This window comes from Pristiophorus japonicus, unplaced genomic scaffold (genome assembly GCF_044704955.1).
Source record: "Pristiophorus japonicus isolate sPriJap1 unplaced genomic scaffold, sPriJap1.hap1 HAP1_SCAFFOLD_968, whole genome shotgun sequence".
Taxonomy (NCBI): domain Eukaryota; kingdom Metazoa; phylum Chordata; class Chondrichthyes; family Pristiophoridae; genus Pristiophorus; species Pristiophorus japonicus.
The window spans coordinates 25,173-97,065 of record NW_027254897.1 but is presented as its reverse complement, the minus strand read 5'-3'; the positions used below and the strand labels follow the sequence as shown (position 1 = coordinate 97,065).

General features: G+C 56.3%; 2 protein-coding genes across 2 annotated transcripts; both read left to right on the top strand.

Annotated features, from left to right (window-relative positions):
• The first annotated feature begins 30,485 nt into the window (after positions 1-30,485).
• On the top strand, positions 30,486-70,871 carry LOC139258420 (ER membrane protein complex subunit 9-like). The gene is made up of 6 exons (XM_070874772.1): positions 30,486-30,593; positions 48,535-48,768; positions 55,388-55,464; positions 58,808-58,877; positions 68,681-68,775; positions 70,406-70,871. Exons 2-6 carry the CDS (start codon positions 48,562-48,564, stop codon positions 70,584-70,586), a joined length of 630 nt encoding a protein of 209 aa, XP_070730873.1. The 5' UTR covers positions 30,486-30,593; positions 48,535-48,561; the 3' UTR covers positions 70,587-70,871.
• On the top strand, positions 41,721-42,302 carry LOC139258421 (salivary glue protein Sgs-3-like). Its single transcript, XM_070874773.1, has one exon. The coding sequence runs from the start codon at positions 41,721-41,723 to the stop codon at positions 42,300-42,302; it is 582 nt and encodes a 193-aa protein (XP_070730874.1).
• Positions 70,872-71,893: the final 1,022 nt, after the last annotated feature.

The following is a 71,893-nucleotide window of genomic DNA, read 5'->3' as shown; positions in this document are numbered from 1 at the left end:
CGATGGGTCGATGGGCGATGGGTCGATGGTCGATGGTCGATGGTCGATGGGTCGATGGGTCGATGGTCGATGGTCGATGGGTCGATGGGTCGATGGTCGATGGTCGATGGTCGATGGGTCGATGGGTCGATGGGTCGATGGTCGATGGGTCGATGGTCGATGGGTCGATGGTCGATGGGTCGAGGGTCGATGGGTCGATGGGTCGATGGGTCGATGGTCGATGGGTCGATGGTCGATGGGTCGATGGGTCGATGGTCGATGGTCGATGGGTCGATGGTCGATGGGTCGCTGGGTCGATGGTCGATGGGTCGATGGGTCGATGGTCGATGGGTCGATGGGTCGATGGTCGATGGTCGATGGTCGATGGGTCGATGGTCGATGGGTCGATGGGTCGATGGTCGATGGGTCGATGGGGCGATGGTCGATGGGTCGATGGGGCGATGGTCGATGGTCGATGGGTCGATGGGTCGATGGTCCATGGGTCGAGGGTGGATGGTCGATGGGTCGATGGTCGATGGGTCGATGGTCGATGGTCGATGGGTCGCTGGGTCGATGGTCGATGGGTCGATGGGTCGATGGTCGATGGTCGATGGGTCGATGGTCGATGGGTCGATGGGTCGATGGTCGATGGGTCGATGGGGCGATGGTCGATGGGTCGATGGGGCGATGGTCGATGGTCGATGGGTCGATGGGTCGATGGTCCATGGGTCGAGGGTGGATGGTCGATGGGTCGATGGTCGATGGGTCGATGGTCGATGGGTCGATGGGTCGATGGTCGTTGGTCGATGGTCGATGGTCGATGGGTCGATGGTCGATGGGTCGATGGTCGATGGGTCGATGGTCGATGGGTCGATGGTCGATGGTCGATGGGTCGCTGGGTCGATGGTCGATGGTCGATGGGTCGATGGTCGATGGTCGATGGTCGATGGGTCGATGGGTCGATGGTCGATGGTCGATGGGTCGATGGTCGATGGGTCGATGGTCGATGGTCGATGGGTCGCTGGGTCGATGGTCGATGGTCGATGGGTCGATGGTCGATGGTCGATGGTCGATGGGTCGATGGGTCGATGGTCGATGGTCGATGGGTCGATGGTCGATGGGTCGATGGTCGATGGTCGATGGGTCGCTGGGTCGATGGTCGATGGTCGATGGTCGATGGTCGATGGGTCGATGGTCGATGGTCGATGGGTCGATGGGTCGATGGTCGATGGTCGATGGGTCGATGGTCGATGGGTCGCTGGGTCGATGGGTCGATGGTCGATGGGTCGATGGTCGATGGTCGATGGTCGATGGGTCGATGGGTCGATGGGTCGATGGTCGATGGGTCGATGGTCGATGGGTCGCTGGGTCGATGGTCGATGGGTCGATGGTCGATGGGTCGATGGGTCGATGGTCGATGGGTCGATGGTCGATGGGTCGATGGTCGATGGTCGATGGTCGATGGGTCGATGGTCGATGGGTCGATGGTCGATGGGTCGATGCTCGATGGTCGATGGGTCGATGGGTCGATGGGTCGATGGGTCGATGCTCGATGGTCGATGGGTCGATGGGTCGATGGGTCGATGCTCGATGGGTCGATGGGTCGATGGGTCGATGGTCGATGGGTCGATGGTCGATGGGTCGATGGTCGATGGGTCGATGGGTCGATGGTCGATGGGTCGATGGTCGATGGGTCGATGGTCGATGGGTCGATGGGTCGATGGGTCGATGGTCGATGGGTCGATGGTCGATGGGTCGATGGGTCGATGGGTCGATGGTCGATGGGTCGATGGTCGATGGTCGATGGTCGATGGGTCGATGGTCGATGGGTCGATGGTCGATGGGTCGATGGTCGATGGTCCGATGGGTCGATGGTCGATGGGTCGATGGGTCGATGGTCGATGGGTCGATGGGTCGATGGTCGATGGGTCGATGGTCGATGGGTCGATGGGTCGATGGGTCGAGGGTCGATGGGTCGATGGTCGATGGTCGATGGTCGATGGGTCGATGGTCGATGGGTCGATGGTCGATGGGTCGATGGGGTCGATGGTCGATGGGTCGATGGTCGATGGGTCGATGGGTCGATGGTCCGATGGTCGATGGTCGATGGGTCGATGGTCGATGGTCGATGGTCGATGGGTCGATGGTCGATGGGTCGATGGTCGATGGGTCGATGGTCGATGGGTCGATGGTCCGATGGTCGATGGTCGATGGGTCGATGGTCGATGGTCGATGGGTCGATGGTCGATGGGTCGATGGGTCGATGGTCGATGGTCGATGGGTCGATGGGTCGATGGTCGATGGTCGATGGGTCGAGGGTCGATGGTCGATGGTCGATGGGTCGATGGTCGATGGTCGATGGGTCGATGGTCGATGGGTCGATGGTCGATGGGTCGATGGGTCGATGGGTCGATGGTCGATGGGTCGATGGTCGATGGGTCGATGGTCGATGGTCGATGGGTCGACGGTCGATGGGTCGATGGGTCGATGGGTCGATGGTCGATGGGTCGATGGGTCGATGGTCGATGGGTCGATGGTCGATGGTCGATGGGTCGATGGTCGATGGGTCGATGGGTCGATGGGTCGATGGGTCGATGGTCGATGGGTCGATGGGTCGATGGGTCGATGGTCGATGGGTCGATGGTCGATGGTCGATGGTCGATGGGTCGATGGTCGATGGTCGATGGGTCGATGGTCGATGGTCGATGGGTCGATGGGTCGATGGTCGATGGGTCGATGGGTCGATGGTTGATGGGTCGATGGGTCGATGGTCGATGGGTCGATGGTCGATGGGTCGATGGTCGATGGGTCGATGGTCGATGGTCGATGGTCGAGGGTCGATGGGTCGATGGGTCGATGGGTCGATGGTCGATGGGTCGATGGGTCGATTGGTCGATGGTCGAAGGGTCGATGGGTCGATGGTCGCTGGGTCGATGGTCCGATGGTCGATGGTCGATGGTCGATGGGTCGATGGGTCGATGGGTCGATGGTCGATGGGTCGATGGGTCGATGGGTCGATGGTCGATGGGTCGATGGTCGATGGGTCGATGGTCGATGGTCGATGGTCGATGGGTCGATGGGTCGATGGTCGATGGGTCGATGGTCGATGGGTCGATGGTCGATGGGTCGATGGTCGATGGTCGATGGTCGATGGGTCGATGGTCGATGGGTCGATGGTTCGATGGTCGATGGGTCGATGGGGTCGATGGTCGATGGGTCGATGGGTCGATGGTCGATGGTCGATGGGTCGATGGTCGATGGTCGATGGTCGATGGGTCGATGGTCGATGGGTCGATGGTTCGATGGTCGATGGGTCGATGGGGTCGATGGTCGATGGGTCGATGGTCGATGGGTCGATGGTCGATGGTCGATGGTCGATGGGTCGATGGTCGATGGGTCGAGGGTCGAAGGTCGAAGGTCGATTGGTCGATTGGTCGATGGGTCGATGGTCCGATGGTCGATGGTCGATGGGTCGATGGTCGATGGTCGATGGGTCGATGGTCGATGGTCGATGGTCGATGGGTCGATGGTCGATGGGTCGATGGTCGATGGTCGATGGGTCGATGGGTCGATGGTCGATGGTCGATGGGTCGAGGGTCGATGGTCGATGGGTCGATGGTCGATGGTCGATGGGTCGATGGTCGATGGGTCGATGGTCGATGGGTCGATGGGTCGATGGTCGATGGGTCGATGGTCGATGGGTCGATGGTCGATGGGTCGATGGTCGATGGTCGATGGGTCGATGGGTCGATGGTCGATGGTCGAAGGGTCGATGGGTCGATGGTCGCTGGGTCGATGGTCGATGGGTCGATGGTCCGATGGTCGATGGTCGATGGGTCGATGGTCGATGGTCGATGGGTCGATGGTCGATGGTCGATGGGTCGATGGGTCGATGGTCGATGGGTCGATGGGTCGATGGTCGATGGGTCGATGGGTCGATGGTCGATGGGTCGATGGTCGATGGGTCGATGGTCGATGGGTCGATGGTCGATGGTCGATGGTCGAGGGTCGATGGGTCGATGGGTCGATGGGTCGATGGTCGATGGGTCGATGGGTCGATGGGTCGATGGTCGATGGTCGAAGGGTCGATGGGTCGATGGTCGCTGGGTCGATGGTCCGATGGTCGATGGTCGATGGTCGATGGGTCGATGGGTCGATGGGTCGATGGTCGATGGTCGATGGGTCGATGGGTCGATGGGTCGATGGTCGATGGGTCGATGGGTCGATGGTCGATGGTCGATGGTCGATGGTCGATGGGTCGATGGGTCGATGGTCGATGGGTCGATGGTCGATGGGTCGATGGTCGATGGGTCGATGGTCGATGGTCGATGGTCGATGGGTCGATGGTCGATGGGTCGATGGTTCGATGGTCGATGGGTCGATGGGGTCGATGGTCGATGGGTCGATGGGTCGATGGTCGATGGTCGATGGGTCGATGGTCGATGGTCGATGGTCGATGGGTCGATGGTCGATGGGTCGATGGTTCGATGGTCGATGGGTCGATGGGGTCGATGGTCGATGGGTCGATGGTCGATGGGTCGATGGTCGATGGGTCGATGGTCGATGGGTCGAGGGTCGAAGGTCGAAGGTCGATTGGTCGATTGGTCGATGGGTCGATGGTCCGATGGTCGATGGTCGATGGGTCGATGGTCGATGGTCGATGGGTCGATGGTCGATGGTCGATGGTCGATGGGTCGATGGTCGATGGGTCGATGGTCGATGGTCGATGGGTCGATGGGTCGATGGTCGATGGTCGATGGGTCGAGGGTCGATGGTCGATGGGTCGATGGTCGATGGTCGATGGGTCGATGGTCGATGGGTCGATGGTCGATGGGTCGATGGGTCGATGGTCGATGGGTCGATGGTCGATGGGTCGATGGTCGATGGGTCGATGGTCGATGGTCGATGGGTCGATGGGTCGATGGTCGATGGTCGAAGGGTCGATGGGTCGATGGTCGCTGGGTCGATGGTCGATGGGTCGATGGTCCGATGGTCGATGGTCGATGGGTCGATGGTCGATGGGTCGATGGGTCGATGGTCGATGGGTCGATGGTCGATGGTCGATGGGTCGATGGTCGTTGGGTCGATGGTCGATGGTCGATGGTCGATGGGTCGATGGGTCGATGGTCGATGGTCGATGGGTCGATGGTCGATGGGTCGATGGTCGATGGGTCGATGGTCGATGGGTCGATGGTCGATGGTCGATGGGTCGATGGGTCGATGGTCGATGGGTCGATGGTCGATGGTCGATGGGTCGATGGTCGATGGTCGATGGGTCGATGGTCGATGGGTCGATGGGTCGATGGTCGATGGTCGAAGGGTCGATGGGTCGATGGTCGCTGGGTCGATGGTCGATGGGTCGATGGTCGATGGGTCGATGGTCGATGGGTCGATGGGTCGATGGTCGATGGTCGATGGGTCGATGGGTCGATGGTCGATGGTCGATGGGTCGATGGTCGATGGGTCGATGGGTCGATGGTCGATGGGTCGATGGTCGATGGGTCGATGGTCGATGGTCGATGGGTCGATGGGTCGATGGTCGATGGGTCGATGGTCGATGGTCGATGGGTCGATGGTCGATGGGTCGAGGGTCGAGGGTCGAGGGTCGATGGTCGATGGGTCGATGGTCGATGGGTCGATGGTCGATGGTCGATGGGTCGATGGTCGATGGGTCGATGGTCGATGGTCGATGGGTCGATGGTCGATGGTCGATGGGTCGATGGTCGATGGGTCGATGGGTCGATGGTCGATGGGTCGATGGGTCGATGGGTCGATGGTCGATGGGTCGATGGTCGATGGGTCGATGGGTCGATGGTCGATGGGTCGATGGTCGATGGGTCGATGGGTCGATGGTCGATGGGTCGATGGTCGATGGTCGATGGTCGATGGGTCGATGGGTCGATGGTCGATGGGTCGATGGGTCGATGGTCGATGGGTCGATGGTCGATGGGTCGATGGTCGATGGTCGATGGATCGATGGTCGATGGTCGATGGGTCGATGGTCGATGGTCGATGGGTCGATGGTCGATGGGTCGATGGTCGATGGGTCGATGGGTCGATGGTCGATGGTCGATGGGTCGATGGTCGATGGGTCGATGGTCGATGGGTCGATGGTCGATGGGTCGATGGTCGATGGGTCGATGGGTCGATGGGCGATGGTCGATGGTCGATGGGTCGATGGTCGATGGGTCGATGGTCGATGGGTCGATGGGTCGATGGGTCGATGGGTCGATGGTCGATGGGTCGATGGTCGATGGTCGATGGGTCGATGGGTCGATGGTCGATGGGTCGATGGGTCGATGGGTCGATGGTCGATGGGTCGATGGTCGATGGGTCGATGGTCGATGGGTCGATGGGTCGATGGTCGATGGGTCGATGGGTCGATGGGTCGATGGTCGATGGATCGATGGTCGATGGGTCGATGGTCGATGGTCGATGGTCGATGGTCGATGGGTCGATGGGCGATGGGTCGATGGTCGATGGGTCGATGGTCGATGGTCGATGGGTCGATGGGTCGATGTTCGAAGGTCGATGGTCGATGGTCGATGGGTCGATGGGTCGATGGTCGATGGTCGATGGGTCGATGGTCGATGGGTCGATGGTCGATGGTCGATGGTCGATGGGTCGATGGTCGATGGTCGCTGGGTCGATGGTCGATGGGTCGATGGGTCGATGGTCGATGGGTCGATGGTCGATGGTCGATGGGTCGATGGGTCGATGGTCGATGGGTCGATGGTCGATGGGTCGATGGTCGATGGGTCGATGGGTCGATGGTCGATGGGTCGATGGTCGATGGTCGATGGGTCGATGGGTCGATGGTCGATGGGTCGATGGTCGATGGGTCGATGGTCGATGGGTCGATGGGTCGATGGGTCGATGGTCGATGGGTCGATGGTCGATGGGTCGATGGTCGAAGGTCGATGGGTCGATGGTCGATGGTCGATGGGTCGATGGTCGATGGGTCGATGGTCGATGGTCGATGGGTCGATGGGTCGATGGTCGATGGGTCGGTGGGTCGATGGTCGATGGTCGATGGGTGATGGTCGATGGGTCGATGGTCGATGGTCGAAGGTCGATGGGTCGATGGTCGATGGTCGATGGGTCGATGGTCGATGGTCGAAGGTCGATGGGTCGATGGTCGATGGGTCGATGGTCGATGGGTCGATGGGTCGATGGTCGATGGGTCGATGGTCGATGGTCGATGGGTGATGGTCGATGGTCGATGGGTGATGGTCGATGGTCGATGGTCGATGGGTCGATGGTCGATGGGTCGATGGTCGATGGTCGATGGGTCGATGGGTCGATGGTCGATGGTCGATGGGTCGATGGTCGATGGGTCGATGGTCGATGGGTCGATGGTCGATGGGTCGATGGGTCGATGGTCGATGGGTCGATGGTCTTTGGGTCGATGGTCGATGGGTCGATGGTCGATGGGTCGATGGGTCGATGGGTCGATGGTCGATGGTCGATGGGTCGATGGTCGATGGGTCGATGGTCGATGGTCGATGGGTCGATGGTCGATGGGTCGAGGGTCGATGGTCGATGGTCGATGGGTCGATGGTCGATGGTCGATGGGTCGATGGTCGATGGTCGATGGGTCGATGGTCGATGGGTCGATGGGTCGATGGTCGATGGGTCGATGGGTCGATGGTCGATGGGTCGATGGTCGATGGGTCGATGGTCGATGGTCGATGGGTCGATGGTCGATGGTCGAAGGGTCGATGGGTCGATGGTCGATGGTCGATGGGTCGATGGTCGATGGTCGATGGGTCGATGGTCGATGGTCGAAGGGTCGATGGGTCGATGGTCGATGGGTCGATGGGTCGATGGTCGATGGTCGATGGGTCGATGGTCGATGGTCGATGGGTCGATGGTCGATGGGTCGATGGTCGATGGGTCGATGGTCCGATGGTCGATGGTCGATGGGTCGATGGTCGATGGTCGATGGTCGATGGGTCGATGGTCGATGGGTCGATGGTCGATGGTCCGATGGGTCGATGGTCGATGGTCGATGGTCGATGGGTCGATGGTCGATGGGTCGATGGGTCGATGGTCGATGGTCGATGGGTCGATGGTCGATGGTCGATGGGTCGATGGGTCGATGGTCGATGGGTCGATGGTCGATGGGTCGATGGTCGATGGTCGATGGGTCGATGGTCGATGGGTCGAGGGTCGAGGGTCGAGGGTCGATGGTCGATGGTCGATGGGTCGATGGTCGATGGGTCGATGGGTCGATGGTCCGATGGTCGATGGTCGATGGGTCGATGGTCGATGGTCGATGGGTCGATGGTCGATGGTCGATGGGTCGATGGTCGATGGGTCGATGGTCGATGGTCGATGGGTCGATGGTCGATGGTCGATGGGTCGATGGTCGATGGGTCGATGGTCGATGGTCCGATGGGTCGATGGTCGATGGTCGATGGGTCGATGGTCGATGGTCGATGGGTCGATGGGTCGATGGTCGATGGGTCGATGGTCGATGGGTCGATGGGTCGATGGGTCGATGGTCGATGGGTCGATGGTCGATGGGTCGATGGGTCGATGGGTCGATGGTCGATGGGTCGATGGGTCGATGGTCGATGGGTCGATGGTCGATGGTCGATGGTCGATGGGTCGATGGTCGATGGTCGATGGGTCGATGGGTCGATGGTCGATGGTCGATGGTCGAAGGGTCGATGGGTCGATGGTCGCTGGGTCGATGGTCGATGGGTCGATGGGTCGATGGGTCGATGGGTCGATGGTCGATGGGTCGATGGTCGATGGGTCGATGGGTCGATGGTCGATGGGTCGATGGTCGATGGTCGATGGGTCGATGGTCCGATGGTCGATGGTCGATGGTCGATGGTCGATGGGTCGATGGTCGATGGTCGATGGGTCGATGGTCGATGGGTCGATGGTCGATGGTCGATGGGTCGATGGTCGATGGTCCGATGGGTCGATGGTCGATGGGTCGATGGGTCGATGGTCGATGGGTCGATGGGTCGATGGTCGATGGTCGATGGGTCGAGGGTCGAGGGTCGATGGTCGATGGTCGATGGGTCGATGGGTCGATGGTCGATGGGTCGATGGGTCGATGGTCGATGGTCGATGGGTCGATGGTCGATGGGTCGATGGGTCGATGGGTCGATGGGTCGATGGTCGATGGGTCGATGGGTCGATGGTCGATGGGTCGATGGTCGATGGTCGATGGGTCGATGGTCGATGGTCGATGGGTCGATGGTCGATGGTCGAAGGGTCGATGGGTCGATGGTCGCTGGGTCGATGGTCGATGGGTCGATGGTCCGATGGTCGATGGTCGATGGGTCGATGGTCGATGGTCGATGGGTCGATGGTCGATGGTCGATGGGTCGATGGGTCGATGGGTCGATGGTCGATGGGTCGATGGGTCGATGGTCGATGGGTCGATGGTCGATGGTCGATGGGTCGATGGTCGATGGGTCGATGGGTCGATGGTCGATGGTCGAAGGGTCGATGGGTCGATGGTCGCTGGGTCGATGGTCGATGGGTCGATGGTCCGATGGTCGATGGTCGATGGGTCGATGGTCGATGGTCGATGGGTCGATGGTCGATGGTCGATGGGTCGATGGTCGATGGGTCGATGGTCGATGGGTCGATGGTCGATGGTCGATGGTCGATGGGTCGATGGTCGATGGGTCGATGGTCGATGGGTCGATGGGTCGATGGTCGATGGGTCGATGGGTCGATGGTCGATGGGTCGATGGTCGATGGTCGATGGGTCGATGGTCGATGGTCGATGGGTCGATGGGTCGATGGTCGATGGTCGAAGGGTCGATGGGTCGATGGTCGCTGGGTCGATGGGTCGATGGTCCGATGGTCGATGGTCGATGGGTCGATGGTCGATGGTCGATGGGTCGATGGTCGATGGTCGATGGGTCGATGGTCGATGGGTCGATGGTCGATGGGTCGATGGTCGATGGTCCGATGGGTCGATGGTCGATGGTCGATGGGTCGATGGGTCGATGGGTCGATGGTCGATGGGTCGATGGTCGATGGGTCGATGGGTCGATGGGTCGATGGTCGATGGGTCGATGGGTCGATGGTCGATGGGTCGATGGGTCGATGGTCGATGGTCGATGGGTCGATGGGTCGATGGTCGATGGGTCGATGGTCGATGGTCGATGGGTCGATGGTCGATGGGTCGATGGGTCGATGGTCGATGGGTCGATGGGTCGATGGTCGATGGGTCGATGGTCGATGGTCGATGGGTCGATGGTCGATGGTCGATGGGTCGATGGGTCGATGGTCGATGGTCGAAGGGTCGATGGGTCGATGGTCGCTGGGTCGATGGTCGATGGGTCGATGGTCCGATGGTCGATGGTCGATGGTCGATGGGTCGATGGTCGATGGTCGATGGGTCGATGGTCGATGGGTCGATGGTCGATGGGTCGATGGTCGATGGTCCGATGGGTCGATGGGTCGATGGTCGATGGGTCGATGGTCGATGGTCCGATGGGTCGATGGTCGTGGGTCGATGGGTCGATGGTCGATGGGTCGATGGTCGATGGGTCGATGGTCGATGGGTCGATGGTCGATGGGTCGATGGGTCGATGGGTCGATGGTCGATGGGTCGATGGGTCGATGGTCGATGGGTCGATGGGTCGATGGTCGATGGTCGATGGGTCGATGGGTCGATGGTCGATGGTCGATGGTCGATGGGTCGATGGTCGATGGGTCGATGGGTCGATGGGTCGATGGTCGATGGTCGATGGGTCGATGGGTCGATGGGTCGATGGTCGATGGGTCGATGGGTCGATGGTCGATGGGTCGATGGTCGATGGGTCGATGGTCGATGGGTCGATGGTCGATGGTCGATGGGTCGATGGTCGATGGTCGATGGGTCGATGGTCGATGGTCGATGGTCGATGGGTCGAGGGTCGAGGGTCGATGGTCGATGGGTCGATGGTCGATGGTCGATGGGTCGATGGTCGATGGGTCGATGGGTCGATGGTCGATGGGTCGATGGTCGATGGTCGATGGGTCGATGGGTCGATGGTCGATGGGTCGATGGTCGATGGTCGATGGTCGATGGTCGATGGGTCGATGGGTCGATGGGTCGATGGTCGATGGTCGATGGGTCGATGGGTCGATGGGTCGATGGTCGATGGTCGATGGGTCGATGGGTCGATGGTCGATGGGTCGATGGTCGATGGGTCGATGGGTCGATGGGCGATGGGTCGATGGGTCGATGGTCGATGGGTCGATGGTCGATGGTCGATGGTCGATGGGTCGATGGGTCGATGGGTCGATGGTCGATGGTCGATGGGTCGATGGTCGATGGTCGATGGGTCGATGGGTCGATGGTCGATGGTCGATGGGTCGATGGGTCGATGGTCGATGGTCGATGGGTCGATGGTCGATGGGTCGATGGTCGATGGGTCGATGGTCGATGGGTCGATGGTCGATGGGTCGATGGGTCGATGGTCGATGGGTCGATGGTCGATGGGTCGATGGTCGATGGTCGATGGTCGATGGTCGATGGTCGAAGGTCGATGGGTCGATGGTCGATGGTCGATGGGTCGATGGTCGATGGTCGAAGGTCGATGGGTCGATGGTCGATGGGTCGATGGTCGATGGGTCGATGGTCGATGGTCGATGGGTCGATGGGTCGATGGTCGATGGTCGATGGGTGATGGTCGATGGTCGATGGGTGATGGTCGATGGTCGATGGTCGATGGGTCGATGGTCGATGGGTCGATGGGTCGATGGTCGATGGGTCGATGGTCGATGGGTCGATGGTCGATGGTCGATGGTCGATGGGTCGATGGTCGATGGTCGATGGGTCGATGGTCGATGGGTCGATGGTCGATGGTCGATGGGTCGATGGGTCGATGGTCGATGGGTCGATGGTCTTTGGGTCGATGGTCCGATGGTCCGATGGTCGATGGTCGATGGGTCGAGGGTCGAAGGTCGATGGGTCGATGGGTCGATGGGTCGATGGTCGATGGGTCGATGGTCGATGGGTCGATGGGTCGATGGGTCGATGCGTCGATGGTCGATGGGTCGATGGTCGATGGGTCGATGGTCGATGGGTCGATGGGTCGATGGTCGATGGTCGATGGGTCGGTGGGTCGATGGGTCGATGGTCGATGGTCGATGGGCGATGGTCGATGGGTCGATGGTCGGTGGTCGGTGGGTCGGTGGGTCGATGGGTCGATGGTCGATGGGTCGATGGTCGATGGTCGATGGTCGCTGGGTCGGTGGGTCGATGGTCGATGGGTCGATGGGTCGATGGTCGATGGTCGATGGTCGATGGGTCGATGGGTCGATGGGTCGATGGTCGATGGTCGATGGTCGATGGGTCGATGGTCGATGGGTCGATGGGTCGATGGTTGATGGGTCGATGGTCGATGGGTCGATGGTCGATGGGTCGAAGGTCGAAGGTCGATGGGTCGATGGTCGATGGGTCGATGGGTCGATGGTCGATGGGTCGATGGTCGATGGTCGATGGGTCGATGGTCGATGGGTCGATGGGTCGATGCTCAATGGGTCGATGGTCGATGGGTCGATGGTCGATGGGTCGATGGTCGATGGGTCGATGGGTCGATGGTCGATGGTCGATGGGTCGATGGTCGATGGGTCGATGGTCGATGGGTCGATGGTCGATGGGTCGATGGGTCGATGGTCGATGGTCGATGGGTCGATGGGTCGATGGGTCGAGGGTCGATGGTCGATGGGTCGATGGTCCGATGGTCGATGGGTCGATGGTCGATGGGTCGATGGGTCGAGGGTCGATGGTCGATGGTCGATGGGTCGATGGTCGATGGTCGATGGGTCGATGGTCGATGGGTCGAGATGGGTCGATGGGTCGATGGTCGATGGTCGATGGTCGATGGTCGATGGGTCGATGGTCGATGGTCGATGGGTCGATGGGCGATGGGTCGATGGGTCGAGGGTCGATGGTCGATGGTCGATGGGTCGATGGGTCGATGGGTCGATGGTCGATGGGTCGATGGTCGATGGGTCGATGGTCGATGGGTCGATGGTCGATGGTCGATGGGTCGATGGGGGTCGATGGTCGATGGTCGATGGGTCGATGGTCGATGGTCGATGGGTCGATGGTCGATGGGTCGATGGTCGATGGGTCGATGGTCGATGGTCGATGGGTCGATGGGGGTCGATGGTCGATGGTCGATGGGTCGATGGTCGATGGGTCGATGGGTCGATGGTCGATGGGTCGATGGTCGATGGTCGATGGTCGATGGTCGATGGGTCGATGGTCGATGGGTCGAGGGTCGATGGGTCGATGGGTCGATGGTCGATGGTCGATGGGTCGATGGTCGATGGGTCGATGGGTCGATGGTCGATGGTCGATGGGGGTCGATGGTCGATGGTCGATGGGTCGATGGGTCGATGGGTCGATGGTCGATGGTCGATGGTCGATGGGTCGATGGGTCGATGGTCGATGGTCGAGGGTCGATGGGTCGATGGTCGATGGGTCGATGGGTCGATGGTCGATGGGTCGATGGTCGATGGGTCGATGGGTCGATGGTCGATGGGTCGATGGTCGATGGTCGATGGGTCGATGGGGGTCGATGGTCGATGGTCGATGGGTCGATGGTCGATGGTCGATGGGTCGATGGTCGATGGTCGATGGTCGATGGTCGATGGGTCGATGGTCGATGGGTCGAGGGTCGATGGGTCGATGGGTCGATGGTCGATGGTCGATGGGTCGATGGTCGATGGGTCGATGGGTCGATGGTCGATGGTCGATGGTCGATGGTCGATGGTCGATGGGTCGATGGGTCGATGGGTCGATGGTCGATGGTCGATGGTCGATGGGTCGATGGGTCGATGGTCGATGGTCGAGGGTCGATGGGTCGATGGTCGATGGGTCGATGGGTCGATGGTCGATGGGTCGATGGTCGATGGGTCGATGGGTCGATGGTCGATGGGTCGATGGTCGATGGTCGATGGGTCGATGGGGGTCGATGGTCGATGGTCGATGGGTCGATGGTCGATGGTCGATGGGTCGATGGTCGATGGGTCGATGGTCGATGGTCGATGGTCGATGGGTCGATGGTCGATGGTCGATGGTCGAGGGTCGAGGGTCGATGGGTCGATGGTCGATGGTCGATGGTCGATGGGTCGATGGGTCGATGGTCGATGGGTGATGGTCGATGGGTCGATGGTCGATGGTCGATGGTCGATGGGTCGATGGTCGATGGTCGATGGGTCGATGGTCGATGGGTCGATGGTCGATGGTCGATGGTCGATGGGTCGATGGTCGATGGGTCGATGGTCGATGGTCGATGGTCGATGGGTCGATGGTCGATGGTCGATGGTCGAGGGTCGAGGGTCGATGGGTCGATGGTCGATGGTCGATGGTCGATGGGTCGATGGGTCGATGGTCGATGGGTCGATGGTCGATGGTCGATGGGTCGATGGTCGATGGTCGATGGTCGATGGGTCGATGGTCGATGGTCGATGGGTCGATGGTCGATGGGCGATGGTCGATGGGTCGATGGTCGATGGGTCGATGGTCGATGGGTCGATGGTCGATGGGTCGATGGTCGATGGGTCGAGGGTCGAGGGTCGATGGTCGATGGTCGATGGGTCGATGGGTCGATGGTCGATGGGTCGATGGTCGATGGTCGATGGTCGATGGGTCGATGGTCGATGGTCGATGGTCGAGGGTCGAGGGTCGATGGGTCGATGGTCGATGGTCGATGGTCGATGGTCGATGGGTCGATGGGTCGATGGTCGATGGGTCGATGGTCGATGGTCGATGGGTCGATGGTCGATGGTCGATGGGTCGATGGGTCGATGGTCGATGGGTCGAGGGTCGATGGGTCGATGGTCGATGGTCGATGGTCGATGGGTCGATGGTCGATGGTCGATGGGTCGATGGGTCGAGGGTCGATGGTCGATGGTCGATGGGTCGATGGGTCGATGGTCGATGGTCGATGGGTCGAGGGTCGAGGGTCGATGGTCGATGGTCGATGGGTCGATGGGTCGATGGTCGATGGGTCGATGGTCGATGGTCGATGGGTCGATGGGTCGATGGGTCGATGGTCGATGGGTCGAGGGTCGAGGGTCGATGGGTCGATGGGTCGATGGTCGATGGTCGATGGTCGATGGTCGATGGGTCGATGGGTCGATGGGTCGATGGTCGATGGGTCGATGGTCGATGGTCGATGGGTCGATGGTCGATGGTCGATGGGTCGATGGGTCGATGGGTCGATGGTCGATGGGTCGAGGGTCGATGGGTCGATGGTCGATGGTCGATGGGTCGATGGGTCGATGGGTCGATGGTCGATGGTCGATGGGTCGATGGGTCGAGGGTCGAGGGGGGTCGATGGTCGATGGTCGATGGGTCGATGGGTCGATGGTCGATGGGTCGATGGTCGATGGGTCGATGGTCGATGGTCGATGGGTCGATGGTCGATGGGTCGATGGTCGATGGGTCGATGGTCGATGGGTCGATGGGTCGATGGTCGATGGGTCGATGGGTCGATGGTCGATGGTCGATGGGTCGATGGTCGATGGGTCGATGGGTCGATGGGTCGATGGTCGATGGGTCGATGGTCGATGGTCGATGGTCGATGGGTCGATGGGTCGATGGTCGATGGGTCGATGGTCGATGGGTCGATGGTCGATGGGTCGATGGGTCGATGGTCGATGGGTCGATGGGTCGATGGTCGATGGGTCGATGGTCGATGGGTCGATGGTCGATGGTCGATGGGTCGATGGTCGATGGGTCGATGGGTCGATGGTCGATGGGTCGATGGGTCGATGGGTCGAGGGTCGATGGTCGATGGGTCGATGGTCGATGGGTCGATGGTCGATGGGTCGATGGTCGATGGGTCGATGGGTCGATGGTCGATGGTCGATGGGTCGATGGTCGATGGGTCGATGGTCGATGGGTCGATGGGTCGATGGTCGATGGGTCGATGGTCGATGGGTCGATGGTCGATGGGTCGATGGGTCGAGGGTCGATGGTCGATGGGTCGATGGTCGATGGGGTCGATGGTCGATGGGTCGATGGGTCGATGGGTCGATGGTCGATGGGTCGATGGTCGATGGGTCGATGGTCGATGGGTCGATGGGGGTCGATGGTTCGATGGTCGATGGGTCGATGGGTCGATGGGTCGATGGTCGATGGGTCGATGGTCGATGGTCGATGGGTCGATGGTCGATGGGTCGATGGTCGATGGTCGATGGGTCGATGGTCGATGGGTCGATGGTCGATGGTCGATGGGTCGATGGTCGATGGGTCGATGGGTCGATGGTCGATGGGTCGATGGTCGATGGGTCGATGGGTCGATGGTCGATGGGTCGATGGTCGATGGTCGATGGGTCGATGGTCGATGGGTCGATGGTCGATGGTCGATGGGTCGATGGGTCGCTGGGTCGATGGGTCGATGGGTCGATGGTCGATGGGTCGATGGTCGATGGGTCGATGGTCGATGGTCGATGGGTCGATGGGTCGATGGTCGATGGTCGAGGGTCGATGGTCGAGGGTCGATGGGTCGATGGGTCGATGGTCGATGGGTCGAGGGTCGATGGGTCGATGGGTCGAGGGTCGAGGGTCGATGGTCGATGGTCGATGGGTCGATGGGTCGATGGTCGATGGGTCGATGGTCGATGGGTCGATGGTCCGATGGGTCGATGGTCGATGGGTCGATGGGTCGATGGTCGATGGGTCGATGGTCGATGGGTCGATGGTCGATGGTCGATGGGTCGATGGTCGATGGTCGATGGGTCGATGGTCGATGGTCGATGGTCGATGGGTCGATGGTCGATGGGTCGATGGTCGATGGTCGATGGGTCGATGGTCGATGGGTCGATGGTCGATGGTCGAGGGTCGATGGTCGATGGTCGATGGGTCGATGGTCGAGGGGTCGAGGGGTCGAGGGTCGATGGGTCGAGGGTCGAGGGTCGATGGTCGATGGTCGATGGTCGATGGGTCGATGGTCCGATGGGTCGATGGTCGATGGGTCGATGGTCCGATGGGTCGATGGTCCGATGGTCGATGGGTCGATGGGTCGATGGTCGATGGGTCGATGGGTCGATGGTCGATGGGTCGATGGTCGATGGTCGATGGGTCGATGGTCGATGGTCGATGGGTCGATGGTCGATGGTCGATGGGTCGATGGTCGATGGTCGAGGGTCGATGGTCGATGGTCGATGGGTCGATGGTCGAGGGGTCGAGGGGTCGAGGGTCGATGGGTCGAGGGTCGAGGGTCGATGGTCGATGGTCGATGGTCGATGGGTCGATGGTCCGATGGGTCGATGGTCGATGGGTCGATGGTCCGATGGGTCGATGGTCCGATGGTCGATGGGTCGATGGGTCGATGGTCGATGGGTCGATGGGTCGATGGTCGATGGGTCGATGGTCGATGGTCGATGGGTCGATGGTCGATGGTCGATGGGTCGATGGTCGATGGTCGATGGGTCGATGGTCGATGGGTCGATGGTCGATGGTCGATGGTCGATGGGTCGATGGTCGATGGGTCGATGGGTCGATGGTCGATGGGTCGATGGTCGATGGGTCGATGGTCGATGGTCGATGGTCGATGGGTCGATGGTCGATGGTCGATGGTCGATGGTCGATGGGTCGATGGTCGATGGGTCGATGGTCGATGGTCGATGGTCGATGGGTCGATGGTCGATGGTCGATGGTCGACGGTCGACGGTCGATGGGTCGATGGGTCGAGGGTCGAGGGTCGATGGTCGATGGGTCGATGGTCGATGGTCGATGGGTCGATGGTCGATGGGTCGATGGTCGATGGGTCGATGGTCGATGGTCGATGGGTCGAGGGTCGAGGGTCGATGGGTCGATGGTCGATGGTCCGATGGTCGATGGTCGATGGGTCGATGGTCGATGGTCGATGGGTCGATGGTCGATGGGTCGAGGGTCGAGGGTCGATGGTCCGATGGTCGATGGGTCGATGGTCGATGGTCGATGGGGGTCGATGGTCGATGGGTCGATGGGTCGATGGTCGATGGGTCGATGGTCGATGGGTCGATGGTCGATGGTCGATGGGTCGAGGGTCGAGGGTCGATGGGTCGATGGTCGATGGGTCGAAGGTCGATGGTCGATTTGTCGATGGGTCGATGGGTCGATGGTCGATGGGTCGATGGGTCGATGGTCGATGGGTCGAGGGTCGATGGGTCGATGGTCCGATGGGTCGATGGTCGATGGGTCGATGGTCGATGGGTCGATGGTCGATGGGTCGATGGGTCGATGGTCGATGGGTCGAGGGTCGATGGTCGTGGGTCGATGGTCGTGGGTCGATGGTCGATGGTCGATGGTCGATGGGTCGATGGGTCGAGGGTCGATGGTCGAGGGTCGATGGTCGATGGGTCGATGGTCGATGGGTCGATGGTCGATGGTCGATGGGTCGATGGTCGATGGTCGATGGGTCGATGGGTCGATGGTCGATGGGTCGATGGTCGATGGTCGATGGGCGATGGGTCGATGGTCGATGGGTCGATGGGTCGATGGTCGATGGGTCGATGGGTCGAGGGTCGATGGTCGATGGGTCGATGGGTCGATGGTCGATGGTCGATGGTCGATGGGTCGAGGGTCGATGGGTCGATGGGTCGATGGTCGATGGTCGATGGGTCGATGGTCGATGGTCGATGGGTCGATGGTCGATGGGTCGATGGTCGATGGGTCGATGGGTCGATGGTCGATGGGTCGATGGGTCGAGGGTCGATGGTCGATGGGTCGATGGGTCGAGGGTCGATGGTCGATGGGTCGATGGGTCGAGGGTCGATGGTCGATGGGTCGATGGGTCGCTGGGTCGATGGGTCGATGGTCGATGGGTCGATGGGTCGATGGTCGATGGGTCGATGGTCGATGGGTCGATGGTCGATGGGTCGATGGTCGATGGGTCGAGGGTCGATGGGTCGATGGTCGATGGTCGATGGGTCGATGGTCGATGGTCGATGGGTCGATGGGTCGATGGTCGATGGTCGATGGGTCGAGGGTCGATGGGTCGATGGTCGATGGGTCGATGGTCGATGGTCGATGGTCGATGGGTCGATGGTCGATGGTCGATGGTCGATGGGTCGATGGTCGATGGTCGATGGTCGATGGGTCGATGGTCGATGGGTCGATGGGTCGAGGGTCGAGGGTTGGTCGATGGGTCGATGGTCGATGGGTCGATGGTCGATGGGTCGAGGGTCGAGGGTCGATGGTCGATGGGTCGATGGTCGAGGGTCGATGGGTCGAGGGTCGAGGGTCGATGGTCGATGGGTCGATGGGTCGATGGTCGATGGGTCGAGGGTCGAGGGTCGATGGGTCGATGGTCGATGGGTCGATGGTCGATGGGTCGATGGGTCGAGGGTCGATGGGTCGATGGGTCGATGGTCGATGGGTCGATGGTCGATGGGTCGATGGTCGATGGTCGATGGGTCGATGGGTCGATGGTCGATGGGTCGCTGGGTCGATGGTCGATGGGTCGATGGTCGATGGGTCGATGGTCGATGGTCGATGGGTCGATGGGTCGATGGTCGATGGGTCGATGGTCGATGGGTCGATGGTCGATGGTCGATGGGTCGATGGTCGATGGGTCGATGGTCGATGGTCGATGGGTCGATGGTCGATGGTCGATGGGTCGCTGGGTCGATGGGTCGATGGGTCGATGGTCGATGGGTCGATGGTCGATGGTCGATGGGTCGATGGTCGATGGTCGATGGGTCGCTGGGTCGCTGGGTCGATGGGTCGATGGTCGATGGTCGATGGGTGATGGTCGATGGTCGATGGTCGATGGGTCGATGGGTCGATGGGTCGATGGTCGATGGGTCGATGGTCGATGGGTCGATGGTCGATGGTCGATGGGTCGATGGTCGATGGTCGATGGGTCGATGGTCGATGGTCGATGGGTCGATGGGTCGATGGTCGATGGGTCGCTGGGTCGATGGGTCGATGGGTCGATGGTCGATGGGTCGATGGTCGATGGGTCGATGGGTCGATGGTCGATGGGTCGAAGGGTCGATGGTCGATGGGTCGATGGTCGATGGTCGATGGGTCGATGGTCGATGGTCGATGGTCGATGGGTCGATGGGTCGATGGGTCGATGGTCGATGGGTCGATGGTCGATGGTCGATGGGTCGATGGGTCGATGGTCGATGGGTCGATGGTCGATGGGTCGATGGTCGATGGGTCGATGGTCGATGGGTCGAGGGTCGATGGGTCGATGGTCGAGGGTCGATGGTCGATGGGTCGAGGGTCGAGGGTCGATGGGTCGATGGTCGATGGGTCGATGGGTCGATGGTCGATGGGTCGAGGGTCGAGGGTCGATGGGTCGATGGTCGATGGGTCGATGGTCGATGGGTCGATGGGTCGAGGGTCGATGGTCGATGGGTCGATGGTCGATGGGTCGATGGGTCGATGGGTCGATGGGTCGATGGGTCGATGGTCGATGGGTCGCTGGGTCGATGGTCGATGGGTCGATGGTCGATGGGTCGATGGGTCGATGGGTCGATGGTCGATGGGTCGATGGTCGATGGGTCGATGGTCGATGGTCGATGGGTCGATGGTCGATGGGTCGATGGGTCGATGGTCGATGGTCGATGGGTCGATGGGTCGATGGTCGATGGGTCGCTGGGTCGATGGGTCGATGGTCGATGGGTCGATGGGTCGATGGTCGATGGGTCGATGGTCGATGGGTCGATGGGTCGATGGTCGATGGGTCGATGGGTCGATGGTCGATGGTCGATGGGTCGATGGTCGATGGGTCGCTGGTCGATGGGTCGATGGTCGATGGGTCGATGGTCGATGGTCGATGGTCGATGGGTCGATGGTCGATGGTCGATGGGTCGATGGTCGATGGGTCGATGGTCGATGGGTCGATGGTCGATGGGTCGATGGTCGATGGGTCGATGGTCGATGGGTCGATGGTCGATGGGTCGATGGTCGATGGTCGATGGTCGATAGGTCGATGGTCGATGGTCGATGGGTCGATGGTCGATGGGTCGATGGTCGATGGTCGATGGTCGATGGGTCGATGGTCGATGGGTCGATGGTCGATGGGTCGATGGTCGATGGTCGATGGGTCGATGGGTCGATGGTCGATGGGTCGATGGTCGATGGGTCGATGGTCGATGGTCGATGGTCGATGGTCGATGGGTCGATGGTCGATGGGTCGATGGTCGATGGTCGATGGTCGATAGGTCGATAGGTCGATGGTCGATGGGTCGATGGTCGATGGTCGATGGGTCGATGGTCGATGGTCGATGGGTCGATGGTCGATGGTCGATGGTCGATGGGTCGATGGTCGATGGGTCGATGGTCGATGGTCGATGGGTCGATGGTCGATGGTCGATGGGTCGATGGGTCGATGGTCGATGGGTCGATGGGTCGATGGTCGATGGGTCGATGGGTCGATGGGTCGATGGTCGATGGGTCGATGGTAGATGGGTCGATGGGTCGATGGTCGATGGGTCGATGGTCGATGGTCGATGGGTCGATGGGTCGATGGTCGATGGTCGATGGGTCGATGGTCGATGGTCGATGGTCGATGGGTCGATGGTCGATGGTCGATGGGTCGATGGTCGATGGTCGATGGGTCGATGGTCGATGGTCGATGGGTCGATGGGTCGATGGGTCGAGGGTCGATGGGTCGATGGGTCGATGGTCGATGGTCGATGGGTCGATGGGTCGATGGTCGATGGTCGATGGGTCGATGGTCGATGGGTCGATGGGTCGATGGTCGATGGGTCGATGGTCGATGGTCGATGGGTCGATGGTCGATGGTCGATGGGTCGATGGTCGATGGGTCGATGGTCGATGGGTCGATGGTCGATGGTCGATGGGTCGATGGGTCGATGGTCGATGGGTCGATGGTCGATGGTCGATGGTCGATGGGTCGATGGGTCGATGGTCGATGGGTCGATGGTCGATGGGTCGATGGTCGATGGGTCGATGGGTCGATGGTCGATGGGTCGATGGGTCGATGGTCGATGGGTCGATGGTCGATGGGTCGATGGTCGATGGTCGATGGTCGATGGGTCGATGGTCGATGGGTCGATGGGTCGATGGTCGATGGGTCGATGGGTCGATGGGTCGAGGGTCGATGGTCGATGGGTCGATGGTCGATGGGTCGATGGTCGATGGGTCGATGGTCGATGGGTCGATGGGTCGATGGTCGATGGTCGATGGGTCGATGGTCGATGGGTCGATGGTCGATGGGTCGATGGGTCGATGGTCGATGGTCGATGGGTCGATGGTCGATGGGTCGATGGTCGATGGGTCGATGGGTCGATGGTCGATGGGTCGATGGTCGATGGGTCGATGGGTCGATGGTCGATGGGTCGATGGTCGATGGGTCGATGGTCGATGGGTCGATGGGTCGAGGGTCGATGGTCGATGGGTCGATGGTCGATGGGGTCGATGGTCGATGGGTCGATGGGTCGATGGGTCGATGGTCGATGGGTCGATGGTCGATGGGTCGATGGTCGATGGGTCGATGGGGGTCGATGGTTCGATGGTTCGATGGTCGATGGGTCGATGGGTCGATGGGTCGATGGTCGATGGGTCGATGGTCGATGGTCGATGGGTCGATGGTCGATGGGTCGATGGTCGATGGTCGATGGGTCGATGGTCGATGGGTCGATGGTCGATGGTCGATGGGTCGATGGTCGATGGGTCGATGGGTCGATGGTCGATGGGTCGATGGTCGATGGGTCGATGGTCGATGGGTCGATGGTCGATGGGTCGATGGTCGATGGTCGATGGGTCGATGGTCGATGGGTCGATGGTCGATGGTCGATGGGTCGATGGTCGATGGGTCGCTGGGTCGATGGGTCGATGGGTCGATGGTCGATGGGTCGATGGTCGATGGGTCGATGGTCGATGGTCGATGGGTCGATGGGTCGATGGTCGATGGTCGAGGGTCGATGGTCGAGGGTCGATGGGTCGATGGGTCGATGGTCGATGGGTCGAGGGTCGATGGGTCGAGGGTCGAGGGTCGATGGTCGATGGTCGATGGGTCGATGGGTCGATGGTCGATGGGTCGATGGTCGATGGGTCGATGGTCCGATGGGTCGATGGTCCGATGGTCGATGGGTCGATGGGTCGATGGTCGATGGGTCGATGGTCGATGGGTCGATGGTCGATGGTCGATGGGTCGATGGTCGATGGGTCGATGGTCGATGGTCGATGGTCGATGGGTCGATGGTCGATGGGTCGATGGTCGATGGTCGATGGGTCGATGGTCGATGGGTCGATGGTCGATGGTCGAGGGTCGATGGTCGATGGTCGATGGGTCGATGGTCGAGGGGTCGAGGGGTCGAGGGTCGATGGGTCGAGGGTCGAGGGTCGAGGGTCGATGGTCGATGGTCGATGGGTCGATGGTCCGATGGTCCGATGGGTCGATGGTCCGATGGTCGATGGGTCGATGGGTCGATGGGTCGATGGTCGATGGGTCGATGGTCGATGGGTCGATGGTCGATGGTCGATGGTCGATGGTCGATGGTCGATGGGTCGATGGTCGATGGTCGATGGGTCGATGGTCGATGGGTCGATGGTCGATGGTCGATGGTCGATGGGTCGATGGTCGATGGGTCGATGGGTCGATGGTCGATGGGTCGATGGGTCGATGGTCGATGGTCGATGGGTCGATGGTCGATGGTCGATGGTCGATGGTCGATGGGTCGATGGTCGATGGGTCGATGGTCGATGGTCGATGGTCGATGGGTCGATGGTCGATGGTCGATGGTCGACGGTCGATGGGTCGATGGGTCGAGGGTCGAGGGTCGATGGTCGATGGGTCGATGGTCGATGGTCGATGGGTCGATGGTCGATGGGTCGATGGTCGATGGGTCGATGGTCGATGGTCGATGGGTCGAGGGTCGAGGGTCGATGGGTCGATGGTCGATGGTCCGATGGTCGATGGTCGATGGGTCGATGGTCGATGGTCGATGGGTCGATGGTCGATGGGTCGAGGGTCGAGGGTCGATGGTCCGATGGTCGATGGGTCGATGGTCGATGGTCGATGGGGGTCGATGGTCGATGGGTCGATGGTCGATGGGTCGATGGTCGATGGGTCGATGGTCGATGGTCGATGGGTCGAGGGTCGAGGGTCGATGGGTCGATGGTCGATGGGTCGAAGGTCGATGGTCGATTTGTCGATGGGTCGATGGTCGATGGGTCGATGGTCGATGGGTCGATGGGTCGATGGTCGAGGGGTCGATGGGTCGATGGTCGATGGTCGATGGGTCGATGGTCGATGGGTCGATGGTCGATGGGTCGATGGTCGATGGTCGATGGGTCGATGGGTCGATGGTCGATGGGTCGATGGTCGATGGTCGATGGGTCGATGGGTCGATGGTCGATGGGTCGATGGGTCGATGGTCGATGGGTCGATGGTCGATGGGTCGATGGGTCGATGGTCGATGGGTCGATGGTCGATGGGTCGATGGGTCGATGGTCGATGGGTCGAGGGTCGATGGGTCGATGGTCCGATGGGTCGATGGTCGATGGGTCGATGGTCGATGGGTCGATGGTCGATGGGTCGATGGGTCGATGGTCGATGGGTCGAGGGTCGATGGTCGTGGGTCGATGGTCGTGGGTCGATGGTCGATGGTCGATGGTCGATGGGTCGATGGGTCGAGGGTCGATGGTCGAGGGTCGATGGTCGATGGGTCGATGGTCGATGGGTCGATGGTCGATGGTCGATGGGTCGATGGTCGATGGTCGATGGGTCGATGGTCGATGGTCCGATGGGTCGATGGTCGATGGGTCGATGGTCGATGGTCGATGGGCGATGGGTCGATGGTCGATGGGTCGATGGGTCGATGGTCGATGGGTCGATGGGTCGAGGGTCGATGGTCGATGGGTCGATGGGTCGATGGTCGATGGTCGATGGTCGATGGGTCGAGGGTCGATGGGTCGATGGGTCGATGGTCGATGGTCGATGGGTCGATGGTCGATGGTCGATGGGTCGATGGTCGATGGGTCGATGGTCGATGGGTCGATGGGTCGATGGTCGATGGGTCGATGGGTCGAGGGTCGATGGTCGATGGGTCGATGGGTCGAGGGTCGATGGTCGATGGGTCGATGGGTCGAGGGTCGATGGTCGATGGGTCGATGGGTCGCTGGGTCGATGGGTCGATGGTCGATGGGTCGATGGGTCGATGGTCGATGGGTCGATGGTCGATGGGTCGATGGTCGATGGGTCGATGGTCGATGGGTCGAGGGTCGATGGGTCGATGGTCGATGGTCGATGGGTCGATGGTCGATGGTCGATGGGTCGATGGGTCGATGGTCGATGGTCGATGGGTCGAGGGTCGATGGGTCGATGGTCGATGGGTCGATGGTCGATGGTCGATGGTCGATGGGTCGATGGTCGATGGTCGATGGTCGATGGGTCGATGGTCGATGGTCGATGGTCGATGGGTCGATGGTCGATGGGTCGATGGGTCGAGGGTCGAGGGTTGGTCGATGGGTCGATGGTCGATGGGTCGATGGTCGATGGGTCGAGGGTCGAGGGTCGATGGTCGATGGGTCGATGGTCGAGGGTCGATGGGTCGAGGGTCGAGGGTCGATGGTCGATGGGTCGATGGGTCGATGGTCGATGGGTCGAGGGTCGAGGGTCGATGGGTCGATGGTCGATGGGTCGATGGTCGATGGGTCGATGGGTCGAGGGTCGATGGTCGATGGGTCGATGGGTCGATGGTCGATGGGTCGATGGTCGATGGGTCGATGGTCGATGGGTCGATGGGTCGATGGTCGATGGGTCGCTGGGTCGATGGTCGATGGGTCGATGGTCGATGGGTCGATGGTCGATGGTCGATGGGTCGATGGGTCGATGGGTCGATGGTCGATGGGTCGATGGTCGATGGGTCGATGGTCGATGGTCGATGGGTCGATGGTCGATGGGTCGATGGTCGATGGTCGATGGGTCGATGGTCGATGGTCGATGGGTCGCTGGGTCGATGGGTCGATGGGTCGATGGTCGATGGGTCGATGGTCGATGGTCGATGGTCGATGGGTCGATGGGTCGATGGGTCGATGGTCGATGGGTCGATGGTCGATGGGTCGATGGTCGATGGTCGATGGGTCGATGGTCGATGGTCGATGGGTCGATGGTCGATGGTCGATGGGTCGATGGGTCGATGGTCGATGGGTCGCTGGGTCGATGGGTCGATGGGTCGATGGTCGATGGGTCGATGGTCGATGGGTCGATGGGTCGATGGTCGATGGGTCGAAGGGTCGATGGTCGATGGGTCGATGGTCGATGGTCGATGGGTCGATGGTCGATGGTCGATGGTCGATGGGTCGATGGGTCGATGGTCGATGGGTCGATGGTCGATGGGTCGATGGTCGATGGGTCGATGGGTCGATGGTCGATGGGTCGATGGTCGATGGGTCGATGGTCGATGGGTCGATGGTCGATGGGTCGAGGGTCGATGGGTCGATGGTCGAGGGTCGATGGTCGATGGGTCGAGGGTCGAGGGTCGATGGGTCGATGGTCGATGGGTCGATGGGTCGATGGTCGATGGGTCGAGGGTCGAGGGTCGATGGGTCGATGGTCGATGGGTCGATGGTCGATGGGTCGATGGGTCGAGGGTCGATGGTCGATGGGTCGATGGTCGATGGGTCGATGGGTCGATGGTCGATGGTTCGATGGGTCGATGGTCGATGGTCGATGGGTCGATGGGTCGATGGTCGATGGGTCGCTGGGTCGATGGTCGATGGGTCGATGGTCGATGGGTCGATGGGTCGATGGGTCGATGGTCGATGGGTCGATGGTCGATGGGTCGATGGTCGATGGTCGATGGGTCGATGGTCGATGGGTCGATGGGTCGATGGGTCGATGGTCGATGGGTCGATGGGTCGATGGTCGATGGGTCGCTGGGTCGATGGGTCGATGGTCGATGGGTCGATGGGTCGATGGTCGATGGGTCGATGGTCGATGGGTCGATGGGTCGATGGTCGATGGGTCGATGGTCGATGGTCGATGGGTCGATGGTCGATGGGTCGCTGGTCGATGGGTCGATGGTCGATGGGTCGATGGTCGATGGGTCGATGGTCGATGGTCGATGGTCGATGGGTCGATGGTCGATGGTCGATGGGTCGATGGTCGATGGGTCGATGGTCGATGGGTCGATGGTCGATGGGTCGATGGTCGATGGGTCGATGGTCGATGGGTCGATGGTCGATGGTCGATGGTCGATAGGTCGATGGTCGATGGTCGATGGGTCGATGGTCGATGGGTCGATGGTCGATGGTCGATGGTCGATGGGTCGATGGTCGATGGGTCGATGGTCGATGGGTCGATGGTCGATGGTCGATGGGTCGATGGGTCGATGGTCGATGGGTCGATGGTCGATGGGTCGATGGTCGATGGTCGATGGTCGATGGTCGATGGGTCGATGGTCGATGGGTCGATGGTCGATGGTCGATGGTCGATAGGTCGATAGGTCGATGGTCGATGGGTCGATGGTCGATGGTCGATGGGTCGATGGTCGATGGTCGATGGGTCGATGGTCGATGGTCGATGGTCGATGGGTCGATGGTCGATGGGTCGATGGTCGATGGTCGATGGGTCGATGGTCGATGGTCGATGGGTCGATGGGTCGATGGTCGATGGGTCGATGGGTCGATGGTCGATGGGTCGATGGGTCGATGGGTCGATGGTCGATGGGTCGATGGTAGATGGGTCGATGGGTCGATGGTCGATGGGTCGATGGTCGATGGTCGATGGGTCGATGGGTCGATGGTCGATGGTCGATGGGTCGATGGTCGATGGTCGATGGGTCGATGGTCGATGGTCGATGGGTCGATGGTCGATGGTCGATGGGTCGATGGTCGATGGTCGATGGGTCGATGGGTCGAGGGTCGATGGGTCGATGGGTCGATGGTCGATGGTCGATGGGTCGATGGGTCGATGGTCGATGGTCGATGGGTCGATGGTCGATGGTCGATGGGTCGATGGGTCGATGGTCGATGGGTCGATGGTCGATGGTCGATGGGTCGATGGTCGATGGTCGATGGGTCGATGGTCGATGGGTCGATGGTCGATGGGTCGATGGTCGATGGTCGATGGGTCGATGGGTCGATGGTCGATGGGTCGATGGTCGATGGTCGATGGGTCGATGGGTCGATGGTCGATGGGTCGATGGTCGATGGGCGATGGGTCGATGGTCGATGGGTCGATGGTCGATGGGTCGATGGGTCGATGGTCGATGGGTCGATGGTCGATGGGTCGATGGTCGATGGGTCGATGGGTCGATGGTCGATGGGTCGATGGGTCGATGGTCGATGGGTCGATGGTCGATGGTCGATGGGTCGATGGTCGATGGGTCGATGGGTCGATGGTCGATGGGTCGATGGGTCGATGGTCGATGGGTCGCTGGGTCGAGGGTCGATGGGTCGATGGTCGATGGGTCGATGGGTCGATGGGTCGATGGTCGATGGGTCGATGGTCGATGGTCGATGGGTCGATGGTCGATGGTCGATGGGTCGATGGTCGATGGGTCGATGGGTCGATGGTCGATGGGTCGATGGGTCGATGGTCGATGGGTCGATGGGTCGAGGGGTCGATGGTCGAGGGTCGAGGGGTCGAGGGTCGATGGTCGATGGGTCGAGGGGTCGAGGGGTCGATGGGTCGATGGTCGATGGTCGATGGGTCGAGGGGTCGATGGTCGATGGTCGATGGGTCGATGGTCGATGGGTCGATGGGTCGATGGTCGATGGGTCGATGGTCGATGGTCGATGGGTCGAGGGGTCGAGGGGTCGATGGGTCGATGGTCGATGGTCGATGGTCGATGGGTCGAGGGGTCGAGGGGTCGATGGGTCGATGGTCGATGGTCGATGGTCGATGGGTCGAGGGGTCGATGGTCGATGGTCGATGGTCGATGGGTCGATGGTCGATGGGTCGAGGGGTCGAGGGGTCGATGGGTCGATGGTCGATGGTCGATGGTCGATGGGTCGAGGGGTCGAGGGGTCGATGGGTCGATGGTCGATGGTCGATGGGTCGAGGGGTCGATGGTCGATGGTCGATGGGTCGATGGTCGATGGGTCGAGGGGTCGATGGTCGATGGTCGATGGGTCGATGGGTCGATGGGTCGATGGTCGATGGTCGATGGGTCGATGGTCGATGGGTCGAGGGGTCGAGGGGTCGATGGGTCGATGGTCGATGGTCGATGGTCGATGGGTCGAGGGGTCGATGGTCGATGGTCGATGGGTCGATGGTCGATGGGTCGATGGTCGATGGTCGATGGGTCGATGGGTCGATGGTCGATGGTCGATGGGTCGATGGTCGATGGGTCGATGGTCGATGGGTCGATGGGTCGATGGGTCGATGGTCGATGGGTCGATGGTCGATGGGTCGATGGTCGATGGGTCGATGGGTCGATGGTCCGATGGGTCGATGGGTCGATGGGTCGATGGTCGATGGGTCGATGGTCGAGGGTCGTGGGTCGATGGGTCGATGGGTCGATGGTCGATGGTCGATGGGTCGATGGTCGATGGTCGATGGGTCGAGGGTCGTGGGTCGATGGGTCGAGGGTCGATGGGTCGAGGGTCGATGGTCGATGGGTCGAGGGTCGTGGGTCGATGGGTCGAGGGTCGATGGGTCGATGGTCGACGGGTCGACGGTCGATGGGTCGACGGTCGAAGGTCGATGGGTCGACGGTCGACGGTCGATGGGTCGATGGTCGATGGGTCGATGGTCGATGGGTCGAGGGTCGATGGGTCGAGGGTCGTGGGTCGATGGGTCGAGGGTCGATGGGTCGATGGTCGATGGGTCGATGGTCGATGGGTCGATGGGTCGATGGTCCGATGGGTCGATGGTCGATGGTCGACGGTCGACGGTCGATGGGTCGATGGTCGACGGTCGATGGGTCGATGGTCGATGGGTCGATGGTCGAGGGTCGTGGGTCGATGGGTCGAGGGTCGATGGGTCGATGGTCGATGGGTCGAGGGTCGATGGGTGACGGTCGACGGTCGATGGGTCGATGGTCGACGGTCGATGGGTCGATGGTCGATGGGTCGATGGTCGAGGGTCGTGGGTCGATGGGTCGAGGGTCGATGGGTCGATGGTCGATGGGTCGAGGGTCGATGGTCAATGGGTCGAGGGTCGATGGGTCGAGGGTCGATGGTCGAGGGTCGATGGGTCGAGGGTCGAGGGTCGATGGGTCGAGGGTCGAGGGTCGATGGGTCGAGGATCGATGTGGTGCGGCCTCAGGCCGGGGGCACCCGGGACCACTTGACCATTTCCCCCTGGGCCCTTCTCTCATTTGCCAGCTGGAGGACCCGCCCCACCAACCCCCCCCCACTCTCTGGCCGAGCCTCCCATTGGTTGGCCTTCCGCCCCCTCCACCGTGATGCCCCCTCGAGTGACAGGAGCTCCGACCAATCGGCGGGGCAGTCTCGGCTGATTGACAGCGGCCCGCCACCAATCGGCGAGCGGGAGACGGTGCGCGCGGGACCAAGCTCATGATTGACAGAGCTGCCAACCAATGGGCGAGCGGGGACGGAAGGGGCGGGGCGTCAGGCCCCGGCACCCAATCGCTGCGTTGCTCGGGACTGGGGGTCGAAGGTCAGACGGGGGTAAAATGGCCGCCCTCTCCGGCCGCGGTTGCTAGGCGGCCATTTTGGCGGAGCGCAGCGGGGCAGATTGCTGCGTCAGAGAGAAGTAAGTGGAAGAGCCAATGGCGCGGCCGGCATTGCCGGGGCAGCGCGCACGGACCCGCCGCCGCTCTCCGCTCTCCGGCCCCCGCCCTCTCTCCGCCCCGCCCCAGTCAAACGCCGTCCAATCAAACGCTGTCCGTCCAACCGCTCCGCCGCGACTGACGTCCGTCCGGGCCAATGGCTGAGCGGCACGTGGGGCGGCCCAGCCAATCAGCGCTGAGTCGGCGCGCGGTAGCAAGGCGGGACGACGGCGTTGCCGCCAATCGGAGACAAACGAGCGCCCACGCACTTTGGCGCGTCCAATCAGAGCACGCGGACTTTGCCAGATTGACAGGGGCAACGGCCAATCGGCTCGCGGGCAGGGGGGGGCGGCGGCAACGGCGTTTCCACCAATCGGAGACAAACGAGCGCCCAGGCGCGTTGGCGCGGTGGTGACGGGCGGGCGGGGCGCCCAATCAGAGCGCGGGGCAGCTGGCAGATTGACAGGGGCAGCAGCCAATCAGCGTGGCCTGCCATCAGGCTGCGGGAGAGGGCGGGGACATTGGCTGGCAGGGACATGGAGACAGAGAGAGGGAGAGGGGTCAGAGGGAGAGGGGTCAGAGGGCAGGCGCACAGGGCAGGGCCTTCTCCCAGCTGGGATATTGGCCAATGGCGCAGAAATTGGACTCGGGCCCTGGTGCCTGTCGTCGCGGAGCAAGGCGCGACACACCTCCCGCCAACCGTGCGGCATCAGGGGCCGGCCGCCAGCGAAGAACCGAAAGACATTTATACTCGGGGGGGGAAAAAACATAAACAGGAGCAGGAGCCGGCCATTCGGCCCCTCGAGCCTGCTCCGCCTGCTCTCGCTCCCTCTCGAGTCACAAGGTCCACTCAGTCAGGGAGTGCTGCACTGTCAGAGGTGAGAACATCAGAAATAGGAGCAGGAGTCGGCCATTCGGCCCCTCGAGCCTGCTCCACCATTCAATAAGACCATGGCTGATCCGATCATGGACTCAGCTCCACTTCCCCGCCCGCTCCCCATAACCCTTCACTCCCTTATCGCTCAAACATCTGTCTATCTCCACCTTAAATATATTCAATGACCCAGCCCCCACAGCTCTCTGGGGCAGAGAATTCCACAGATTTACAACCCTCTGAGAGAAGGAATTCCTCCTCATCTCAGTTTTAAATGGGCGGCCCCTTATTCTAAGATCATGCCCCCTAGTTCTAGTCTCCCCCATCAGTGGAAACATCCTCTCTGCATCCACCTTGTCGAGCCCCCTCATTATCTTATACGTTTCGATAAGATCACTTCTCATTCTTCTGAACTCCAATGAGTAGAGGCCCAACCTGCTCAACCTTTCCTCATAAGACAATCCCCTCATCCCCGGAATCAACCGGGTGAACCTTCTCTGAACTGCCTCCAATGCAAGTATATCCCTCCTTAAATACGGAGACCAAAACTGCACGCAGTACTCCAGGTGTGGCCTCACCAACACCCTGTACAGTTGTAGCAGGACTTCTCTGCTTTTATACTCCATCCCCTTTGCAATAAAGGCCAACATTCCATTGGCCTTCCTGATCACTTGCTGTACCTGCATACTAACCTTTTTGTGTTTCATGCACAAGGACCCCCAGGTCTCTCTGTACCGCAGCACTTTGCAATTTTTCTCCATTTAAATTATAATTTGCTTTTCTATTATTTCTGCCAAAGTTGATAGCCTCACATTTTCCCACATTATACGCCATCTGCCAAATATTTCCCCACTCACTGAGTCTGTCAATATCCCTTTGCAGATCTTTTTGTGTCCTCCTCACAACTTGCTCTCCCACAAATCGTACTGGAGAAATTAATGGGACTGAAAGCCAATAAATCCCATGGACCTGATGGCTTGCATCCTCGGGTTTTGAAAGAGGTGGCTATAGAGATAGCGAATGAGAGGTGATCTTATCGAAACGTATAAGATTACGAGGGGGCTGGACAAGGTGGATGCAGAGAGGATGTTTCCACTGATGGGGGAGACTAGAACTAGGGGGCATGATCTTAGAATTAGGGGCCGCCCATTTAAAACTGAGATGAGGAGGAATTTCTTCTCTCAGAGGGTTGTAAATCTGTGGAATTCTCTGCCCCAGAGAGCTGTGGGGGCTGGGTCATTGAATATATTTAAGGTGGAGATAGACAGATTTTTGAGCGATAAGGGAGTGAAGGGTTATGGGGAGCGGGCGGGGAAGTGGAGCTGAGCCCAAGATCAGATCAGCCATGATCTTGTTGAATGGTGGAGCAGGCTCGAGGGGCCGTATGGCCAACTCCTGCTCCTATTTCTTATGTTCTTATTGTTTGTCATCTTCCAAAACTCCATAGATTCCACAACGGTTGCCGCAGATTGGAAGGTAGCTAATGTAACCCCGCTATTTAAGAAAGAAAGAGCAGTAAGCCTGAGGATTTTAGAATATAGCAAAGGAGGACCAAGAAATTGATTTTTTTTAAAAGGGAAAATAGAATGAGAGTAACTAGTGAGAGATACTTAAAAACAGACTGTAAAAGCTTCTATAGGTGTGTAAAAAGGAAAAGATTGGCAAAAGTAAATGTAGGTCCCTTGCAGGCTGAGACCGGAGAAATTATAATGGGGGAATAAGGAAATGGCAGATAAATTAAACAAATACTTTGTGTCTGTCTTCACGGAAGAAGACAGGAAAAACCTCCTTGGAGTACCAAGGGTCTAGTGAAAATGAGGAATTGAAATAAATTTGTATTCATTTAAAAAAAAATGGTACTGGAGAAATGAATGGGACTGAAAGCCGATAAAGCCCCAGGGCCAGATGGCCTACATCCTAGGGTTTTGAAAGAGGTGGCTATAGAGATAGTGGATGCATTGGTTGTCATCTTCCAAAATTCCATAGATTCTAGAACGGTTCCCGCAGATTGGAAGGTAGCGAATGAGGGGGTTACCTTATGATGATAGATTGAGTAGACTGGGTCTTTACACGTTGGAGTTCAGAAGGATGAGGGGTGATCTTATAGAAACATTTAAAATAATGAAAGGGATAGACAAGATAGAGGCAGAGAGGTTGTTTCCTCTGGTCGGGGAGACTAGAACTAGGGGGCACAGCCTCAAAATACGGGGGAGCCAATTTAAAACCGAGTTGAGAAGGAATTTCTTCTCCCAGAGGGTTGTGAATCTGTGGAATTCTCTGCCCAAGGAAGCAGTTGAGGCTAGCTCATTGAATGTATTCAAGTCACAGATAGATAGATTTTTAACCAATAAGGGAATTAAGGGTTACGGGGAGCGGGCGGGTAAGTGGAGCTGAGTCCACGGCCAGATCAGCCATGATCTTGGTGAATGGCGGAGCAGGCTTGAGGGGCTAGATGGCCTACTCCTGTTCCTAATTCTTATGTTCTTATGTTCAAATGTAACCCCACTATTTAAGAAAGGAGGGAGAGAGAAAACGGGGAACTACAGGCCAGTTAGCCTGACATCAGTCGCAGGGAAAATGCTAGAATCTATTATTAAGGATGTGGTAACAGGGCACTTAGAAAATAATAACAGGATTGGGCAGAGTCAACACGGGTTTATGAAAGGGAAATCATGTTTGACAAATCTTTTTGAGGTTGTAACTCGTTGAATAGATAAAGGGGGAACCAGTGTATTTGGATTTTCAGAAGGCATTCGATCAGGTGCCACACAAGAGGTTATTAAACAAAATTAGGGCTCACGAGATTGGGGGTAATTACGAGCAAAGATTGAGGATTGGTTAACGGACAGAAAACAGGAATAACGGGTCATTTTGGGGTTGTCAGGCTGTAACTAGTGGGGTACCGCAAGGATCAGTGCTGGGGCCCCAGCTATTCACAATCTATATCAATGATTTGAACGAGGGGACCGAGTGTAATGTATCCAAGTTTGCTGATGATACAAAGCTCGGTGGGAATGTAAGTTGTGAGGAGGATGCAAAGAGGCTTCAAGGGGATATAGACAGGGTAAGTGAGTGGGCAAGAACATGGCAAATGGAACATAATGTGGAGAAATGTGAAGTTATCCACTTTGGTAGGAAAAATAGAAAAGCAGAGTATTTTTAAATGGTGAGAGATTGGGAAATGTTGGTGTTCAGAGGGACCTGGGTGTCCTTGTACACCAATCACTGAAAGTTAACATGCAGGTACAGCAAGTGATTAAGAAAGCAAATGGTATGTTGGCCTTTATTACAGGAGGACTTGAGTCTAAGAGTAAAGACGCCTTACTGCGATTATATCGGGTCCTGGTGAGACCACACCTGGAGTATTGTGTACAGTTTGGGTCTCCTTACCTAAGGAAGGATATACTTGCCATAGAGGGAGTGCAACGAAGGTTCACCAGACTGATTCCTGGGATGGGGGAGATTGTCCTATGAGGAGAGATTGAGCACACTGGGCCGATACTCTCTGGAGTTTAGAAGAATGAGAGGTGATCTCATTGAAACATACAAAATTCTTACAGGGCTTGACAGGGTAGATGCAGGGAGGGTGTTTCCCCCCGGGCTGGGGAGTCTAGAACCAGGGGTCACAGTCTCAGGATAAGGGGTCGGCCATTTAGGACTGAGATGAGGAGAAACTTCTTCACTCAGAGGGGGGTGAATCTTTGGAATTCTCTGCCCCAGAGGGCTGTGGAGGCTCAGTCTTTGAGTATATTCAAGGCCGAGATCGATAGATTTGTGAATATTGAGGGAATCGAGGGATATGGGGACAGTGCAGGAAAGTGGACCCGAGGTCGAAGGTCAGCCGTGATCTCATTGAATGGTGGAGCGGGCTCGAGGGGCCGAATGGCCTCCTCCTGTTCCTGTGTAACAGGCTCGAGGGGCTGAATGGCCTCCTCCTGTTCCTATGTGACAGGCCCGAGGGGCTGAATGGCCTCCTCCTGTTCCTATGTAACAGGCTCGAGGGGCTGAATGGGCCTCCTCCTGTTCCTGTGTAACAGGCTCAAGGGGCTGAATGGGCCTCCTCCTGTTCCTGTGTAACAGGCTCAAGGGGCTGAATGGGCCTCCTCCTGTTCCTGTGTAACAGGCTCGAGGGGCTGAATGGCCTCCTCCTGTTCCTATGTGACAGGCCCGAGGGGCTGAATGGCCTCCTCCTGTTCCTATGTAACAGGCTCGAGGGGCTGAATGGGCCTCCTCCTGTTCCTGTGTAACAGGCTCAAGGGGCTGAATGGGCCTCCTCCTGTTCCTGTGTAACAGGCCCGAGGGGCTGAATGGGCCTCCTCCTGTTCCTGTGTAACAGGCTCGAGGGGCTGAATGGGCCTCCTCCTGTTCCTGTGTAACAGGCTCAAGGGGCTGAATGGTCTCCTCCTGTTCCTATGTAACAGGCTCGAGGGGCTGAATGGGCCTCCTCCTGTTCCTGTGTAACAGGCCCGAGGGGCTGAATGGGCCTCCTCCTGTTCCTGTGTAACAGGCTCGAGGGGCTGAATGGGCCTCCTCCTGTTCTTGTGTAACAGGCCCGAGGGACTGAATGGGCCTCCTCCTGTTCCTGTGTAACAGGCTCAAGAGTCTGAATGAAGCACAGAAACATAGAAAGTAGGTGCAGGAGAAGACCATTCGGCCCTTCGGGCCTGCACCGCCATTCAATAGGATCATGGCTGATCATTCACCTCAGTATCCCTTTCTCGCTTTCTCTCCATACCCCTTGATCCCTTTGACCGGAAGGGCCATATCTAACTCCCTCTTGAATATATCTAACGAACTGGCCTCAGCAACTTTCTGCTCTTCCACAGGCTAACCACTCTCTGAGTGAAGAAGTTTCTCCTCATCTCGGTCCTAAATGGCTTACCCTTATCCTTCGACTGTGACCCCTGGTTCTGGAACTCCCCAGCAATGGGAACATTCTTCCTGCCTTTAACCTGTCCAGTCCCGTCAGAATTTTATGTTTCTATGAGATCTCCTCTCATTCTTCTAAGCTCCAGTGAATACAGGCCCAGTTGATCCAGTCACACCTCATATGTCAGTCCTGCCATCCCGGGAATCAGTCTGGTGAACCTTCGCTGCACTCCCTCAATAGCAAGAACGTCCTTCCTTAGATTAGGAGACCAAAACTGAACCAATATTCCAGGTGAGGCCTCACTAAGGCCCTGTACAACTGCAGTAAGACCTCCCTGCTCCTATACTCAAATCCCCTAGCTATGAAGGCCAACATACCATTTGCCTTCTTCACCGCCTGCTGTACCTGCAGGCCAACTTTCAATGACTGATGAACCATGACACCCAGGTCTCGTTGCACCTCCCCTTTTCCTAATCTGCCGCCATTCAGATAATATTCTGCCTTCGTGTTTTTACCACTAAAGTGGATAGCCTCACATTTATCCACATTATACTGCATCTGCCATGCATTTGCCCACTCACCTAACCTGTCCAAGTCACCCTGCAGCCTCTTAGCATCCTCCTCACAGATCACACCGCCACCCAGCTTAGTGTCATCTGCAAACTTGGAGATATTACAATCAATTCCTTCATCTAAATCATTAATGTATAGTGTAAATAGCTGGGGTCCCAGCACTGAGCCCTGCGGTACCCCACTAGTCACTGCCTGCCATTCTGAAAAGGACCCGTTAATCCCGGCTCTCTGCTTCCTGTCTGCCAACCAGTTCTCTATCCACGTCAGTATATTACCCCCAATACCATGTGCTTTAATTTTGCACACCAATCTCTTGTGTGGGACCTTGTCAAAAGCCTTTTGAAAGTCCAAATACACCACATCCACTGGTTCTCCCTTGTCCACCCTACTAGTTACATCCTCAAAAAATTCTAGATTTGTCAAGCATGATTTCCCTTTCATAAATCCATGCTGACTTGAACCGATTCTGTCACTGTTTTCCAAATGTGCTGCAATTTCAATTTTAATAATTGCTTCCAACATTTTCCCCACTACTGATGTCAGGCTAACCGCTCTATAATTACCTGTTTTCTTTCTCCCTCCCTTTTTAAACAGTGGTGTTACATTAGCAGCCCTCCAGTCCATAGGAACTGATCCAGAGTCAATAGAATGGCCTCCTCCTGTTCCTGTGTAACAGGCTCAAGGGGCTGAATGACCTCCTCCTGTTCCTGTGTAACAGGCTCAAGGGGCTGAATGACTTCCTCCTGTTCCTGTGTAACAGGCTCAAGGGGCTGAATGACCTCCTGATCCTATGTAACAGGTCCGAGGGGATGAATAGCCTCCTCCTGTTCCTGTGTAACAAGCTCGAGGGGCTGAATGGCCTCCTCCTGTTCCTATGTAACAGGCTCGAGGGGCTGAATGGCCTCCTCCTGTTCCTGTGTAACAGGCTCAAGGGGCTGAACGGCCTCCTCATGTTCCTGTGTAACAGGCTCGAGGGGCTGAATGGCCTCCTCCTGTTCCTATGTAACAAGCTCGAGGGGCTGAATGGCCTCCTCCTGTTCCTGTGTAACTAGCTCGAGGGGCTGAATGGCTTCCTCCTGTTCCTATGTAACAGGCTCGAGGGGCTGAATGGCCTCCTGCTGTTCCTGTGTAACAGGCTCGAGGGACTGAATGGGCCTCCTCCTGTTCCTATGTGACAGGCCCGAGGGGCTGAATGGGCCTCCTCCTGTTCTTGTGTAACAGGCTCGAGCGGCTGAATGGCCTCCTCCTGTTCCTGTGTAACAGGCTCGAGGGGCTGAATGGCCTCCTCCTGTTCCTATGTGACAGGCCCGAGGGGCTGAATGGCCTCCTCCTGTTCCTATGTAACAGGCTCGAGGGGCTGAATGGGCCTCCTCCTGTTCCTGTGTAACAGGCTCAAGGGGCTGAATGGGCCTCCTCCTGTTCCTGTGTAACAGGCTCGAGGGGCTGAATGGGCCTCCTCCTGTTCTTGTGTAACAGGCCCGAGGGACTGAATGGGCCTCCTCCTGTTCCTGTGTAACAGGCTCAAGAGTCTGAATGAAGCACAGAAACATAGAAAGTAGATGCAGGAGAAGACCATTCGGCCCTTCGGGCCTGCACCGCCATTCAATAGGATCATGGCTGATCATTCACCTCAGTATCCCTTTCTCGCTTTCTCTCCATACCCCTTGATCCCTTTGGCCGGAAGGGCCATATCTAACTCCCTCTTGAATATATCTAACGAACTGGTCTCAGCAACTTTCTGCTCTTCCACAGGCTAACCACTCTCTGAGTGAAGAAGTTTCTCCTCATCTCGGTCCTAAATGGCTTACCCTTATCCTTCGACTGTGACCCCTGGTTCTGGAACTCCCCAGCAACGGGAACATTCTTCCTGCCTTTAACCTGTCCAGTCCCGTCAGAATTTTATGTTTCTATGAGATCTCCTCTCATTCTTCTAAGCTCCAGTGAATACAGGCCCAATTGATCCAGTCACTCCTCATATGTCAGTCCTGCCATCCCGGGAATCAGTCTGGTGAACCTTCGCTGCACTCCCTCAATAGCAAGAACGTCCTTCCTTAGATTAGGAGACCAAAACTGAACCTATATTCCAGGTGAGGCCTCACTAAGGCCCTGTACAACTGCAGTAAGACCTCCCTGCTCCTATACTCAAATCCCCTAGCTATGAAGGCCAACATACCATTTGCCTTCTTCACCGCCTGCTGTACCTGCAGGCCAACTTTCAATGATTGATGAACCATGACACCCAGGTCTCGTTGCACCTCCCCTTTTCCTAATCTGCCGCCATTCAGATAATATTCTGCCTTCGTGTTTTTACCACTAAAGTGGATAGCCTCACATTTATCCACATTATACTGCATCTGCCATGCATTTGCCCACTCACCTAACCTGTCCAAGTCACCCTGCAGCCTCTTAGCATCCTCCTCACAGCTCACACCGCCACCCAGCTTAGTGTCATCTGCAAACTTGGAGATATTATAATCAATTCCTTCATCTAAATCATTAATATATATTATAAAGAGCTGGGGTCCCAGCACTGAGCCCTGCGGTACCCCACTAGTCACTGCCTGCCATTCTGAAAAGGACCCGTTTATCCCGACTCTCTGCTTCCTGTCTGCCAACCAGTTCTCTATCCACGTCAGTACATTACCCCCCAATACCATGTGCTTTAATTTTGCACACCAATCTCTTGTGTGGGACCTTGTCAAAAGCCTTTTGAAAGTCCAAATACACCACATCCACTGGTTCTCCCTTGTCCACTCCACTAGTTACATCCTCAAAAAATTCTAGATTTGTCAAGCATGATTTCCCTTTCATAAATCCATGCTGACTTGGACCGATTCTGTCACTGTTTTCCAAATGTGCTGCAATTTCAATTTTAATAATTGCTTCCAACATTTTCCCCACTACTGATGTCAGGCTAACCGCTCTATAATTACCTGTTTTCTTTCTCCCTCCCTTTTTAAACAGTGGTGTTACATTAGCAACCCTCCAGTCCATAGGAACTGATCCAGAGTCAGTAGAATGGCCTCCTCCTGTTCCTGTGTAACAGGCTCAAGGGGCTGAATGACCTCCTCCTGTTCCTGTGTAACAGGCTCAAGGGGCTGAATGACCTCCTCCTGTTCCTGTGTAACAGGCTCAAGGGGCTGAATGACCTTCTGATCCTATGTAACAGGTCCGAGGGGCTGAATGGCCTCCTCCTGTTCCTGTGTAACAAGCTCGAGGGGCTGAATGGCCTCCTCCTGTTCCTATGTAACAGGCTCGAGGGGCTGAATGGCCTCCTCCTGTTCCTGTGTAACAGGCTCAAGGGGCTGAACGGCCTCCTCCTGTTCCTGTGTAACAGGCTCGAGGGACTGAATGGCCTCCTCCTGTTCCTGTGTAACAGGCTCGAGGGGCTGAATGGCCTCCTCCTGTTCCTGTGTAACAGGCTCGAGGGGCTGAATGGTCTCCTCCTGTTCCTATGTAACAGGCTCGAGGGGCTGAATGGCCTCCTCCTGTTCCTGTGTAACAGGCTCGAGGGGCTGAATGGCCTTCTCCTGTTTCTAAGTAACAGGCCTGAGGGGCTGAATGGCTTCCTCCTGGGTCATTGAATATATTTAAGGCGGAGATAGACAGATTTTTGAGCGATAAGGGAGTGAAGGGTTATGGGGAGTGGGCGGGGAAGTGGCTCTGAGTCCATGATCAGAGCAGCCATGGTCTTATTGAATGGGTATGGTGGGGCTTGAGGGGCCAGATGGCCTCCTCCTATTTCTTATGTAAAGCGTTACTCCTAGTGATCGCTATCCAGTGACGTGTGCTGAGAACTGAGTGTGTGTGGGTGCACAGGGGTGTGTGCGTACGTTGCATGAGGCCAGGATCAGGCGTAGGTAGTGATTTAAAATTAACAATTGACCCAGCATCAACTTCCGTTTGCTGAAGAGAGTTCCAAATTTCTCGCTCCCTTTGTGTGTAGAATTGGTTCCAAACTTCACTCCTGAAAGGCCTGGCCCTAATTTTTAGGCCGTGTGCTCCTCGTCCTGGATTCCCCAACCAACAGAAAACGTTTCTCTCTTGTCTACCCCATCAGTTCCCCTTAATATCTGGAAAACTTCGATCAAATGTTTCCACTGATGGGGGAGACTGGAACTAGGGGGCATAGTCTCAGAATAAGGGGCCGCCCATTTAAAACTGAGATGAGGAGGAATTTTTTCTCTCAGAGGGTTGCAAATCTGTGGAATTCTCTGCCCCAGAGAGCTGTGGAGGCTGGGTCATTGAATAAATTTAAGGCGGAGATAGACAGATTTTTGAGCGATAAGGGAGTGAAGGGTTATGGGGAGCGGGCGGGGAAGTGGAGCTGAGTCCACGATCAGATCAGCCATGGTCTTATTGAATGGCGGAGCAGGCTCGAGGGGCCGAATGGCCGACTCCTGCTCCTATTTCTGACGTTCTTATGTTAAATCACCCCTTAACCATTTAAATTGCAGGAAATACAAACCTAAGTTTGTGTCATCGCCCCAGGACTAGTTGCGATCGACTAAACGTATCGCAGAGGAATTTTCTAGATTTCTCCCACGTCCCTTCCCAACCCGCCCCCCCTCCCGAATTGACCATGGGCGTTCGCCTGTGTCCCGGGAGGTTCGACGGGAGTGCGCGGGTAGGGAGTGTGATAGGCGAGGGTGAGCTTACTGTACGGGGCAAGGCTGGATGGACCAGTTGGCCTTTTCGTGACCGACATTTCAGTATCGGGGCCCAGGCGACCCGGACTGGGCCCTAAACGCGGCCCACCAGAGAGTGTGTGTGTGTGTGTGTGTGTGTGTGTGTATGTCGGGAGAAGACAGGTTTTGGCCGAGCGACTGGTGCCCCCACCGTTTTCCCTCGTTCGCCGTCCGCGTGCCCACAGAACGCGCGCCCACAGAACGCGCGCCCACAGAACGCGCGCCCACAGAACGCGCGCCCACGGAACGCGCGTCCACAGAACGCGCGCCCACGGAACGCGCGCCCACAGAACGCGCGCCCACAGAACGCGCGCCCACAGAACGCGCGCCCACAGAACGCGCGCCCACGGAACGCGCGTCCACAGAACGCGCGCCCACAGAACGCGCGCCCACAGAACGCGCGCCCACAGAACGCGCGCCCACAGAACGCGCGCCCACGGAACGCGCGTCCACAGAACGCGCGTCCACAGAACGCGCGCCCACGGAACGCGCGCCCACAGAACGCGCGCCCACGGAACGCGCGTCCACAGAACGCGCGCCCACGGAACGCGCGTCCACGGAACGCGCGCCCACAGAATGCGCACCCACGGAACGCGCGCCCACAGAACGCGCGCCCACGGAACGCGCGCCCACAGAACGCGCGCCCACAGAACGCGCGCCCGCCTCCTCGGTTCGCGCCGGAAAATGACAGGAGGTGGGACCTCGGTTGGCAGAATCTCCCGTTCGCGGCTGTAATCTGCGATTCCCGCCTGGTTTCCCCCCCCCCCACAGGCCTCATCCAATTTGGTCCTTACAAGTGGCAACACAACAACTTGTGTTTATATTGCGTCTTCTACGAACTACATCGGCCCACGGCAACGTTACAAGACAACCACGTAAATTTGCCGCAAAATAAGAAATTAGGCCAGGCGACCAAAAGCTTGGTCAAAGAGGCAGGCTTTAAGGAGCGTCTTAAAAGAGGCGGAGGGGGTTAGGGAGGGAGTTCCAGAGCTGAGGAGGAGGCTCATGTGGTTACCACATTCAAGGAAAGATGTGATTGCACGAGAGAGGGCACAGAGGAGATGTTGCCTGGACTGGTGAATTTTAGCCATGGGGAAAGATTGGATAGGCCGGTGTTTATTTCTTTGGAGCAGAGGAGGCTGAGGGGAGACCTTATTGAGGTGTATAAAATTATGAGGGTTCTGGATAGAATGCATATTTCCCTTAGCAGAGGGTCAACAACCAGGGGACGGAGATTTAAAGTAATTGGGGGGAGGTTTAGAGGGGATTTCAGGGGAAATTTCTTCACCCAGACAACAGAAGGCACGGCCACCGATGGTGGAGCGATTATAATCAGGGATGGTCAGGGGGGCAGAATTAGAGGAGTGCAGACATCTCGGGGGGTTGTGGGGCTCGAGGAGATTACAGAGATAGGGAGGGGGCGAGGGCCATGGAGGGATTTGTAAACAAGGATGAGAATTTTGAAATCGAGGCGTTGCTTAACCGGGAGCCAATGTAGGTCAGCGAGCACAGGGGGTGATGGGTGAGCGGGACTTGGTGTGAGTTAGGACACAGGGCAGTGAGCACAGGGGGTGATGGGTGAGCGGGACTCGGTGCGAGTTAGGACACGGGGCAGTGAGCACAGGGGGTGATGGGTGAGCGGGACTTGGTGCGAGTTAGGACACGGGGCAGTGAGCACAGGGGGTGATGGGTGAGCGGGACTTGGTTAATAAGGCCACAAATAAAGCAAGCATTGGGGTTCATTACGAGAGGGATAGATTTCATCTTGTACAGAACCACGGTTAGACCACACTTGGGAGCACTGTCAACAAGTTCTGGTCTTTATTATAAAAAGGATATGGAGGCACTGGAGAAGGTGCAAAACAGATCTCCTATTTATGGGCTCAAATTTCCCCGTGAGTTGCCCCGTTTTTTTTGGAGTAAGTAGCTTTTTTTGGAGTAACTTAAAAATCGCAAATTTCCCCATTTAACTTGCTCCAGTGTAAGTCAGTTTTTTTTCTAGTTTAGTTTGTTCTCTCCAAAAGGGGGCGTGACAAGCCACTTACACCTCTTCTGGCCATAGAAGCTAATTTGGCCAGCTGAAAGTTCCTCCAAACTAACTTAGGCCAGTGTATGTGGCCACTTTTGTCGGCACAGAAAAACCTTACCTAAACTTAAGAAATCAGCGCAGGTAGCCAGAGATCGTGGCGGTGGGGAGGGGGGGGGAGGTGAGTTAGAGGATTCTAAAGCACTAAAGACCTTCACAACATCAGCACACAACATCACCAACATCTTCAGCACAACAGCTGCACAACATCATCACAAATAATTGAAAGATAAATCAGCTACTGCAAATCGAGCATTCCTGCCTTGCCGACTCAGGGCGGCAGGCACACATGACTGCAGGGGTGAGGGATTTTTACTTTTTACAATCGGCCCTAAATGTTGCGTGGTCCTACTGGATCATGATTCCGTTTTAATGCAACATATCTTTTATTGGATATCTTACAGTGCACTTCAACAACAACAACAGCAACAACAGCAAAGAAAGGCTGCACCCAACCCCCTCAGCCACATCTCGGGGAAAGTGCACTTCCTCGTAGGGTCGCTGATGGTGGTGAGAGGGGGTTGGGGGCCCGGCTTGGGTCTGACCGGTGGCTGGTGCGTGGATTGAAGTGGGAGTGGCATTTGAGTCTCCGGCCGTGGTGCCCTTGTCGTGGTAGCTCACTCCCCCGTGGCATCTGCCATCGCTTGCGCACCCTCTGACATTTCACCCGGCAGTGTTGCCAGCTCACCGCGTACCCCGCGAGTGATCTTGTGAGGGCGTTTGGTCCCCCTCACCCAATGACACAACCTGACTAACCTTTGCCGAGGGCCGCCTCTCAGGAGAGACTGGTCGGCTTATCCTTCCCCTCGCCGTGGCTCTGCCTAGTGGCACCCCTCCGGTGCCGGTGCGCAGGCTGGGACGGTGGGGGGACTGGGTGTCCCGAGATGCATTTCGCCACAGGTCACCGGGACCCCGCGACCTCGGAAGGTGTGAGCCCATGGAACGTCGCCGAGGAGCTCATGGAGGTTTCTGGCCGTGTGATGCCCTGTGCTACGTCCTGATCCATATGGCGGTCAGCATTCTCCCGTGAACACATTTCCACGGAACCCTCCTCCCTCCACCTGCCTTGGTCTGGAGCGCACACATCTGGATCCTCTGGCGGACCTTCAGGATGTTGAGGAGTGCCTTCGTCTTCTGCAAAATACAACAGAACAGTCAAATGGTCAGCAGCGCAGGAGGGGGCAAGATGGGTGGCACGAGCAGTCTCACGCGTAGCAGGCCGGTCAGCAGATAGATTTGAAGGGCGACGATGCATTTTAATGACTCGCCCTCACCCTCGCGTGTGGGTCCAGCTTGTGCAGAGCTGATTCTTTTGCTGCCGGTGTGACCGTTGGTGCAGATTTGACGGACCTCCTCCTGTTCCAGTTCTCTCCCTTTTGATGTGGGCCAATTTCTTCTGCAAAGATGAAAATATTAATTTTCAGCCATGGTTCGCTTCTGATGGGTGGGACAACCTACAGATGCTCACATTGTCCACTGCAGTTCAATTTAAAGATGAAGATAGTACTTGCACTCACTACTTGACCAATGCCCTGCCATTTCTTCTTGCACTGGCTTCCAGATCTTGCGGTATTGACCCCTGCGGAGAATTCTTCTGCAACTAGGTTCCATCTTCTGCTCATTTCCTCAGGTGAAACGTTTGACAGACCACTCTTGTTGATGTCCAGCTCCAGCCATTTCTCCGCAATGCCAGTCGCTAGTTTCTCCACCTCCTCGTGGAGGAAATTCTTGGTTCGTCTTTGCACACTCTTGCGCCATTCGTCTATTGGACTCACAAGCAGGTAATGTTCAAAAAAAAAATCACACTTCCACCTCTCTTCCACCTATCCAGCACTCCTTTCCACTCGCTCAGCCACACAAAAAAATCAATATTCAAACCTTACCTTTATATATGGTCCATTGCCAATGATACTGAGGACACGCTCCCTTTAATTGGCCGATTGCCAAGCTTCATGCTGCACTGCGCATGCGCGCACGCTGAAACGCCCATTGCGCATGCGCACCTGCTGAAGCGCCCATGCGCACATACTGAAACGCCCATGCGCACACGCTGAAACGCCCATTGCGCACACGCTGAACCGCCCATTGCGCATGCGCACACGCTGAAACGCCCATTGCGCACACGCTGAAACGCCCATTGCGCACACTCTGAAGCGCCCATGCGCACATGCTGAAATGCCCATGCGCACACGCTGAAACGCCCATTGCGCATGCTGAAACACCCATGCGCACACGCTGAAACGCCCATGCGCACACGCTGAACCGCCCATTGCGCATGCACACACGCTGAAACGCCCACGCGCACACGCTGAAACGCCCATGCGCACACACTGAACCGCCCATTATGCATGCGCACATGCTGAAACGCCCATTGCGCAAAGCGCACATGCTGAAACGCCCATGCGCAGACGCTGAAACGCCCATTATGCATGCGCACATGCTGAAACGCCCATTGCGCAAAGCGCACATGCTGAAACGCCCATGCGCAGACGCTGAACCGCCCATTGCGCATGCGCACACGCTGAAACGCCCACGCGCACACGCTGAAACGCCCATGCGCACACACTGAACCGCCCATTATGCATGCGCACATGCTGAAACGCCCATTGCGCAAAGCGCACATGCTGAAACGCCCATGCGCAGACGCTGAAACACCCATGCGCACACGCTGAAACGCCCATGCGCACACGCTGAACCGCCCATTGCGCATGCGCATACGCTGAAACGCCCACGCGCACACGCTGAAACGCCCATGCGCACACACTGAACCGCCCATTATGCATGCGCACATGCTGAAACGCCCATTGCGCATGCGCACATGCTCAGGCAGACATGTGTCCCCCTGCCGCACTCCACAACATGCTGGGCCCAAGCCCTGCTCCCCCGCCAGTGCGGCCGAAGCTCCGCCTCTCCCCCCCCCCCAGGCTCTGCAGCGCCACGCCGATGGATCCAGATGACGAGGGAGCGGCCAAAGTGGAAGGTAAGTTTTTGCCGCTCTTTTTTGCCCCAAAATGTCGGTGTGCCACCCCTAACGGCACTGCTCTAGGCGGCTGGGGAAATTTGGGCCCTATGATACCAGGACTGAGAGGTTATACCTATCAGGAAAGATTGAACAGGCCTGGGGTTCTTTAGAAAAGACAAGACTGAGGGGTCAACTGATGGAGGTCTTTAACATTATGAAAGGGTTCGATGGGGTAGGCGTAGACAAAATGTTTCCACTTCTGGAGGAGACCAGAACGGGTGGGACGGGGAGGCGAGGAATATAAGCTAGTCACTAATAAATCCAATTGGGAATTCAGGGGAAACTTTGCAGTGACAGCCCTGGCTCAGTGGGCAGCACCCTCGCCTCGGAGTCTCAAGGTTGGGGGTTCAAGTCCCACTCCAGGAACTCGAGCACATAAATCCAGGCTGACACTCCCAGTGCAGTGCTGAGGGAGTGCCGCACTGTCGGAGGTGCCGTTTTTTGGATGAGACGTTAAACCGAGGCCCCGTCTGCTCTCTCAGGTGGATGTAAAAGATCCCAGAGCCACTATTTGGAAGAAGAGCAGGGGGAGTTGTCCCCGGTGTCCTGGGGCCAATATTTATCCCTCAAACAACATAACAATAAAACAGATTATCTGGTCATTATCACATTTCTGTTTGTGGGAGCTTGCTGTGCGCACATTGGCTAAAGTGTTTACTGCATTACAACAGTGACTGCACTCCAAAAGTACTTCATTGGCTGTAAAGTGCTTTGAGACGTCCGGTGGTTGTGAACGGCGCTATATAAATGCAAGTCTGTCTGTCAGCAAGTGGTGAGAATGTGGAACTCGCTACCACAAGGGAGGGGTTGAGGCGAATAGCGTAGATGCGTTTAAGGGGAAGCTCGATCAACACATGAGGGAGAAAGGGATAGAAGGATATGTTGATGGAGTTAGATGAAGAGGGGTGGGAGGAGGATCATGTGATCACCACATTACAGGAAGGATGTGATTGCACTGGAGAGGGTACAGAGGAGATTTACCAGGATGTTACACTGGAGAGGGTACAGAGGAGATTTACCAGGATGTTGCACTGGAGAGGGTACAGAGGAGATTTACCAGGATGTTACACTGGAGAGGGTACAGAGGAGATTTACCAGGATGTTGCACTGGAGAGGGTACAGAGGAGATTTACCAGGATGTTGCACTGGAGAGGGTACAGAGGAGATTTACCAAGATGTTACACTGGAGAGGGTACAGAGGAGATTTACCAGGATGTTACACTGGAGAGGGTACAGAGGAGATTTACCAGGATGTTGCACTGGAGAGGGTACAGAGGAGATTTACCAGGATGTTGCACTGGAGAGGGTACAGAGGAGATTTACCAGGATGTTGCCGGGACTGGAGAATTTTAGCGATGAGGAAAGATTGGATAGGCTGGGGTTGTTTTCTTTGGAACAGAGGAGGCTGAGGGGAGACCTGATTGAGGTGTATAAAATGATGAGGGGCCTGGATAGAGTGGATAGGACGGACCTGTTTCCCTGGGCAGAGGGGTCAACAACCAGGGGGCAGAGATTGAAAGTAATTGGAGGGAGGTTTAGAGGGGATTTGAGGGGAAATGTCTTCACCCAGAGGGTGGTGGGGGTCTGGGGCGGAACTCACGGCCTGAAAGGGGGGTAGAGGCAGAAACCCTCACCACATTTAAAAAGTACCTGGATGTGCCCCTGAAGTGCCGTAACCCGCAGGGCTACGGACCCAGAGCGGGAAAGTGGGATTAGGCCGGGTAGCTCTTGGTCGGCCGGCGCGGACACGATGGGCCGAATGGCCTCCCTCCGTGCTGTAATTTCGATGCGATTCTCTCTGTTCCCCCCCAGGTGCCGCTCGCCCAGCCCCCTCGGAAGATGGCTGAAGTGGAGATCGCGGCCCAGGCCTATGTGAAGATGCAGCTTCACGCCGCCAAGTACCCCTGCCGTGCGGTGAACGGCCTGCTGCTGGCCGACAAGGTGCCGGAGGTGCCGGGGGGCGAGTGCCTCCTGCTGACTGACTGCGTGCCTCTCTTCCACAACAGCCTCGCCCTCACCGTCATGCTGGAGGTGGCCCTCAACCAGGTGGGTGCAGGCGCAGGTCCGGATCAGCGGGCGAGGGGAGGGGGGGGGGGTGGAGGGGGGTGCTACGCCTAGTCCCCGGCCCCCACAGAGAGCCCAGTTTCCATCCCCCACCGCCCTGCGGTCTGCGCTGAGTCAGGGCGCTAGGGGGCGGTCGGGGGCGTAGGCTACAGCTGTCCTCAACGCTGCAGTTCATTCTCAGGGAGTGCAGCAAAGGTCCACCAGACTGATTGTATCGGGCCCTGGTGAGACCACACCTGGAGCATTGTGCACAGTTTTGGTCTCCTTACCTCAAGAAGGATATAACAGGTTGAACCTCCCTTGATCCGGAACTCCCTTAATCCGGAACTCCCTTAATCCGGAACTCCCTTAATCCAGAACTCCCTTAATCCGGAACTCCCTTAATCCAGAACTCCCATAATCCATAACTCCCCTATCCAGAACTCCCTTATCCTGAACTCCCTTATCCAGAACTCCCTTATCCAGAACTCCCCTATCCAGAACTCCCTTATCCTGGACTCCCTTATCCAGAACTCCCTTATCCAGAACTCCCTTATCCAGAACTCCCTTATCCAGAACTCCCCTATCCAGAACTCCCCTATCCAGAACTCCCTTATCCAGAACCATTCCCCGGGCTTCAAATTGTTCATGTCGGGTGGCGCATGCGCAGAACTCCGACATGAACAATTTGAAACCCTTCCTCGCTGCCAATCGCTGGCCTGACCCCGCGATCCACCGCTCTCCCCCCCCCCCTCCCCCCTCCACACCCCACGATCTCTCTGCCGCACTTCCAGCCTCAAGCCAGCCAGCCCCTGATAATCCCCTTGCCCAGCACCTGTACCATCCAATTTAATGTGACCATCCTTCATCTGGAAAAATCCCTTATCCAGAACAGGCCAGGTCCCCAGGGGTTCCGGTTAACGAAGGTTCAACCTGTACTTGCCATTGAGGGAGTGCAGCGAAGGTTCACCAGACTGATTCCTGGGATGGGGGGATTGTCCTATGAGGAGAGATTGAGCAGACTAGGCCGATATTCTCTAGCGTTTAGAAGAATGAGAGGTGATCTCATTGAAACATGCAAAATTCTTACAGGGCTCATAAGACCATAAGAAATAGGAGCAGGAGTTGGCCATTCGGCCCCTCGAGCCTGCTCCGCCATTCAATACGATCATGGCTGATCTGATCCTGGACTCAGCTCCACTTCCCCGCCCGCTCCCCATAACCCTTCATTCCCTTATCGCTCAAAAATCTCCGCCTTAAATATATTCAATGACCCAGCCTCCACAGCTCTCTGGGGCAGAGAATTCCACAGATTTACAACCCTCTGAGAGAAGAAATTCCTCCTCATCTCAGTTTTAAATGGGCGGCCCCTTATTCTAAGACTATGCCCCCTAGTTCTAGTCTCCCCCACGAGGGGAAACATCCTCTCTGCATCCACCTTGTCAAGTCGTCTCATTATGCTATATGTTGCGATAAGATCACCTCTCATTCTTCTGAACTCCCGGGTAGATGCAGGGAGGGTGTTTCCCCCCCCCCGGGCTGGGGAGTCTAGAACCAGGGGTCACAGTCTCAGGATAAGGGGTCGGCCATTTAGGACTGAGATGAGGAGAAACGTCTTCACTCAGAGGGGGGTGAATCTTTGGAATTCTCTGCCCCAGAGGGCTGTGGAGGCTCAGTCTTTGAGTATATTCAAGACTGGGATCGGTAGATTTTTGGATATTAAGGGAATCGAGGGATATGGGGATCGGGCGGGAAAGTGGAGTTGAGTTAGCAGATCAACCATGATCTCATTGAATGGCGGAGCAGGCTCGAGGGGCCGAATGGCCGACTCCTGTTCTTACAGGTTATGGCTGGTGCAGTGGATGCCATTTCGCTGCATTCCTTCAAGCGAGACCTGCACCGGTTTCTGGCAGTGGTGGAGATCACCCAATAGGTACAACAACAACCTACATTTATACAGCGACTTTAACACAATAAAACGTCCCAGGACACTTCACAGGAGTGTTATCAAATGTATATTTTTTAATTCAATTATGTGATGTGGGCGTCGCAGGCAAGGCCGGGCGTTTATTGCCCATCCCTAATTGCCCCTGGAGACGGTGTGAGCCCCCTTCTTGAACCGCTGCAGTCCGTGTGGTGAAGGTGCTCCCACAGTGCTGTTAGGGAGGGAGTTCCAGGATTGTGACCTAGCGACGATGGAGGAACGGCCGATATATTCCCAAGTCGGGATGGTGTGTGTGACTGGGAGGGGAACGTGGAGGAGGTGGTGTTCCCGTGCGCCTGCTGCCCTTGTCCTTCTAGGGGGTAGAGGTCGCGGGTTTGGGAGGTGTTGCCGAAGAAGCCTTGGCCAGTTGCCGCGGTGCATCTTGCAGACGGTGCACACTGCAGCCACGGTGCGCCGGTGGTGGAGGGAGGGAGTGTTGAAGGTAGTGGGGAGCGTGTCGATCGAGCGGGGCTGCTTTGTCCTGGATGGTGTCGAGCTTCTCGAGTGTTGTTGGAGCTGCAACTCATCCCGGCAAGTGGGGAGTGTTCCATCACACTCCTGTATCCTGTAATGTAGATCAGAGTCAGCCTGGTCTCATCGGAACAGGAGGAGGCCACTCAGCCCCTCCAATCTGTTCGCCATTCAGGGAGATCATGGCTGCTCTGTGACCCAATCGATTTACCCGTCTTTGCCCCATATCCCTTCATACCTGTGGTTAACAAATCTATCAATCAGATTTAAAATTAACAATTGATCTAGCATCAAGTCTTTGTGCAAGAGAGTTCAAAAATTCTACCACCCTTTGTGTGTCGAAGTGTTTCCTAATTTCACTCCTGAAGGACCTGGCTCTAATTTCAGGCTCTATGGCCCTCGTCCTAAACTCCCCAGCCAGCGGAAATAGTCCGTCTCTCTCTCTCGCTCTCTCGCTCTCTACCCCCTCATCAGTTCCCCTTAATAGCTTGAAAACTTCGATCAAATCACCCCGTAACCGTCTAAATTCCAGGAAATACAACCCTAAATTTGTGTAACCTCGCCTCGAGATTTAACACTTGGCGTCCAGATATCACCCGGGTAAATCGCTCTCTCCTGGACTAGTTTCGGGCGACTAAACGTAGCGCAGAGGAATTTACCAGATTACCCACCCACCCCCGCCCCCGGAATTCAACCTGGCTCGTCGCCTGTCCCGGGAGATTACACGGGAGAGTGCGCGGGTAGGGAGTTTCCGTGTCGTGATAGGCGAGGGTGAGTTCACTGGACGGGGAAAATGCTGGATGGGACCCCGTTGGCCTTTGCGTGACCGACGCTTCCGTATCGCGTCCAGGCCAACGAGGAACGGGCCCGAAACCCGGACCACCGGCCTCGCTCACATCCCGGGAGCAAAGCAGCAAGTCTGGGGGAGTGACGGCCTTCAGTGCCGAGGAGCTGCCGGTGAGAGATGCTTGCCTGGGTACTCGGGGCCTTGTTGGTGCGGTGTCGGGGTGGGGTTTGGTGGTGTGGGTGGGTGGGGGGGAAGAGTTACACAGAAACATAGAAAATAGGTGCACCACCATTCAATAAGATCATGGCTGATCATTCCCCTCAGTACCCCGTTCCTGCTTTCTCTCCATACCCCTTGATCCCTTTAGCCGTAAGGGCCACATCTAACTCCCTCTTGAATATATCTAACAAACTGGCCTCAACAACTTCCTGTGGTAGAGAATTCCACAGGTTCACAGTTACCAGTCCATTACCAAGACCGCCTAATTCCACCTGTAACATGGCCGTCTCCGCTCCTGTCTCAGCCTCGTCCAGGCCTTTGTACCTCCAGACTTGACTATTCCAAACCACCCCTGGCTGGCCTCCCACATTCCACCCTATGGAAACTAGAGGTGATCCAAAACTCGGCTGCCCCATGTTCTAACTCGCACCAAGTCCCGCTCACCCATCACCCCCTGTGCTCACTGCCCCATGTTCTAACTTGTACCAAGTCCCGCTCACCCATCACCCCCTGTGCTCGCTGACCCCGTGTCCTAACTTGTACCGAGTCCCGCTCACCCATCACCCCCTGTGCTCGCTGACCCCGTGTCCTAACTCGCACCAAGTCCCGCTCACCCATCACCCCCTGTGCTCGCTGACCCCGTGTCCTAACTTGTACCGAGTCCCGCTCACCCATCACCCCCTGTGCTCGCTGACCCCGTGTCCTAACTCGCACCAAGTCCCGCTCACCCATCACCCCCTGTGCTCGCTGACCCCGTGTCCTAACTCGCACCGAGTCCCGCTCACCCATCACCCCCTGTGTTCACTGCCCCGTGTCCTAACTCGCACCGAGTCCCGCTCACCCATCACCCCCTGTGCTCACTGCCCCGTGTCCTAACTCGCACCGAGTCCCGCTCACCCATCACCCCCTGTGCTCACTGCCCCGTGTCCTAACTCGCACCAAGTCCCACTCACCCATCACCCCCTGTGCTCACTGCCCCGTGTCCTAACTCACACCGAGTCCCGCTCACCCATCACCCCCTGTGTTCACTGCCCCGTGTCCTAACTCGCACCGAGTCCCGCTCACCCATCACCCCCTGTGCTCACTGCCCCGTGTCCTAACTCGCACCGAGTCCCGCTCACCCATTACCCTCTGTGCCCCGTGTCCTAACTCGCACCGAGTCCCCTTCACCCATCACCCCCTGTGCTCACTGCCCCGTGTCCTAACTTGCACCGAGTCCCCTTCACCCATCACCCTCTGTGCTCACTGCCCCGTGTCCTAACTCGCACCGAGTCCCGCTCACCCATTACCCTCTGTGCCCCGTGTCCTAACTCGCACCAAGTCCCACTCACCCATCACCCCCTGTGCTCACTGCCCCGTGTCCTAACTCGCACCGAGTCCCGCTCACCCATCACCCCCTGTGCTCACTGCCCCGTGTCCTAACTTGCACCGAGTCCCGCTCACCCATCACCCCCTGTGCTCACTGCCCCGTGTCCTAACTCGCACCGAGTCCCGCTCACCCATCACCCCCTGTGCTCACTGCCCCGTGTCCTAACTCGCACCAAGTCCCACTCACCCATCACCCCCTGTGCTCACTGCCCCGTGTCCTAACTCACACCGAGTCCCGCTCACCCATCACCCCCTGTGTTCACTGCCCCGTGTCCTAACTCGCACCGAGTCCCGCTCACCCATCACCCCCTGTGCTCACTGCCCCGTGTCCTAACTCGCACCGAGTCCCGCTCACCCATTACCCTCTGTGCCCCGTGTCCTAACTCGCACCGAGTCCCCTTCACCCATCACCCCCTGTGCTCACTGCCCCGTGTCCTAACTTGCACCGAGTCCCCTTCACCCATCACCCTCTGTGCTCACTGCCCCGTGTCCTAACTCGCACCGAGTCCCGCTCACCCATTACCCTCTGTGCCCCGTGTCCTAACTCGCACCAAGTCCCACTCACCCATCACCCCCTGTGCTCACTGCCCCGTGTCCTAACTCGCACCGAGTCCCGCTCACCCATCACCCCCTGTGCTCACTGCCCCGTGTCCTAACTTGCACCGAGTCCCGCTCACCCATCACCCCCTGTGCTCACTGCCCCGTGTCCTAACTCACACCCAGTCCCGCTCACCCATCACCCCCTGTGCTCACTGCCCCCATGTCCTAACTCACACCCAGTCCCGCTCACCCATCACCCTCTGTGTTCACTGCCCCGTGTCCTAACTCGCACCGAGTCCCGCTCACCCATCACCCTCTGTGCCCCGTGTCCTAACTCGCACCAAGTCCCGCTCACCTATCACCCGCTGTGCTCACTGCCCCGTGTCCTAACTTGCACCTAGTCCCGCTCACTCATCACCCCCTGTGCTCACTGCCCCGTGTCCTAACTTGCACCTAGTCCCGCTCACCCATCACCCCCTGTGCTCACTGCCCCGTGTCCTAACTCACACCCAGTCCCGCTCACCCATCACCCCCTGTGCTCACTGCCCCGTGTCCTAACTCACACCGAGTCCCACTCACCCATCACCCCCTGTGCTCACTGCCCCGTGTCCTAACTTGCACCGAGTCCCCTTCACCCACTGGTGTACACTGGCTCCCGGTCCGCCAAAACCTCAATTTAAAAAAAAAAATTCTCATCTTCGTGTTCAAATCCCTCCATGGCCCTCGCTCCCTCCCTATCTCTGTAATCTCCTCCAGCCCCACAACCCCCCGAGATGTCTGCACTCCTCTAATTCTGCCCTCCTGAGCATCCCTGATTATAATCGCTCCACCATCGGTGGCCGTGCCTTCTGTTGCCTGGGCCCCAAGCTCTGGAACTCCCTCCCTAAACCTCCCCACCTCTCTACCTCTCTCTCCTCCTTCAAGACGCGCCGTCAAAACCTACCTCTGTGACCAAGCTGTTGGTCACCTGCCCTAATTTCTACTTGTGCCACATTTAAAAAAATCTCACAACACTCCTGTGAAGCACCTCGGGGCATTTCACCACGTTAAAGGCACTGTATAAATGAACGTTGGTGTTATTAAAACCTACCTCTCGGACCATGCTTTTGGTCACCAGCCTAATATCTAATAATGGCTCGGTGTCAAATTGTGATGGTTTTAATACGTTAGATGCGCTATATAAATCCGTGAAATGTACTCCATTGATACAGATAGGTGCATTGATCATGTGTTGTCGATGTTTGTTGTTACAGGTTGATCTGTGGAGTGCCGCAAACAATCAGGTGATTGCCGGATATTACCAGGCCAACAACCATGTGAGGGACACCAGGTGAGGGGCTGCAGTGTTGTGTTGGGAGAGGGAGGTGGGATGGTGTTTGGATGTGGGTACGCAGGATGTCTGGGTATGGGCAGGGGAGGAGGCAGATTTAAGAACAAAGGAAATAGGAGCAGGAGTCGGCCATTTGACCCCTCGAGCCTGCTCCACCGTTCAATAAGATCAGCCATGATTGTATTAAATGGCGGAGCAGGCTCGAGGGGCCATATAGAAACATAAAAAGTAAGTGCAGGAGTAGGCTATTCGGCCCTTTGAGCCTGCACCACTGTTCAATATAATCATGGCTGATCATGCAACTTCAGTACCCCAATCCTGCTTTCTCTCCATACCCCTTGATCCCTTTAGCCGTAAGAGCCATATCTAACTTTCTTTTGAATATATCTAACAAACTGGCCTCAACAACTCTCTGCGGTAGAGAATTCCACAGGTTCACAATTCTCTGAGTGAAGAAGTTTCTCCTCATCTCGGTCCTAAATGGCTTACCCCCTTATCCTTCGACTGTGTCCCCTGGTTCTGGACTTCCCCAACATCGGGAACATTCTTCCCGCATCTAACCTGTCTAAACCCATCAGAATTTTATGTTTCTATGAGATCCCCTCTCATCCTTCAAAATTCCACTGAATATAAGCCGAGTCGATCCAGTCTCTCCTCATATGTCAGTCCTGCCATCCCGGGAATCAGTCTGGTGAACCTTCGCTGCACTCCCTCAATAGCAAGAACGTCCTTCCTCAGATTAGGAGACCAAAACTGAACACAATATTCCAGTTGAGGCCTCACCAAGGCCCTGTACAACTACAGCAAGACCTCCCTGCTCCAATACTCAAATCCTCTCGCTATAAAGGCCAACATACCATTTGCCTTCTTCACCGCCTGCTGTACCTGCATGCCAACTTTCAATGACTGATGAACCATGACACCCAGGTCTCGTTGCACCTCCCCTTTTGCTAATCTGTCACCATTCAGATAATAATCTGCCTTCCTGTTTTTGCCACCAAAGTGGATAACCTCACATTTATCCACATTATACTGCATCTGCCATGCATTTGCCCACTCACCTAACCTATCCAAGTCACCCTGCAGCCTCTTAGCATCCTCCTCACAGCTCACACCGCCACCCAGCTTAGTGTCATCTGCAAACTTGGAGATATTACACTCAAGTCCTTCGTTCAAATCATTGATGTATATTGTAAAGAGCTGGGGTCCCAGCACTGAGCCCTGCGGCACCCCACTAGTCACTGCCTGCCATTCTGAAAAGGACCCATTTATCCCGACTCTCTGCTTCCTGTCTGCCAATCAGTTCTCTATCCACGTCAATACATTACCCCCAATACCATGTGCTTTAATTTTGCACAATAATCTCTTGTGTGGGATCTTGTCAAAGGTCTTTTGAAAGTCCAAATACACCACATCCACTGGTTCTCCCTTGTCCACTCTACTAGTTACATCCTCAAAAAATTCTAGATGATTCGTCAAGCATAATTTCCCTGCTCCTATTTCTTATGTTCTTATCATGGCTAATCTGATCATGGACTCAGCTCCACTTCCCCGCCCGCTCCCCATAACCCTTTATTCCCTTATCATTCAAAAATCTGTCTATCTCCGCCTTAAATATATTCAATGACCCAGCCTCCACAGCTCTCTGGGGCAGAGAATTCCACAGATTTACAACCCTCTGAGAGAAGAAATTCCTCCTCATCTCAGTTTTAAATGGGCGGCCCCTTATTCTGAGACTATGCCCCCAAGTTCGAGATTCCCCCATCAGTGGAAACATCCTCTCTGCATCCACCCTTTCAAGCCCCCTCAGTATCTTATACGTTTCAATAAGATCACCTCTCATTCTTCTAAACTCCAATGAGTATAGGCCCAACCTGCTCAACATTTCCTCATAAGACAACCCCCTCATCTCAGGAATCAACCGAGTGAACCTTCTCTGAACTGCCTCGAAAGCAGGTATATCCTTCCTTAAATAAGGAGACCAAAACTGTACGCAGTACTCCAGGTGTGGCCTCACCAATACCCTGTACAGTTGTAGCAGGACTTCCCTGATTTTATACTCCCTATATGAAGAATGAGGAAAGATTGAGCAGGTTTAGGCCTGTACTCATTGGAGTTTACAGTGCCAAAACTTTTTTTTTAAAGTACTTCTTCGGCTGTAAAGTGCTTTGAGACGTCCAGTGGACCTGAAAGGCACTGTAGTAATGAAAGTCTTATTTTTACATAAGAACATAAGAACATAAGAATTAGGAACAGGAGTAGGCCATCTAGCCCCTCGAGCCTGCTACGCCATTCAACAAGATCATGGCTGATCTGGCCGTGGACTCAGCTCCACTTACCCGCCCGCTCCCCGTAACCCTTAATTCCCTTATTGGTTAAAAATCTATCTATCTGTGACTTGAATACATTCAATGAGCTAGCCTCAACTGCTTCCTTGGGCAGAGAATTCCACAGATTCACAACCCTCTGGGAGAAGAAATTCCTTCTCAACTCGGTTTTAAATTGGCTCCCCCGTATTTTGAGGCTGTGCCCCCTAGTTCTAGTCTCCCCGACCAGTGGAAACAACCTCTCTGCCTCTATCTTGTCTATCCCTTTCATTATTTTAAATGTTTCTATAAGATCACCCCTCATCCTTCTGAACTCCAACGAGTAAAGGCCCAGTCTACTCAATCTATCATCATAAGGTAACCCCCTCATCTCCGGAATCAGCCTCGTGAATCGTCTCTGTACCCCCTCCAAAGCTAGTATATCCTTCCTTAAGTAAGGTGACCAAAACTGCACGCAGTACTCCAGGTGCGGCCTCGCCAATACCCTGTACAGTTGCAGCAGGACCTCCCTGCTTTTGTACTCCATCCCTCTCGCAATGAAGGCCAACATCCCATTCGCCTAGGGAGGGAGTTCCAGGATTGTGATCCAGCGACGATGGAGGAACGGCCGATATATTCCCAAGTCGGGATGGTGTGTGACTGGGAGGGGAACGTGGAGGAGGTGGTGTTCCCATGGACCCGCTGCCCTTGTCCTTCTCGGGGGTAGAGGTGGCGGGTTTGGGAGGTGCTGTCGAAGAAGCCTTGGCGAGTTGCTGCAGTGCATCTTGTGGATGGTGCACACTGCAGCCACGCTGCTGTTAGGGAGGGAATTCCAGCGTTTGGGCCCAGCGACGATGAGGAAACGTTGGATCGATGTCCAAGTCAGCAGTTGTAATGTTTATCACATGAGCTGGAGGTCTCCTTTTGATAAACAAAGCTCGTCTCAGAGAATCAGTGGCTCACACAACTCGCCTGCAAGGGGCCATGACCATTTTCTAATTTCTTTCTCTTTATTTCTCCTTTTCTTTCACTTAAAGTCTAAACTCTGTCGCTGTCAAGATTGCAGACCGGGTAGCCGAACATGTCAGAGGAGCAGTGCTGATTATGGTAAGTCATTAACAGCTCACAAACAGGCCAGTCACCCCCCCCCCCCTCCAGCTGATCCGTGCCTTAAAAATCACAGACATTTACAACACGGAGGGAGGCCATCTCGACCCATCGTGTCCGCACCGGCCGACAAAGAGCTACCCCAGCCGAATCCCACTTTCCAGCTCTCGGTCCGTCGCCCTGTGGGTTACGGCACTTCATAGAAACATAGAAAATAGGTGCAGGATCAGGCCATTCGGCCCTTCGAGCCTGCACCACCATTCAATAAGATCATGGCTGATCATTCACCTCAGTACCCCATTCCTGCTTTCTCTCCATACCCCTTGATCCCTTTAGCCGTAAGGGCCACATCGAACTTCCTCTTGAATATATCCAATGAACTGGCCTCAACAACTCTCTGCGGCAGGGAATTCCACAGGTTAACAACTCTCTGAGTGAAGAAGTTTCTCCTCATTTCAGTCCTAAATGGCCTGCCCCTTATCTTTAGACTGTGACCCCTGGTTCTGAACTTCTTCAACATCGGGAACATTCTTCCCACATCTAACCTGTCCAGTCCCGTCAGAATCTTATACGTTTCTATGAGATCCCCTTCCATCCTTCTAAACTCCAGTGAATAAAGGCCCAGTTGATCCAGTCTCTCCTCATATGTCAGTCCAGCCATCCCTGGAATCAGTCTGGTGAACCTTCGCTGCACTCCCTCAATAGCAAGAACGTCCTTCCTCAGATTAGGAAACCAAAACTGAACACAATATTCCAGGTGAGGCCTCACCAAGGCCCTGTACAACTGCAGTAAGACCTCCCTGCTCCTATACTCAAATCCCCTAGCTATGAAGGCCAACATACCATTTGCCTTCACCGCCTGCTGTACCTGCATGTCAACTTTCAATGACTGATGTACCATGACACCCAGGTCTCATTGCACCTTCCCTTTTCCTAATCTGCCGCCATTCAGATAATATTCTGCCTTCGTGTTTTTGCCCCCAAAGTGGATAACCTCACATTTATCCACATTATACTGCATCTGCCATGCATTTGCCCACTCACCTAACCTGTCCAAGTCACTCTGCAGCTTCTTAGCATCCTCCTCACAGCTCACACCACCACCCAGCTTAGTGTCATCTGCAAACTTGGAGATATTACATTCAATTCCTTCATCTAAATCATTAATGTATATTGTAAAGAGCTGGGGTCCCAGCACTGAGCCCTGCGGCACCCCACTAGTCACTGCCTGCCATTCTGAAAAGGACCCATTAATCCTGACTCTCTGCTTCCTGTCTGCCAACCAGTTCTCTATCCACGTCAGTACATTACCCCCAATACCATGTGCTTTGATTTTACACACCAATCTCTTGTGCGGGACCTTTTGAAAGTCCAAATACACCACATCCACTGGTTCTCCCTTGTCCACTCTACTAGTTACATCCTCAAAAAATTCCAGAAGATTTGTCAAGCATGATTTCCCTTTCATAAATCCATGCTGACTTGGACCAATCGTATCACTACTTTCCAAATGTGCTGCTATTTCATCCTTAATGATTGATTCCAACATTTTCCCCACTACTGATGTCAGGCTAACCGGTCTATAATTACCTGTTTTCTCTCTCCCTTCATTTTTAAAAAGTGGTGTTACATTAGCTACCCTCCAGTCCGTATGAACTGATCCAGATTCGATAGACTGTTGGAAAATGATCACCAATGCATCCACTATTTCTTGGGCCACTTCCTTAAGTACTCTGGGATGTAGACTATCAGGTCCTGGGGATATATTGGCCTTCAATCCCATCAATTTCCCTAACACAATTTCCCGCCTAGTAACGATATCCTTCAGTTCCTCCTTCTCACTAGACCCTCGGTCCCCTAGTACATCCGGAAGGTTATTTGTGTCTTCCTTTGTGAAGATAGAACCAAAGTATTTGTTCAATTGGTCGGCCATTTCTTTGTTCCCCATTATAAATTCACCTGAATCCGACTGCAAGGGACCTACGTTTATCTTCACTAATCTTTTTCTCTTCACACATCTATAGAAGCTTTTGCAGTCAGTTTTTATGTTCCCTGCAAGTTTCCTCTCATACTCTATTTTCCCCCTCCTAATTAAACCCTTTGTCCTCCTCTGTTGAATTCGAAATTTCTCCCAGTCCTCAGGTTTGTTGCTTTTTCTGGCCAATTTATATCCTCTTCCTTGGTTTTCACACTATCCTTAATTTCCCTTGTTAGCCACGGTTGAGCCACCTTCCCTGTTTTATTTTTATTCCAGACAGGGATGTACAATTGCTGAAGGTCATCCATGTGATCTTTAAATGTTTGCCATTGCCTATCCACCGTCAACCCTTTAAGTATCATTTGCTCGTCTATTCTAGCCAATTCACGCCTCATACCATCGAAGTTACCTTTCCTTAAGTTCAGGACCCTTGTCTCTGAATTAACTGTGTCACTCTCCATCTTAATAAAGAATTCTACCATATTATGGTCACTCTTCCCCAGGGGACCTCGCACAACAAGATTGCTAATTAGTCCTTTCTCATTACACGTCACCCAGTCTCGGATGGCCAGCTCTCTAGTTGGTTCCTTGACATATTGGTCTAGAAAACCATCCCTCATACACTCCAGGAAATCCTCCTCCACCACATTGCTACCAGTTAGGCTAGCCCAATCTGTATGTAGATTAAAGTTGCCCATGATAACTGCTGTACCTTTATTGCACACATCCCTAATTTCTTGTTTGATGCTGTCCCCAACCTCACTACTACTGTTTGGTGGTCTGTACTCAACTCCCACTAGCGTTTTCTGTCCTTTGGTATTCCGCAGCTCCACCCATACAGATTCCACATTATCCAAGCTAATGTCCTTCCTTACTATTGCATTAATTTCCTCTTTAACCAGCAACGCCACCCCACCTCCTTTTCCTTTCTGTCTGTCCTTCCTAAGTGTTGAATATCCCTGGATGTTGAGTTCCCAGCCTTGGTCACCCTGGAGCCATGTCTCTGTGATGCCAATCACATCGTATCCGTTAACTGCTATCTGCACAATTAATTCGTCCATCTTATTCCGAATACTCCTCGCAGTGAGGCACAGAGCCTTCAGGCTTGTCTTTTTAATACACTTTGTCCTTTTAGAATTATGTTGTAATTTGGTCCTTTTTGATTTTTGCCTTGGGTTTCTCTGCCCTCCACTCTTGTTTTTCTCCTTCCTACCTTTTGTTTCTGCCCCCTTTTTACTTTCCTCTGCCTCCCTGCTTAAATTCCCATCCCCCTGCCATATTAGTTTAACTCCTCCCCAACAGCACTAGCAAACACTCCCCCTCGGACATTGGTTCCGATCCTGCCCAGGTGCAGACCGTCCGGTTTGTACTGGTCCCACCTCCCCCAGAACTGGTTCCAATGCCCCAGTAATTTGAATCCCTCCCTTCTGCACCACTCCTCAAGCCACGTATTCATCTGAGCTATCCTGCGATTCCTACTCTGACTAGCACGTGGCACTGGTAGCAATCCTGAGATTACTACTTTTGAGGTCCTACTTTTTAATTTAACTCCTAGCTCCCTAAATTCGTCTCGTAGGACCTCATCCCGTTTTTTACCTACATCGTTGGTACCAATGTGCACCACGACAACTGGCTGTTCACCCTCCCTTTTCAGAATGTCCTGCACCCGCTCCGAGACATCCTTGACCCTTGCACCAGGGAGGCAACATACCATCCTGGAGCCTCGGTTGTGGCCGCAGAAACGCCTATCTATTCCCCTTACAATTGAATCCCCTATCACTATCGCTCTCCATTGCAGCAGAGCCAGCCACGGTGCCATGAACTTGGCTGCTGCTGCCCTCCCCTGATGAGTCATCCCCCCCAACAGTACCCAAAGCGGTGTATCTGTTTTGCAGGGGGATGACCGCAGGGGACCCCTGCACTACCTTCCTTACACTGCTCTTCCTGTTGGTCACCCATTCCCTATCTGGCTGTGTACCCTTTACCTGCGGTAAGACCAACTCACTAAACGTGCTACTCACTTCATTCTCAGCATCGTGGGTGCTCCAGAGTGAATCCACCCGCAGCTCCAGTGCCGCAATGCGGTCTGTCAGGAGCTGCAGGCGGATACACTTCCCGCACACGTCGTCGTCAGGGACATTGGAAGTGTCCCTGAATTCCCACATAGTACAGGAGGAGCATAACACGTGTCCGAGCTCTCCTGCCATGTCTTTACCCTTGGATTAACTTAATTGGGCAACAACAATGCTAAAGGTTACTTACTGATAAAGAAAAAAGAAAAACAACTCACCAATCACCAGCCAATCACTTACCCCTTGGCTGTGACGTCACCTTTCGATTTCTTTCTACTTTTTTTTTGCCTGCCTGCTGCAGCTGCACCAGCCACGCCTCTCCGACCTCTCACCCCCTGAGCCCCTCCGACCTCTCACCCCCCGAGCCTCTCCGACCTCTCACCCCCCGAGCCCCTCCGACCTCTCACCCCCCGAGCCTCTCCGACCTCTCACCCCCCGAGCCCCTCCGACCTCTCACCCCCCGAGCCTCTCCGACCTCTCACTCTCCGACCTCTCACCCCCCGAGCCCCTCCGACCTCTCACCCCCCGAGCCCCTCCGACCTCTCACCCCCCGAGCCCCTCCGACCTCTCACCCCCCGAGCCCCTCCGACCTCTCACCCCCCGAGCCCCTCCGACCTCTCACCCCCCGAGCCCCTCCGACCTCTCACCCCCTGAGCCCCTCCGACCTCTCACCCCCCGAGCCTCTCCGACCTCTCACCCCCCGAGCCCCTCCGACCTCTCACCCCCCGAGCCCCTCCGACCTCTCACCCCCCCGAGCCCCTCCAACCTCTCACCCCCCGAGCCTCTCCGACCTCTCACCCCCCGAGCCTCTCCGACCTCTCACCCCCCGAGCCCCTCCGACCTCCCGCTGGTGCCTCCCGACTGATGGGCCTCTTGTAGGCCTCCCGACTCTGCTGCTCCGTCTCTCCGATGCCTCCTCGACTTCAGGTGCACATCCAGGTAGTTTTTAAATGTGGTGAGGGTTTCTGCCTCTACCACCCTTTCAGGCCGTGAGTTCCAGACCCCCACCACCCTCTGGGTGAAGACATTTCCCTCAAATCCCCTCTAAACCCCCCCCCCCCACCAATTACCTTAAATCTATGCCCCCTGGTTGTTGACCCCTCTGCCCAGGGAAACAGGTCCTTCCTATCCACTCGATCCAGGCCCCTCATCATTTTATACACCTCAATCAGGTCTCCCCTCAGTCTCCTCTGTTCCAAAGAAAACAACCCCAGCCTATCCAATCTTTCCTCATCGCTAAAATTCTCCAGTCCCGGCAACATCCTGGTAAATCTCCTCTGTACCCTCTCCAGTACAACATCCTGGTAAATCTCCTCTTACCCTCTCCAGTGCGATCACATCCTTCCTGTAATGTGGTGACCAGAACTGTGCACGCAGTACTCCAGCTGTGGCCTAACCAGTGTTTTATACAGTTCAAGCATAACCTCCCTGCTCTTGTATTCTATGCCTCGGCTAATAAAGGCAAGTATTCCGTATGCCTTCTTAACCACCTTATCCACCTGGCCTGCTACCTTCAGGGATCCGTGGACCTGCACTCCCAGGTCCCTCTGTTGCTCTACACTTCTCAGTGTCCTACCATTTAATGTGTATTCCCTCGCCTTGTTAGCCCCTCCCCAAATGCATTACCTCACACTTCTCCGGATTAAACTCCATTTGCCACTGCTCTGCCCACCTGACCAGTTGAGTGATATCTTCCTGCAGTCCACAGCTTTCTTCTTCATTATCAACCACACACCCGACTTTAGTATCATCTGCAAACTTCTTAACCTTTGCTTTTGCCGGTGTTGATGCTCCACTCGAGCTCCCCTCCCCACCCTACTTCATGGAACCCCATCAGCCCACCCTCTTACTCCTTGCCTCCACCTGAGGTGGGGCAGTCGGGGCCCTCGGTTTAACGTCTCGCCCGAAAAAAGTACCGGGAGCGTCCAGTGCTGAGGGAGTGCCGCACTGCCGGAGGTGCCGTCTTTCGGATGAGACGTTAAACCGAGGCCCCGTCTGCTCTCTCAGGTGGATGTAAAAGATCCCACGGCCACTATTTGGAAGAAGAGCAGGGGGAGTTATCCCCGGTGTCCTGGGACCAATATTTATCCCTCAATCAACAAAACAAAAAAACAGATGATCTGGGTCATTATCACATCGCTGTGTGTGGGAGCTTGCTGTGCGCAAATTGGCGTTTCCCACAATGCAACAGTGACTGCACTCTTCAAAAACAAAAAGTATTTCATTGCTGCGAAGCACTTTGGGACATCCCAAGGTGGTGAACGGCGCCATGTAAATACAAACTTTCTTTCTTGCTTTCCGTTCCCCCCTCATGTGTTTATCCAGCCTCCCCTTAAATACATCGATACTATTCACCTCAACCCCTCCCTGTGGCAGCGAGTTCCACACTCTCACTGCTCTCTGGGTAAAGATGTTTCCCCCTGAATTCCCTACTGGATTTATGAGTGACCATTCGATATATTTATGGCCCACTGTACTGGTCTTGTCCGCAAGTGAAAACATCTGCCCCACCGAACCCTTCCATAACGTTAAGCACCTCCATCAGGTCATCCCTCAGTATTCTCTCTTCTAGAGGAAAGAGGCCCAACCTGTTCAACCTTTTCTGATTGGCATAACCTACCCCAGAGAGCTGTGCAGGCTCAGTCTTTGAGTATATTATTGGGAATATTATTTGAATGGGGAGAAATTACAACATGCTGCGGTGCAGAGGGACCTGGGGGTCCTTGTGCATGAATCCCAAAAAGTTAGTTTGCAGGTGCAGCAGGTAATCAGGAAGGCGACTGGAATGTTGGCCTTCATTGCGAGAGGGATGGAGTACAAAAGCAGGGAGGTCCTGCTGCAACTGTACAGGGTATTGGTGAGGCCACACCTGGAGTACTGCGTGCAGTTTTGGTCACCTTACTTCAGGAAGGATATACTAGCTTTGGAGGGGGTACAGAGACGATTCACTAGGCTGATTCCGGAGATGAGGGGGTTACCTTATGATGATAGGTTGAGTAGACTGGGTCTTTACTCGTTGGAGTTCAAAAGGATGTGGTGTGATCTTATAGAAACATTTAAAATAATAAAAGGGATAGACAAGATAGAGGCAGAGAGATTGTTTCCACGGGTCGGGGAGACTAGAACTAGGGGGCACAGCCTCAAAATACGGGGGAGCCAATTTAAAACCGAGTTGAGAAGGAATTTCTTCTCCCAGAGGGTTGTGAATCTGTGGAATTCTCTGCCCAAGGAAGCAGTTGAGGCTAGCTCATTGAATGTCTTCAAGTCACAGATAGATAGATTTTTAACCAATAAGGGAATTAAGGGTTACGGGGAGCGGGCGGGTAAGTGGAGCTGAGTTCACGGCCAGATCAGCCATGATCTTGTTGAATGGCGGAGCAGGCTCGAGGGGCTAGATGGCCTACTCCTGTTCCTAATTCTTATGTTCTTATGTTATATTCAAGACACAGATCGATAACATTCAGGGAATCGAGGGATTATGGGGACAGTGCAGGAAAGTGGGGTTGAGGTCGAAGGTCAGCCGTGATCTCATTAAATGGCGGGGCAGGCTCAAGGGGCCGAATGGCCGACCTCTGCTCCCAATTCTTATGTTCCAACCTCTCAGTTCTGGTATTCTAGTAAATCTTTTTTACGCACTTCCCAGTGCCTCTATATCCTTTTGATAACAAGGAGGCCAGAACTGTTCACAGCGCTCCCAAGTGCAGGCTAACCGTGGTTCTAGAAATTCTTCTTCTTTGGCAGTCCTTCGTGTCGCGGCTGACCTGCTTCCCCACCAAAAAGGGATGAGTTCCCAGGTGTTTCGATGAAGGACCTGACATTCCAGATCCTGAACTACATCCTGAAGGGTGGGCGATGCCTGTGGGTGGGTTTGTTTAACGTGGGGTGACCGTTGCACACCAGCCACCACACGGGCCTGACAGAGCTAGGCCTTGGTCCAGGGGCAAGGGTGAACCAGGACCACTGGAGACCAGCTCTGTTGTATGGGCCTAGTGCGTACACACATATCGCACAGTGTGGGCTGGGCCCGTGCTGTCCCTGGGCCCTCGCCCCGATCTAAATCTTTACATTATGGTCTCATTAACCTGCATCACTATTTTTAATGCTCTCTGTATCTGTACCCCCACACCCCTCTGCTACTCTACCCAATTTAGACATTTATTTTCCAAGTGGCCTCCTTAGCCTTCCTAACAAAATGCATTGTCGGGTGGGTGTGTAAATCAGCGGGGGAGGGGTGATGATATAAGTTGCCCGGCCGGGTTGCTGTGAAGTGCTCTCTCCTGTCTCCGTGCCCTTGTGACCTCCAGACTTGACGATCCCAACGCACTCCTGGCCGGCCTCACACATTCTACCCGACGTAAACTAGAGGTGATCCAAAACTCGGCTGCCCCCGTGTCCTAACTCGCACCGAGTCCCGCTCACCCATCACCCCCTGTGCTCACTGCCCTGTGTCCTAACTCGCACCAAGTCCCGCTCACCCATTACCCCCTGTGCTCACTGCCCCGTGTCCTAACTCACACCCAGTCCCGCTCACCCATCACCCCCTGTGCTCACTGCCCCGTGTCCTAACTCGCACCAAGTCCCGCTCACCCATCACCCCCTGTGCTCACTGCCCCGTGTCCTAACTCGCACCAAGTCCCGCTCACCCATCACCCCCTGTGCTCACTGCCCCGTGTCCTAACTCGCACCAAGTCCCGCTCACCCATCACCCTCTGTGCTCACTGCCCCGTGTCCTAACTCGCACCGAGTCCCGCTCACCCATCACCCCCTGTGCTCACTGCCCCGTGTCCTAACTCGTACCGAGTCCCGCTCACCCATCACCCCCTGTGCTCACTGCCCCGTGTCCTAACTCGCATCGAGTCCCACTCACCCATCACCCCCTGTGCTCACTGCCCCATGTCCTAACTCGCACCGAGTCCTGCTCACCCATCACCCCCTGTGCTCACTGCCCCGTGTCCTAACTCGCACCGAGTCCCACTCACCCATCACCCCCTGTGCTCGCTGCCCCGTGTCCTAACTCGCACCAAGTCCCGCTCACCCATCACCCCCTGTGCTCACTGCCCCGTGTCCTAACTCGCACCAAGTCCCGCTCACCCATCACCCCCTGTGCTCACTGCCCCGTGTCCTAACTCGCAACGAGTCCCGCTCACCCATCACCCCCTGTATTCGCTGCCTCGTGTCCTAACTCACACCGAGTCCCACTCACCCATCACCCCCTGTGCTCACTGCCCCGTGTCCTAACTCGCACCGAGTCCCGCTCACCCATCACCCCCTGTATTCGCTGCCTCGTGTCCTAACTCACACCGAGTCCCACTCACCCATCATCCCCTGTGCTCACTGCCCTACACTGGCTCCCGGTTAAGTAACGCCTCGATTTCAAAATTCTCATCCTTGTTTACAAATCCCTCCATGGCCCTCGCCCCCTCCCTATCTCTGTAATCTCCTCCAGCCCCACAACCCCCCGAGATGTCTGCACTCCTCTAATTCTGCCCTCCTGACCATCCCTGATTATAATCACTCCACCATCGGTGGCCTTGCCTTCTGTTGCCTGGGCCCCGAGCTCTGGAACTCCCTCCCTAAACCTCTCTATCTGTTTCCCCAATCACGACGCTCCTTAAAACCTCCCTCTTTGACCAAGTTCCTGCGTTAATTTCTCCTTGTGCGGGATGCGCCTTGGGACGTTTCACCACGTTGAAGGTGCTACACAAATGCAAGTTGTTGTTGTCGTCACACTTTCCACCCGGTGTATTTTCCAGTTGGACAACACCAAGCTGTCGAGTGACTACTCCGGCCCGGCGGTGATCGTGCACGATCGGCAGGATGGCAAGTGGACGCCCAAGGACAAGAATCTGTGAGTGACCTTGGCCCTGTGACCTCTGACCTCGCCAGGAGCGAGCGAGGCTGGGCCGCCCCGTCCGGCTCGAGCTCCCTGGACGCGGCCTGAGCGTCCTGCGTCGTTTGATTTGTTCCTTCTCAGCCTGTGGCTCAGTGGGCCGCACTCTCGCCTCTGAGTCAGAAGGTTGTGGGTTCAAGTCCCACTCCAGGGACTCGAGCACATAAATCCAGGCTGACACTCCCAGTGCAGAGCTGAGGGAGTGCCGCACTGTCGGGGGGGCAGTACTGAAGGAGCGCTGCACTGTCGGAGGGGCAGTACTGAGGGAGTGCCGCACTGTCGGAGGGGCAGTGCTGAGGGAGCCCCGCACTGTCGGAGGGGCAGTGCTGAGGGAGTGCCGCACTGTCGGAGGGGCAGTGCTGAGGGAGCGCCGCACTGTCGGAGGGGCAGTACTGAGGGAGTGCCGCACTGTCGGAGGGGCAGTGTTGAGGGAGCCCCGCACTGTCGGAGGGGCAGTGCTGAGGGAGTGCCGCACTGTCGGAGGGGCAGTGCTGAGGGAGTGCCGCACTGTCGGAGGTGCCGTCTTTCGGATGAGACGTTAAACCGAGGCCCCGTCTGCTCTCTCAGGTGGATGTAAAAGATCCCACGGCCACTATTTGGAAGAAGAGCAGGGGGAGTTATCCCCGGGGTCCTGGGGCCAATATTTATCCCTCAATCAACATAACAAAAAAACAGATTATCTGGGTCATTATCACATCGCTGTGTGTGGGAGCTTGCTGTGCGCAAATTGGCGTTTCCCACATTACAACAGTGACTACACTCCAAAAGTACTTCATTGGCTGTAAAGCGCTTTGAGAGGTCGGTGGTTGTGAAAGGTGCGATATAAATTTTTATTTTTTTATTTTTACCAAGAATGTGTGTTTGCCCTGTCCCAAAGGCAGGTTCTGGTGAGGATAACACTGCCAGGACACAGCACTGGCTGGCAGTGACGGGATCCAGGACATAGAAACAATGAGACGTAGAAAATAGGAGCAGGAGTCGGCCATTCGGCCCCTCGAGCCCGCTCCACCATTCAATAAGATCACGGCTGACCTTCGACCTCGGGTCCACTCTCCTGCACTGTCCCCATATCCCTCGATTCCCTCAATATCCACAAATCTATCCATCTCTGCCTTGAATATACTCAAAGACTGAGCCTCCACAGCCCTCTGGGGCAGAGAATTCCAAAGATTCACCCCCCTCTGAGTGAAGAAGTTTCTCCTCATCTCAGTCCTAAATGGCGGACCCCTTATTCTGAGACTGTGACCCCTGGTTCTAGACTCCCCAGCCCGGGGGGAAACACCCTCCCTGCATCTACCCTGTCAAGCCCTGTAAGAATGTTGTATGTTTCAATGAGATCACCTCATTCTTCTAAACTCTAGAGAATATCGGCCTAGTCTACTCAATCTCTTCTCATAGGACAATCCCCCCATCCCAGGAATCAGTCTGGTGAACCTTCACCGCACTCCCTCTGTGGCAAGTATATCCTTCCTTAGGTAAGGAGACCCAAACTGTACACAATACTCCAGCTGCTATGTTTTTCGTTGTATCTGGGTGCTCCGGCTTGGTGTGATGCCCTGAGAGTGCCCCTGTGTGTTTTGGCCCGCAGGGTGATGTGGAGAGACTGGACGGGCACGCGGTCAGTGGTCAGCGAGCTGATGGAGGACCGCGCCTACGGCCGGCTGGTGGACTTTGACGAGCACCTTGACGACATCCGCCGCGACTGGTCCAATGGCCACATCAACGAGCGCATCGGGGCCCTGTCCCCCACTGCCAACGGCAGCGCGTGAGGCGGCGAGACCCCCGGCCTGCCCCCCACCCCTCCCCCAGCGCTGACCGGCCGCAGCGAACCGCCCCCAGGTGAGGGAGGATCGGAGGCAGCGGGAGGATCGGAGGCCGAGCCGGTGCCCACTCCCCCGAGGTTCCTCGATCGATGGCGAGGAGGCCAGGTCAGGACGGCCGCCCCCTCCCGGGGCCAAACACTGACGCTGTGGGAGGGGGCGGGGGGGGGGGGCTTTCTGGACCAGCGCCGGTCCGTGTAACGGTTGAGAATAAACGGACTGCTGCTGACTGAACCCCCCCCGTGTGTGTGTGTGTGCGGCTCGGGTCTCTGTTCCCCCTGTGGTGTTCCATTGTTTACCCACCCCGGGCTCACACTGGGGATTTATCGCACACGCTCACACTGGGAGCTTATCCTCCCTCACACATTGGGTAATTCCCCCCCCCTCACACATTGGGTAATTCCCCCCCCCCCCCCTCACACTGGGAGCTTATCCTCCCTCACATGGGGTGGTTCTGTCCGCTCTCTCACATTGGGTGATTCCCCCCTCCCCTCACACATTGGGCGATTCCCCCCCCCACACACATTGGACAATTCCCCCCCCCCCCTCACACATTGGGTGATTCCCCCCCCCCCCCTCACACATTGGGTGGTTCTGTCCGCTCTCTCACATTGGGTGATTCCCCCCCCCTCACACATTGGGTGATTCCCCCCCCCCCCTCACACATTGGGTGATTCCCCCCCCCCCCTCACACATTGGGCGATTCCCCCCCCCCACACACATTGGACAATTCCCCCCCCCTCACACATTGGGTGATTTCCCCCCCCCCTCATAATTGGGTGATTCCCCCCCCCCCCTCACACATTGGGTGATTCCCCCCACCTCACACATTGGGTGATTTCCCCCCCCCCTCCTCACACATTGGGTGATTCCCCCCCCTCACACATTGGGTGATTTCCCCCCCCTCCTCACACATTGGGTGATTCCCCACCCCTCACACATTGGGTGATTTCCCCCCCCTCACACATTGGGTGATTTCCCCCCCCTCACACATTGGGTGATTCCCCCCCCCTCACACATTGGGTGATTCCCCTCCCCTCACACATTGGGTGATTTCCCCCCCCCCCCACACATTGGACAATTCCCCCCCCCTCACACATTGGGTGATTCCCCCCCCCCCTCACACATTGGGTGATTTCCCCCCCCTCACACATTGGGTGATTCCCCCCCCCTCACACATTGGACAATTCCCCCCCCCTCACACATTGGGTGATTCCCCCCCCCCTCACACATTGGGTGATTCCCCCCCCCTCCTC

What these genes read in the sequence shown, in the direction of transcription:
- LOC139258420 (XM_070874772.1), top strand. Translation starts at nt 48,562, where the DNA reads ATGGCTGAAGTGGAGATCGCGGCCCAGGCCTATGTGAAGATGCAGCTT. An exon ending in TGGAGGTGGCCCTCAACCAG is followed by an intron (nt 48,769 to 55,387) that starts GTGGGTGCAGGC and finishes TTGTTGTTACAG; the next exon opens with GTTGATCTGTGGAGTGCCGC. An exon ending in ACGCCCAAGGACAAGAATCT is followed by an intron (nt 68,776 to 70,405) that starts GTGAGTGACCTT and finishes TTTGGCCCGCAG; the next exon opens with GGTGATGTGGAGAGACTGGA.
- LOC139258421 (XM_070874773.1), top strand. Translation starts at nt 41,721, where the DNA reads ATGTCGGGAGAAGACAGGTTTTGGCCGAGCGACTGGTGCCCCCACCGT.